The sequence below is a fragment of the Euprymna scolopes genome, chromosome 29 (assembly GCF_053919585.1).
Source record: "Euprymna scolopes isolate OS-2025 chromosome 29, ASM5391958v1, whole genome shotgun sequence".
In the NCBI taxonomy this organism is placed as follows: domain Eukaryota; kingdom Metazoa; phylum Mollusca; class Cephalopoda; order Sepiida; family Sepiolidae; genus Euprymna; species Euprymna scolopes.
In genome coordinates this window covers 35,684,729-35,756,817 of record NC_136510.1, presented here as the reverse complement: position 1 = coordinate 35,756,817, position 72,089 = coordinate 35,684,729, and the positions used below count along the sequence as shown (strand labels likewise).

General features: G+C 33.6%; 2 protein-coding genes across 4 annotated transcripts in view; both read left to right on the top strand.

The window, feature by feature from the left end:
- LOC145252585 (mitochondrial potassium channel-like) overlaps positions 1–28,701 on the top strand; it is a 388,073-nt gene extending 359,372 nt beyond the window's left edge. Inside the window, exons 1-2 of one of the 2 annotated variants that reach the window (XM_080112248.1) lie at positions 11,408–11,762; positions 27,667–28,701. In XM_080112248.1, coding sequence (XP_079968374.1) covers positions 11,538–11,762; positions 27,667–28,557 — 1,116 coding nt within the window. In that variant the 5' untranslated portion in view covers positions 11,408–11,537 and the 3' untranslated portion in view covers positions 28,558–28,701. Of the gene's footprint in view, positions 1–11,407; positions 11,763–27,666 lie in introns of those variants that run through there. The other variant, XM_080112249.1, reaches the window with a different exon arrangement.
- Positions 28,702–39,385: 10,684 nt separating this feature from the next.
- LOC145252583 (leukocyte receptor cluster member 9-like) lies at positions 39,386–62,817 on the top strand. 2 transcript variants are annotated; one of them, XM_080112245.1, is made up of 3 exons: positions 39,386–39,451; positions 53,967–54,163; positions 61,081–62,817. In XM_080112245.1, exons 1-3 carry the CDS (start codon positions 39,426–39,428, stop codon positions 62,403–62,405), a joined length of 1,548 nt encoding a protein of 515 aa, XP_079968371.1. In that variant the 5' UTR covers positions 39,386–39,425; the 3' UTR covers positions 62,406–62,817. The 2 variants fall into 2 exon arrangements, with proteins under 2 accessions (XP_079968371.1, XP_079968372.1); XM_080112246.1 differs by lacking the exon at positions 39,386–39,451 and adding an exon at positions 48,482–48,919.
- Positions 62,818–72,089: the final 9,272 nt, after the last annotated feature.

The window sequence follows — 72,089 nt, the reverse complement described above, 5'->3', positions numbered from 1 at the left end:
CGATGTTCAACCACGTGGCCATAAAATATATTTTTCGTTGCCTTATAGGTGTGGCTGTTGCAATTATTTGTTTTTATTCTCCTAAAGAGAAAAAACAATTCTCCATTTAGATTATTATTACAATTATAATAATTGCACATTGGGATAATTTTAATCAAACAAAATATAACGGTAAGTGAACTTTTATTTCTATCGAAGGAACTTTTATTTCCAATGAAGGAATTCGAATATTTCATTTCATTTATTTTTTTAACTGCAAAACAAACAATTTTTATATGAGAATATTTTTCAGTCCGTTTTTTTTAATAATAAATAAAACGTTTCATTGAGTATTTCCAAATATTTTAAAGTTAGAAGCATTTTTCACGACAGTTTTTTTTATTTGTTTTTTTTTGTTTTGTTTTTTAACTAAGAATGAATTCAATATTTTAGCACCGGGCGTAATTTATTTCTTTGAAATTATTTAAAACTTGAAAGTTGTTGTTTGTTTTATAACATTTTATCTGTAACTAATTTATGACTGAAATGGGAAATGAAATAGGAAATTCTCTCCAGAGACATACGAACACAAATTCATTTAAAAAATTCATTAACTAATCAGTTTTAATTAAAGTTTTGATACGAACTAAAAATAAAGAGTATATTAAATTTTAGTTAACATATTTTCTTGTGTTTTATCTTATAAATAAATGTTGTACGCACCGTGCTGAAATAATAAAGTTATTTAGAAAGCCATTCTTAACGGGGGGGGGGGGCTTTCTAACTACTCTGCACTTTCATCTAACAATTTAATGAAAACAAAAGACACCATAAAAATGTAATTTAACTTGAAAATCCTGTCTAAAATATAGCACGGTACGTACACTGAACAAGCACCATTATTATTATTATTATTATTATTATTATTATTATTATAGCAATAACAACAATAATTAAAAAAAGGTGCTTCACGAGGAATGTGGACGGGTTTTAATTTAATGGTTGCTCCCTAAAAAGCGCATACAAAAAAGGTTTTCATTGGTTTATTTAATCACGAAAACATTTTTGAAGGTACTATTTGAGGTAAAAAAAAAGGCCGAAAGCATTATTTGAATATGTATGAAAAAATAAATGCAACAAAAAATAAAAATATTAGCGTGGAAAATATAATATAATAATAAAAATAAATTAAAACAAAATGAAAATTAATTAAAAACAAGCACAAAATAAAAGCATAAATCAAATTTAATTAAAGAAATTTTTAAAAATTCAAAAGATAAAATACATGCTCGATTACAAAAAAAAGTGTATGAGATATATACGAAGAAAGTGAAAGAAACCCTCATGGAGCAGCCATTAAATTAAAACCCGTTTACGCAGTCTCCACGTTCCCTGTGAAATGCCAATAAAAACTGTAGTTGACATCGACTGGCGCCACACCAAGTTGTGGTGTAGGGTCAGATAGGATGAAAAGTCCGAGGTGGGAGAGTACTAACAAGACCTCCACTGGAAGTGCGCAATTAAAATCTGGTACTTTGGGGAGGCATTTTGTCACCCAAACCCCAGGAAACACCAATGCCCAATGCTAATGAAAAATCAATGCAAACGGCTGTTGCGATAATGTGCAATCATCTGCATGAGTGGTCAAGAGGTGGAGAACATTGGAAATCTGAGGAGACTTATTGTCACACTTCTCCAGCGAATACCACAGGTTACTGCCAGTGAGCGACCACTGATGATGGCCTGTGAGACAACTAGTGCGTGAAACAGTATTAATAATGTCCCCTCCCAAATTCACCACCACCCGTAGATGTTTACTATATTTTCTTAGTTTTTAGCCAATGTTCACATTATAGTATGATTGTCTTTTAGTAGCTATGTGAACTTCATTTCGGTATTCCTGTATTCTGCACTGATATGAAAATGAAGACTATAGCGGAGTATAGGATTCCTAACCATGTAACTGATGAAAATATGCTGCACATTTTGATGAAAAACATGGGGAAAAAATGAACATAGAACAGAAAACCAAAACTTTAAATGTAATTTGTGTATAAAAAGTAATAGTTATTTAAATATTTCAACATCTAATCTTGTGGGAAAAATCCAACTCCCCAACAAGGGGCACTCTGGATAGGAACAAAAATAAAAATTGTCTCAGTCACAGCAGAGGATGAAAAGCGAAAAGAAAAACAAAGATTATTTTTTTGGAACCATGTGGGCAGCGAGAGTGATTTTAGAAGCACGTAGAAGTGCACAAGGAACTTGTAAAACCAAGATGCGAGCACAGTTTGGAAAGTACCGTGAATAAATGTCTTTTATTTCAACTAAAAAAAAATGCAGAGTCAGATTTCTTTTCTTCAGTTTTTTTTTTTTTTTGTGAGACTTTCATGTACAACGTGTTGGGTCCGTTAAAATATTACAGAAGATTATTTGGAAACACTAGAAAGGTGGCACCATGTTACACGAATATCTTGGCCCAAGATTGTAGAACTAAGAGGATACTCGGCCATGTTAGTGCATATTCTGAATCTAGCAGAGAAAACGTTTCATCATAAAAATATAGTTCTAAGTTTATTTTATACAGACTTGAGACTGTGTTGAAAAGTAATATTCATTATTGACAAACCTACTCATATGTCCGATTCTAACAGACATTTCACAAATCTCCTTGATCTTTTTCTGACCACTTGACCTGAACAATATTCATCCATATTTTATCGCCATTGGGATCTTCAAATAACTCAATTATCTCAACTAAGTTCAAAACAAGGCTTAGTGAGATTCTCCAAGAACTTCCAACAGAAACAAAACAGCCAACCGTGATGCACCTCTAAATGTGTTACTATTGCTCACAGAAATCACTATTTCAATTGCCCCTAACGAAATAGATGGTCTGGGACCAAAACCACTTTTAAAATTGTCCAAAAGCATTGCAAAAGGATTGTAGAAAACACAAAGGAATCCTGTGCCCAATCCATTAAATCTAGAGGTTCGGTTCCCATAAGTTTTTATAAATAACAAATAGGGTCGTAAGTCTTCTATTCCAACTATCATAAATCGACTAGAGGTAATCTACCTATTATCTAATAAAGCTAAATTTTTTTGCAAAAATATTCCCCTGTTGCGATTAGTTCCGCCTACTTCCCGAATTCCTCTCTATGACTGTAAACACTGACAACATCTATATATTATTACGCTTGTCACTTCGACCGTTATCATCCTATTCATAAATACACTTTAAAATAGAAATCGAATATTCCAAATCTCATCAATTGTTATTATAATGAATTCTTTTATGGAAATGGAATATTGCCAGCCAGTGTATATCTGGAGGTACAGATAAGAATACTTATAAGTTATTTATTGCCAGCCAGTATATGGTGGGTGCAGATAACAACATTAATAGGTTATCGCCAGCTTGTGCATGGTGAGTGCAGTTCACAACACTGATAAGTTATTTATCGCTAGCCATTTTATGGTGGGTACAATCACAATACTAATAAGTTAGTTATCGCCAGTCAGTGTCTGGTGAGTACTTTTTTTTTTTTTTACACAGTGATCACCACTTATCAAGGCCCGGAAGCCACTCAGGGATAAGGGTTATTGCAAGTACATTACGTTAGTGTGGAGATTTGATGAAGTGTTTACTTAAGGGGGCGGTTCATTAGAAATTTGTTAACATTGGACTTGAAGACATCCAAGTTGTAGTCCGGTGGGAAGCAGGCAGACGGAACAGAGTTCCACAGGCGTGCAGTTCTAAGAAAGAAGCTCTGTTCATGGAATCCGCATTTTGATTTAGGCACAGATATAGAGTGGGGGAAATTTTTCACAGTGGATTCAGCTAGACAGGTGTTTTTCGTGAAAGATTGGCGAGGGGGGACCAGAGATTGGAGTTCAGACGAGCACCTGCCATGGAAATAACGATAAAACAAGGATAGGCTCGCAACGTCTCTTCTGTGGGAGAGAGGTTGCAGGGTAGAGAAAAGGGCATCCCCCACTAAGCCACGAAGTCTATTTTGTACTCTGTCAAGGCAGGATAGGCTGTTTTTAGCAGCTCCTGCTCAGATATGGCAACAGTATTCCATCCTTGGACGTACTTGGCTTTTATATAGATAGAGAATTGCATCAGTAGTGAGATATCTTCTGGAGCGGTAGAAGAATCCCACCATCTTTCCAGCGACCTTAGCAACAGACTTGATGTACGTGTTCCATTTCAGATCAGGAGTAAAGGTCAAACCCAGAAGCTTGTCAAAACATGGGGCCTCACCCAGACGAGAGCCATCCATCACAATTGATGCCAGCTGGGGATCAGAGCGTTGATGATGTACGGATAGGAGTTTGGTTTTGGATGCATTAAAGATAACCAGCCACATCTTCACCCACTGAACCACGCGCTCGAGATCAGAGGAGAGAGAATCAGAGAGAACGTTGTCATTTACAGCCTTTGATGCGTTGCCGTAGATGGTCGTGTCATCAGCATAGATGTCAACGAATTATTTAAGTATGTGTTTAGGGAGATCATTGATGTAGATCAGGAAGAGAGTTGGGCCTAGGATTGACCCCTGAGGGACTCCAGCATTTATATTGTACATATATAGAGTACAGATCACAATACCAATTTAGTTATCGCCAGCAAGTGTATGCTTTGTGCAGGTCACAATACTAAGTAATTCATCGCCAGCCATTGTCTAGTGGGTGCAGATCACAATACTTATAATTTACTTATCACCAGCCAGTATTTGGTGGGTGCAGATCACAATACAAAGATACTTTTAGCAAGCCAGTCTATGGTTAGTAAAGATCACAATACTAATAAGTTATTTACTGCCAGCCAGTGTGGTGGGTGCAAATCACAATACAAATAAGTAATTTATAGCCAGCCAGTGTTCTGTTGGTGTAGGTTACAATAATATGTTAGTTATCGCCAGCCAGTGTCTGGTCGATGCAGATCAAAATACTGTTATTTTTCGCCAGCCAGTGTTTTACTTCTATTTTTTGTAATAATATATCTCAAGCAGTTCTCCTATATATTTGTCTAACAAATTATATTTGTCTAACAAATTATTTCTTCTTTAATTCATAATCTGATTGGAACTAATATCACACTGATTATTCCATTGAAGGACATTCTATTGTTTGCTTATGTGATGATGTTTTCAACTACCGTGGAATTCCCACGGGTTCTGCTAGTTTCTATTATAGTGCTTAAAAAGCTGCAACCGGAACTAGCTCCTATTCTTACTGTTGAACAACAGATAACGGGAACACATAATACAGAGGATGGGACATTTATATACTGTGTACATCACAACGACTGTGATGATAATTCTTGTTTTCCATTGTCCTAACTCTGACCTCTGGTTTATCATTATTTAGTTATTTCAATACTAAATTCTGTAGATTGCAATATGTATTCACTTTTAACTTTTGAATACTGGGTTCGATTCTAACCTTTTCCTTTTAAACAAATTTTATTTTCAAACTTATTTAAGTTGTTCCTTTAATTACTGGGACCTGTCCCCTTCCGTATGTAACATTACAAAACTGTTCAATAGTTGTTTCTCATCAGTTTGCCCAGTATTTGGTTGGTTTGTTGGTTGTTTTTGTTTTATGGCATATCAACTCTTTTCGGGTTATTTAATGCCGAATCCAAAGATTTTGAAGAAAAATTTTTTTAATAGAATATATTTGCTGTTTTCAAGTCGGTTTCTATTTAACCCATAGTTGGGACCCTAACAGGTACTACCACTCCGGGTCAGAGTGGACCTGGGAGCAATGGTAATTAAAGGGTGGCTCCACACTCCCCAAAGCCCACAAGCTGGGGCCTCACCACTGGATATAGTTTAAGGTCATATCCAGGACCCCCATTGAGGGACTTTTACCCTCTGCAGGGGGGCAGTCGGCGTATTCTAATGCCCCACCGACAGGGCCGGCCCAGTATTTAAAAATACTGGAAATCAGTCCTCTGCATCCCAGTGCAAACCAATTTGTCTCTTATGTGTCATAAGTTGTTTCAATCTGTGATAATTAAGGAACTTATTAGGTCACCTTAGCAAAAAACAATCTATTCAGCGACAAGCAATAAGGATTTTGCTCTGCAAGATCACCAGCTGTTTTCGAATTGTTGAGATGTGAATTTGTAATTTGGATTATTTTGATTATTTGGACTACGTTTCTGCCGATGTAACATCCAACTTCAGATGTATCTGCTAAAACTCGGGAATCTTTATGTACAAACTCAGGAATATACATGGAATTTTGAACGGAACCCTTTCTTGAATCCATGGGAGTAGCATACTACCCCCATGAATTAAATAAAGGGTTCCTTCGAAATTCAATAGGGATTCTTAAGTTCGACAGAAAAATTCTCAAGATTCTGGAGTTCAACAAGACACACCTGAAGTTAAATCGGCTGAAAAATTGTGAAAATGATATTCAAGATGAGAAAAGTGGGCCAAATAATGAAGACTCTAATGTTATTTGATTCAAATTTGTTATTGTGTTGAAAAGTAATATTTTAAATTTCAGTGCAACATAAAGTAATTTGCGTTTTATTTGAATTTAATTTGTCTATAATTTCCTGTATTTTTTGTCTTTCAGTTTGTTTCTTTTTTTTTTTACATAGGCATCGCCACTTATCAAGGCCAAGAGGCCACTCGAAGATAAGGGTTAAAGAGTGTACAGTAGAAATTTGACAATATAGCAATTGTTAGTAACGGAAATTCGGTAAATTTGTTAACAAGTGGGACGGCTCATCAAGAACTTGTTTACGTTAGACTTGAAGACAACCATATTTTAGTCAGCTGGAAAGCAGGGAAACGGAAGACAAGTCCACAGGCGTGCAGTTCTAAGAAAGAAGCTTTGTTAATGGAATCTACGTTTAGGTTTAGGCACAGATAAAGAGTGGGGGAATTATTGATAGTGTTTTTTTTTTTGTTTTTTTTTTTTACATAGGCATCACCACATTATCAAGGCCAAGAGGCCACTCAAGGATAAGGGTTAAAGAGTGTACAGTAGAAATTGGACATTATAGTAATCATTAGTAATGAAAATTTGGTAAAGTTGATAACTTATATGGAACGGCTCATCAAGAACTTATTTACGTTAGACTTGAACACAACCATATTGTAGTCAGCCGGAAAGCAGGAAAACGGAAGACAATTCCACAGGCGTGCAGTTCTAAGAAAAAAGCTTTGTTCATGGAATCTACGTTTAGGTTTAGGCACAGATAAAGAGTGGGGGGAATTATTGATAGTGTTTACAGCTAGACGAGTGTTTCTTGTGAAAGTTTGGCGAGGGGGGACCATGGACTGAAGCTCAGTCGAACACTTTCCATGAAAATAATGATAAAGCAGAGACAAACTCGCAACATCTCTTCTGTGAGATAGAGGTTGCAGGGAAGAGAAAAGGATATCTCCTACGAGGCTACGAAGTCTAGTTTGAACTCTATCAAGGCAGGACAAGTCCTTTCTAGCAGCTCCTACCCAGGTGTGGCAACAGTATTCCATCATTGGACGTACCTGGCTCTTATATAGATAGAGAATTGCATCAGCACTTAGATAAAAAAAAATAGAAGACAGTTCGAGAAAATAAGGGTATAAGAAAATAAAAAAGAAATAGGAATTTATACGAGAAAAATAAGGTGATAAGAAGAAAAAAGAATTAAGAGACAACATGAGAAAAAATTAGGTGGTAAGAGAATAAAAATAAACGAGAGTTCAAGAAAAAAGAGTGGATAAGCAAATACAAAAGAATTGTGAGATAATACAAGAAAAGCTGATATAGTAAGTGAAAAAGAATTACGAGAAAAATTAATACGGTAAGAGAAACAAAAAGGAGACAATACGAGAAAAAATGTAGTAGTAAATAAGAATAAGGAGACAATACGAGGAAAAATAAGGTTGTAAGAAATAAAAGAATTAGGAGACAATATAAGAAAAATATGGTAGTAGGGGAAAAAGAATAAGGAAATAATACGAGAAAAAATGAATAAAAGAATTAGTAAAAAACTTGGGTGGTAAGAATAAAAGAATTGAGAAACAGTTGAGAAAAATTTAGTTAGATAATAAAAAAGAAAGAGGAAAACTACAAGATATACAGTGGAAAGAGAATAAAAGTAAAAGGATACAAAAATGAAGTGATAAGAAAAATAGGGTAGTAAGAGAATAAAAAGTAGGATACAGTACGAAAAAAAAACTAGGGGATGAGAAAATAAAAACTATTACGAGATAATACTAGAAAACATGAAATGACATATGAAAAAATATGAGACAATACGAGAAAAAATAGCAGTGGGAAGAGAATAAAAGAATTAGGACACAATACGAGAAAAAATGTGGAAACAGTAAAAAAAAAATATACGAGAAAAAAAATGAAGTAGTAATAAATAAGAATTACGAGCAAAAATGAGTGGATAAGAAAATAAAATATATTAGATACTACGAGAAAAATCAAATAGTAAGAGAAAAGGAATTAGAAGACAATACGAGAAAAAATTAAGTGGTAAGAAAAAAAGAATACAATATAAGAAAAATAAGGGGATAAAACATAAAGGAAACAGGAGATTATACAAGAAAAAATGAGGTAATAAGGAGAAAAAAAGAATTAAGAGAAAAATGTGGCAAAAGATTAAAAAGGAATTAAACGAGAGTTCGATAAAAAGGAGTGGAAAAAAAAAAAATTTGGATACTATGAGAAAAATTATATGGTAAGTGAAAAAAAGAATTAGGAGACATCACGAGAAAAAATAATGGGGTAATAGAATAAAAATTAGGAGACGATACGAGAATAAATGAATAACGAGACAATATGTGAAAGAATGAGGTAGTAAGAGAATAATAAAATGAGGTAGTAAAAAAGAATGGGAAGATAATACGAGAAAAAATAGGTGGTGTGAGAGAAAAGAATTAGGAGACAATACGAGAAAAATGCGATGGTATAAGTAAAAATAATTAGTAGACAATACGTGATAAAGGGAGGTCGTAAGAGAATAAAAAATGAGACAATACGAGAAAAAATTAGGTGATTAAAGAAAAAAGAATTAAGAGACAATACAAAAAAAGATGATGAAAGAAAAAAACTATGAGACAATACAAGAAAACTAATGTGGCAAGAGAAAATAGAATTAGGAGATAATATGAAAAAAAAAAACAGATGGTAAGGAAAAATAGAATTTGGAGACAATATGAGAAAAAATGTGGTAAGAGAAACAAGAATTAGGAAAAAATATCAGAAAAATGAGGTGCTAAGATAATAAAGAAATAGACAATACAAGAAAAAAATAGGTTCTAAGAGAAAAGGAATCATGAGACAATACGAGAAAAAAATGAGATGGTAAGAGAATAACTAGCGGGGGTACCCGGCTTTGCCCCGGTGTTTGGAGGTGTGTGTATGTGTAAGTACAGAATAAGCGAAGCAATAACCTTGTTTAAATATTAAAAAAAGCGATGTTAAACTTCTTTTAAAAATAGGCTAAACCAAAACAAAAAAAAACGGCGAACAAACGTAAAACTTGCTTAAAAAAGAAATCGGAAAAAAAAGCAAAAATAAGGGAAAATAATGAACGTGTTCGGAAAAAAAACACAGCCAAAAGCGGAAAACTTTTAATTCAGTTAAGTCCATGGTGCGTTTTACCCAGTAGAAAGCATAGAACGAAAATTAACGTTATAATTCCATTCCAGTTTTTTTTTTAATCAACTACAAAACGAAATAAAGCAAAAAAAAAAAAAAAAATGGCATAAATAACCCTTCGACTCGGCTAAATCCATGGTGCGTTTCACCCAGTAGAAAGCATAGGACAAAAAATTCCATTCCAGTTTTTTAAGCAACTACGAAGTAAAGAAAACCCAAACTGGTGTTCCTTTGTAACTGTCCCTTGTGAACGAATCTGCAACGGTGTAAATGGTGGCAGAGGAAGGATGAATTTATTAGAGAGAAAATATTTTACTACTTCCATTGATTTTATCCGATTGTGGCAGTGAACTCTCAGCAGAAAAAAAATATAGGAATCTACGATTATCGCGGAAGTGGATAAGCAATAGGCCTATAACACACCTCAGATATTGTGCTGCAGTTTGTACATAACATGCATGAAATATCTTGATTTTTAATCCTATTAAGATCAAAATCACAGGGAAAAAAATGAGTTAATTTTATATATATTGGGATATACTAGCGGGGGTACCCGGCGTTGCCCGATTGTTTGGAGGTGTGTGTGTAAGGGGGGCTAAAGTAAAGAATAAGCAAAGCAATAACCCTGTTTAAATATTTAAAAAAAAATAACGATGTTAAACTTCTTTAAAAAATCGGTAAAACCAAACCAAAACCAAAACAAAACAAAAAAAAAAACACAAACAAATGTAAAACTTGTTTAAAAAAGAAATCGAAAAAACAAAAAGCAAAAATAAGGGGGAAAAATGAACGCGTTCTGAAAAACAAAAACAAAAAAAAAAAAAACAAAGCGAAAAGTGAGGAAAAATGGCATACATAACCCTTGGATTCGATTAAGTCTATGGTGCGTTTCACCCAGTAGAAAGCATAGAACGAAAATGAACGTTATAATTCCATTCCAGTTTTTTTTAATCAACTACAAAACGAAATAAAGTGAAAAAAATGACATAAATAACCCTTCGATTCGGTTAAATCCAGTTCAACGATTTGACCTTTGAAAACTCTACAAACTCCTCCGGTAATTTTGGGTCTAAACACTTGAAATTTTAGATATAAGTTCCTTGGACGGGGATCTAACTTAATAACTTGAGTTGAGCCCCAAACAATAAGTGTTAAGGGATCATAATAGGGGTAAAAGTTTTTAAAAAAATTGACCTCTGTGGTCTCTATCAAATTACTCAGACAATTTCTGGGCTAAACATTTGAAATTTTACATAAAGTGTATTCAGAGATGATATTTTAATTGGTTTGGGTCGAAAATTTTTAGTTACCAATATATAAATGTATGTATGTATGTATGTTTGCATGTCGGCCTAAAACTTTCGACAGAGGCGACGGATTTTACCAATATCAGTAACGTTTTGAAGTTCGACCTTTTAGACGACCAATATCGAAAAATTGGCTAAAAGTGCCTAGTTGAAGGTGAAGATATTAATCTTCACCTTCAACTAGGCACTTTTCAACGGGGGGGGGGGTCGATATTTTTGAAAGTCATCCTCTCCTTTCGATTGTCTAGCCTTAATTTAAACCTACGTCACTTCCGGTTTGGCGGGGGTCGTAACAGCAAAGACGTCAGGTTTTTTCCCCGTTCTTTTCCTCCCTCGCGGTACGGGTTCGAGCCTGCCTTCCTACTACCACTTTTTTTTTTTTTGCTCGACATACACATCCAGACACCCGGGCAACGCCGAGCTGAAAGGCTAGTATAATAGATAGATAGATAGATAGATAGATAGATAGATAGATAGATTAAACGAACCGGATGTAAGCGTCAGCGTCACACAGAAATAAAACACACACACACTATCGTAAAGGGAGATAACTCTAAGTAAATACATCGTTTAAGGGCAGATAACTCTAATCGGAAATCATGCTATAACCCAACAAATATGGCGGCCGCCTCTTACATATGTAGCCGGCTTTTAAGACGAAAAAACTTTTCCACAAAACTGTTGATCTGTCATGCGAGAACGGTCGCAGATTTTTCGAAGTTTAATAACGTCCCTCGCCCAAATATGGCCTGGCTTGAACAGAAAGCAGAGACATGGTTACAGGCATATGAAGATTTCGTCGGCCTGACCGAAGTGAAAGCGGCCCAAAACAAAGTTATCGAGGTAAGGAAAATGCCCGAATAAAAGGTCACTAAGGTTGGCCGACTTTATCGAGTTAAAAAAAAATTTTTTTTAAATAATGAAAATGACCCATCGATTTCTAATATTGATTTGATTTCTAAGTATAATTTTGTTTGTTTTGTTTTTTTAAACGTCAATAATTATTTCGACTTTTAGTTTTAATTAAAAAAAAAAAAAACTCTTAAAATTACAAAAGAGGCAGAAAAAGCAAGTGCGATCCTCCTCTTTTTAAAGTTAACTAAAACAAAAATATAATGAGACAATGTATGTTTTTTTTTTAAATATATTTTTTCCGGCCTAACCCAGAGTATAGCCCCAACCTCCTCATATTAAGGACAACTTTTGAGGTTGGGGTGTTTATTCCGAAAACCGTTCTGGGCGCTGTTTTACAATTCGTCATTGTTTTGAGGGAGATAATCCTCTTTTACTAAGAGATCCCTTCATTTTTTTCATCTCATAATTTAGGACGCTAATGATACGATCTGCTAGTGTACTTTTTGACCTGACATAGAAGTAAATGTGTAGATTAACAGTAACACTCAGATTACCCCCCCCCCCCAATGAAATTCTACATCTTTTAGGCGATTACATTTTGAAAAACTTGGATAGAAAAAAAGAAAAAACACTTATTTTAGAATTTGGAGTTGGGGATCACTTTCGTTAAAATTATCCGGTGAAATTCCATCACTCATCCTCCTCCAAAAAAAAAAAAAAAAATTAAGAAAAATCTTTGATATACGGTACGTACATCATAAAGATTTTTCTTTCTTTCTTTTTTATTTTTATTTTTATTTTTTCGTGACAGAAAACATTAGGTACTGGCAAAAATAAACGAATAAAGATAGGGGAACCCAGTTTTGAAAGCCGATTTATCATATCACTGTGAGCTAACCAGCTAAATTTTGAAGTTAAATAAATTCATTGTAAGTCTTAAGAGTTGAATTAAATAAAAAAAGAAACCCCCTTGTTTGTACAAAAAAAAAATAGCTTAATTAGCCCCCAAAAAGCGAGTGGTGTTCGCCCAAACTAAACAAATGAAGTTTTGTAAACACTACGATTATGGAAGCCCAAAATGACAGCCAATCGAAATGAAGTCATGATATTAAAAGGATGCAGACGTGCATCCGTACATTCCTATCCTGAACATTTGTATCATTTTTTTTAATTTAATTATTTTTTATGTTCCTGTTTTTAAATTAATTCCTTTTTTTAATTATTGTTCAATATTATATACAAATTATGTTACGCTGAAAGTTTCACATTCTTGCGAGCAAGGAAATTATTAAAATCTTGCATACAAAAATTATGCGAAATCTGTAATTTAAAAAAAAAAAAGTAGAAATATTTTTGCTATTATAATTTTTTTAGTGAAAATATTAAATATACAATGGTTTTTTTTTTTTTTTTTTACACAGAGATCACCACTTATCAAGGCCCGGAAGCCACTCAGGGATAAGGGTTATTGCAAGTACATCACGTTAGTGAGATTTTATGAAGTGTTTAATTAGAGGGGCGGTTCATTAGGAATTTATTAACATTAGACTTGAAGACATCCAAGTTGTAGTCCGGAGGGAAGCAGGCAGACGGAACAGAGTTCCACAGGCGTGCAGTTCTAAGAAAGAAGCTTTGCTCATGAAATCCACGTTTTGATTTAGGCACAGATATAGAGTGGGGGAAATTTTTCACAGTGGATTCAGCTAGACGGGTGTTTTTCGTGAAAGATTGGCGAGGGGGGACCAGGGATTGGAGTTCAGACGAGCACCTGCCATGAAAATAACGATAAAACAAGGATAGGCTCGCAACGTCTCTTCTGTGGGAGAGGGGTTGCAGGGTAGAGAAAAGGGCATCCCCCACTAAACCACGAAGTCTATTTTGTACTCTGTCAAGGCATGATAGGCTGTTTTTGGCAGCTCCTGCCCAGATATGGCAACAGTATTCCATCCTTGGCCGTACTTGCTTAATTTAATGATGATATCATTAGTTCGAGAAATTAAATTTTCTTCAAGTTATGTCGAATTCATTAATACGGACTTTAGGGGCTTTTTTTCGTAATGCTCCTGTAAAAAATTTTTTTTTTAAAATTGTTATAATTTACAATGCTTTATTTTCATAAAAAAAAGTAATAATAAATTCATGCATTTTTCTTTTTTACAACTGAAAACCATAACTTTAGTAAAGATATTTTTTGTGTAAAGAAAATAATACATTTCCACTAAGATTTAAATAAAAATAAAAAAATAATGGGTTCATTATATTCCGTGATCATCATCTTCTTCTTCTTTATATATAAAAAGCAAAATGTGTGTGACCATTTCGTGTATGTCTGGCAAAGGCTTTTCTCGCACACGGTCTCGGGTTTGTTACTATCACTTACAACTGTGTATATAGGTCCTATATAATAATATCTAGGAATTAGGGAAGCGCGTAGCGTATAGATTTATTTACGTCGATTTTTACAAAATTATTGCTATTTTGGCTTCTCGCGTGTTGATTGGACTTTTTAGTATAAATAAAGTGAAACTAAACTCAAACGACGTCTTCGGCATTGTGCTGGGAAAAATGTCCAGAAGCAATCAGCTTTGATCAGACAGTTGCTATTCAATCTGGACAATTGGGAGCTGCTTTCCCCTTCCCCAACATCTGTTGGGGGAAAAAACAGTTAAATTTGGGTAAACAAACCCAAACGCTGCGGGACTTCTATTTGATTTTCTTAATTAGGTCAAATGGAAGCAGCAGAATTAACTTTTTATTGCGCACGCCTGTTTTTATAGTTAAATAACCTCCTTAATGTTGTCTGTCGCCATGGCTCAATGGTTAACGTAGCACAGTTTTTTTTCACACATTAATTTCCAACTCAAGGGTACGGGTTCGATTCTCATACTTACCTACCAAAACATTTATTTTATTATTTAACCCTCCCCCCCCCCCCGGAGTTTTGATTTACCTCAAGACACCCGGGCAGCGTCGGGTACCCCCCGCTAGTCTATATATATAAAAGCGAAAATGTATGTATGTTTGTGTGTCTGCTAAAAACTTTCGACAGACGCAACGAAAATTCACAAACTCGGTATCATATCGAAGTCTCATCCTTCGCTTGAATAATATCGAAAAATTGGCCAAAAACGTTAACTTTTTCACCCCGAAATCAACAATTTTCCACGGGGGGTGGGGGGGTCAACAAAAACGGGTTTCTCGTAACGATGCCCGATTCTACGCATGCGTCAGATGATGTCATGACCTGATTTACTTTAAATAGTTGAAAACCGAACACATTTCATCTACGTCGCTTTAGCGCAGTTGGTTAGCGTGTTTGTTCATTATCTAAACGTTTTGGGTTCGAATCGTGGTGTGAGATGTTTTTTTTTTTTTTTGATTTTTTAAATTTAAATATTGAACCCTGTGTTATTTAAGCCATTTTTCACGTAACGTTCGTTTTCCTGTTTTTTTTTTTTGTTTTTTTTACTTCGCTTATTCTTAGCGACACCCGGGTATCCATCGATTTTTTAAATTTTAATATCGAAACAGGCTTATTTAAGCCATTTTTCACGTGTTCGTTTTTCTGTTTTCATCATTCATTTGCCTTGCGTTAGATTTTTTTGTGTTTTTTTTTAATGTTTTGATTCTAAAAACAAACAAACCAATTTATGCACCTCATTCAAAACTGTCCCACACAAAATGCTTACTGCTGAATAGCTATCGCAGTCACGTCAATCAAAAACGCGCACCTGTTTTATTTTTAACACTTTACTATTTTCCAACTGCGCGTCGTGAAGGCTTTGTTTTTTTTTTACGGGCACCTGTTTTTTTTCACATTTTTGGGGTTTTTTCACATACCCCGAAAAACATCCGGGCAACGCCGGGTACCTCTCGCTAGTTATTTTATAAATATTGAAAATTTCATGAAAATTGGTTAATTTTTGATGATTTTTAAGTAGGCACCGCCAAAAATGGCCGCAAAATCAAGTTGTTGTTGTTTTTTAAAACTAAATTACATTTATTAAAATCCATTATTTCTGAGTAACTTTTTTTTTTCCAGAAAGATAAAACCCTGAATTTTATCATATAGAAAACAGAATAATGTAAAACTTTTTCTACTATTTTTAATTCAATTTTAAATGTTAAATTTTCCCAAAAAGTTAACAATTGTTATTTTTTGTCTTGCACAAAAAACGTACTTAAATATTAAAAAAAAAGGGTTTTTGAAATAATTTATTTATTCATTTATTGTCTAACTAAGATTTAGGATGATTTTCTAAGAGAATATGCAAAAATATTATAATATAAGTACCTGAATTTCAAATAATTCCACTTATTCATATATGTAACCAGATATTTCGCGTCGCCGAAGAGTTCAGATCGACTCTGTTTACGTTTTCTTTCGATGAGACGAAAACTATGGAAGACTAAACAGGCCAAAAAAACTTATTTTTCAGTGACGAAAATTTCAATGTATTATTAAGCTGAGGCTGGCCAGTACCAGATGGGTGACCATTTGTATGAGTTTGGTTTTTAATGTGTATGTGTGTGGGGGCCAGGCTCCCCAAAATGGGGGGAGGGGCAATTTAAAGCAGAATAAAAAAAAATTATTTCAGCGCGTTTGGTCCACCGTAGTCGAAAGGCGGCAAACGTTTTCAAACGAGATCGAAAAAAATGATGCTATTTTTAACACAAAGGGCACAATATTTATCGAATTTTTTTTTTTTGTATCGATTATTCAAAGCATGCTCTGTTTAATAATGGTCATGCATTATTCGGCTCGCTAAAAAAAAATTGTTAATTTATTTATCAAAAATTTTAAAATGGCTTTTTTCGTATAAATATAAAAAATTTTTTTTTTTTGTTTTGCTTAACTTAAATTAATTATTTTACTTAACATATTCACCGAATTTCACACTTCAAAACTCAAAAGCGGGATAATTAAACACAATCGAAGTTCTGATATTCAGACGTCAAAATAAGGTATGCAAACAATTTTTTTTTTTTTTTTTTTTTTTAATCTATAATTCTGTCCCTTACAACAACACAATATGTTTTGTTCAGTTTCAGATGATTATTTTAAGCATATTTGTTCCCACTTCAAAACAAGGGGGGGTTTTGTAAGCAAAAAAAAATATATATATAAATATCGTTTATGAAAAATAAGTACACTGTTATAAAGTTCATTCTTCTCCTAATAATCGCTGAAAATTTCGTATTGATCGGATAATTACCTGATTTTTGGTAGATTTTTAAAAAGACGGTCCGTCAAAAAGTACTGACCTGCCCCCCCAGTTTTGGCGGTGCCTATTTTTAAGTAAAGGGAAGGATCAAAATGTTTATACATTTTGAGCATCGGCATTCATTTTGCACGTACCTAAAAAAGATCATACATCAAAACTCACATAAATTGATCGAGTAGTTTTATTAAAAAGAAAAAAAAATCAAAATTTTATGGCTAATCGACGATCTTTCAACGCCATTTTTCCAGACAAGGGAGATAATTTTAAATGCTTAAAAATTTTAGGAAACAATTCTTAACATAGAAAGGTGGGTACGCATTGGAAAAATTCAAATTATCTTAAAAATAATTTTCTTTATAAAAATAAAACTACTTGGTGTTTATTTTTAATTTTCAACGTCTCACTGTTAAATTGACGACTTTATAGGGTTTCGAATATGCTGAAAACGAATATCACATTTAAATTTGGGACAGTCAAGTAATTTTCTGGATATTAGTACCTTTATTATCAAATGTAATCCATTTTGTTTTACTGGAGGCTATGTTTTTCTCAATTGAAAAGTTCTAATGCACGTGCATCCCCCTCCTCCCCATGTTAAGAATGGTTAACGCCACTGACATTTATTAATATATTGGAAAAAAATGTCTTAATATCCAGAAATCTTGTCTGCCCTAAATTTTAAATGTGATATTCGGGTTTGTATTACTGTACACATAGATTCGAAAAAGTTGTCAAAAAACAAATATAGAACAAATAAATGTTATCAAAGGCAAGATAAGTTACTTTTCTACCTAACTGGATATAATTCACGTGTTTTTATTCAGTGTAACATGTTTATTCAGCTCGAAAAACATGCAATGTTTACCGATGTATTGGAAAATTCAAAATGGCAGCCGACTGTCTCTCGGAGAGGGTACGTTTGGGAAAAGGTATTATAAATAATAAACTAGACAAAATACTGTTAGAAAACAACCGAATACATGTCAACTTATGTCACGGTAACATATATTGAGCGAATTTCTAACAGTATTTTGTCTAGTTTATTATTTATAATACCTTTTCCCAAACGTACCCTCTCCGAGAGACAGTCGGCTGCCATTTTGAATTTTCCAATACATCGGTAAACATTGCATGTTTTTCGAGCTGAATAAACATGTTACACTGAATAAAAACACGTGAATTATATCCAGTTAGGTAGAAAAGTAACTTATCTTGCCTTTGATAACATTTATTTGTCATATATTTATTTTGTGACAACTTTTTCGAATCTATGTGTACAGTAATACAAACCCTGATATTCACTTTCATCAGACCTGAGAATCTATAAAAATCGTCATTGGAGGGTGGAAAGAAAGTAAAAATTTACCAACTGCTTCATCAATTTACATGATTTTCTTTTCATTATAGGTACTAGGTGCTTTCAATAAGTTTCCAGACTTTTTTGTACAAGCATTTAAAATTGTTGTAGACTCTTGAAAAGCTAGTATGTCATTATTATACAACTTATGAGATGACTGACCAATTTTTATGATTTCAAGTTCAAATGAACAGCTACAGCAGAAATTGGAATACACCCTACTGATTGTCACAGCAGGTGAATTTCAAAAATGCAATCTGGACGTGGGAACACTTTAAGGGAATGATATGCAATAAAATTCTGTTTTAAACTTGGGAAAAAAAATGCCACAGAAACTTATGGAATTCTTCAGACTGCTTTTGGACCATCTTGCATGAATTGAATATCAGTTTTTGAGTGGTATAAGAGATTCAAGGAAGGCAGAGACTCTGTGAGGGATGCTGAGAGGTATGGGAATAGTAAGGAAGTCAGAACACCAGAGTTGATTGGCCAAATAAAGAATTTCATGTAAAAGGACCGTCGTGTGTCTATACAGACAATAAGTGCACAGTTTGATGTCAGTGTGGGAACTGTATGCACAATTATTCGTGAGGAACTGAAGATGTGGAACATTTACGGAAAGTTTGTCACACGGGTTCTCAGATAAGATCAGAAAGTCATGGGCACCAAGACAGTTCCTCACCCTTCCTATTGCCCAGACCTTGTTTCCTGTGACTTTTGGTTATTCCCTAAGCTCAAGGAAACTCTTAGAGGCTGTCGTTATGAGACAATTGAAGAGATGAAAGAGGCTGTGACGAGGGTCATTGACACACTTGTACAAGAGGACTTCCATGGGATCTTCCAGAAGTTGTTGGAACGATACAACAAGTGCATTGCTGCTGGAGGAGATTACTTCGAAGGGGACTAGAGTTTGACATGTGCACTATCAATAAAGGTGCCATATGAAAAAAATCTGGAAACTTATTGAAGGCACCTTGTATATATATATATATATATATATATGATGAAAATAATGGAAATAGTATTCCGACAAAATAGAGAAAATAAAAAGGAACAAACCGTATTATGTGTTCATCAACGTTTCGTCTTTATTTCATCCAGAGGAAGTCTCGAAATAAAGACGAAACGTTGATGAACACATAATATGGTTTGTTCCTTTTTATTTTCTCTCTCTCTCTATATATATATATATACTAGCTGTACCCTGCCACGCGTTGTGTTAATTTTAACGTTTAAAATTACGGCAAACGAATAGTTTCCAAGGTATGAAGAAATGTTAGTTTAAAAAAGTAGAGGATCACTTTTCCATAATTTTACGTAAAATGATCACCCACTTTATGGCCACGATTTTTTTTTTTATTGGGGTGGGGGGCTTTCTTTTCACCCTCGGAAGATCCTTTAAAATTCCAGCAAACACGTAGTTTCCAAGATATGAAGAAATGCACTCACCGGTATTTTTTTTGGGGGGGGGGGAAGACCCGGTTTGTTTTTCGTTCTTTTTTTGAAGGGGGATATTCAATTATAGAATTTGTATAGTTTTGTAACAGGTGCTTATGCGGTTTAACTGTTTTAACATAAGTAACGTGCCGACATTAACCGAACAGAAGAACTGTTTAATATTTTACAAAAATTCTGTTTACATTTGGTGGGAGGCGGTGGAGGGGCCGTGGCCGCCAAAACACCCCCGCTCCTCCAACCAATTTAAACAGGTAATTTTAAAGGATTTTCCAAGAGTAGAAAGAAAGTTCCCCCTGAAAAAAATCGTGGCCACAAAGTGGGTGATCATTTTACGTTAAATTATGGAAAAGTGATCCTCCACTTTTTTAAACTAACATTTCTTCATATCTTGGAAACTACTCGTTTGCCTTAATTATAAACGTTAATTTAGTTTTCAGCGACCCCGAAAACCTATAAGAGTGGTAATTTTAAAGGAATTTTCGAGGGTGGAGTAATTTTTCATATTTACCTTCTTCCCCCCCCCCCCAATAAAATAAGAAATTAAGAATTAGACAAATTTATTTTAGGTAGGCTTTGCCAGGAAAGCTTTTTAAAATAAAAAATTAAAATAAACAAATGGTGCTAGTGCACTTACCGATCTGCGCTATTTTAAGTCTGTTGGTCACTATGGAACTCAACGTGAGACAGGCCTTAATGGAAAATTTTATCAAAATTTCAGGATGCTATTTTTTCTTTTTTCAATAACATAAGAAATTAAGAATTAGACAAATTTATTTTAGGTAGGCTTCGACAGGAAAGCTTTTAAAAAATAAAAAAAATTAAGATAAACAAATGGTGCTAGTGCACTTACCGATCAGCACTATTTTTTAAATCGTATTTCCAAGTTTAATTAAAGTTTTATGTTTTTTTTATTCAATTGTAAGGTTAAAGTACAAAAAAAATATATATATATATAATTTAAAAAATAGGGATTTTTTTTTTTTTTTTACCCATCTATTAATTAGATAGTTAAATGTTATAATTCGAAAGTCGTCAACGTGTGGTGCACGTGAAAAGGCTCATTTCTACCGGAAATGAAATGGCGGACAATCTCGCAGTTACAAAAAATATTTTTATTTCATTTAATATATTTTTATAATTTGCGATGTTAATTTATTTTAATAACATGCAAACATTCCTTGACTTTACAGATAAATTTTCTGAGAATTTGAATTAAATTGGTAATGTAGAAATCTGGTTTTATCGACTTTGAACGAACCAAGAATTACATTTTTATATATATATATATATATATATATATATATATAAATTTGTATTCCTGCCTGTTTGTTTGTTTGTAATTTGATTAATATATAAAAAATATCCGTTGTTAACTTCATTTATTTCTATATATAGTATGATTATTGCATATTTTACGAATGAGGTAACCTCATTTGCATATTATATTAAGAAAAATCGATTTTACTAAATAGCTGTATATTACTGTTTTTAGTAAGAGAATTGTTTTTAGTGTTCTATTTAAGATTGTTATTTAAAGTTGATTTATATTGATAATGTATTTAATTTATTTTGAATTATTAATACCGACATCGGGGAGAGGGTGACTTGATAATGTAATAATGTTCCTATGTAACTTTATTCTGCATTTTCTTAACTTGTATATACATATATACACACACATATAAATTCGTATTTCTGTCTTGTTTGTTTGTTTACAGTTTGATTAATATATACAAAAGGTGCATTACTTTCCTATTTCATTTATTTCTATATATAGTTTGATTCTTGCAAAACATATGATTAAAAAGTAACCTCATTTGCATATTACATTAAGAAAAATCGATTTTACTAAATAACTATGTTAATTACTGTTTATAGCAAGAGAATTCTTTTAAGTGTTCTATTTAAGATTATTTAAATTTGATTTCTATTGATAATATATTTAATTTAATTTATTTTGAATTATTATTACCAACATCGATATTTTTAGAAACCAGAATTTCCCTCCATATCAGGCCAGGTCAAAACCAGTATCATCTGAAAAAAACGATTACTCGAGTGCATAATATATGAGAATTAGAAAAAAAAATTAATTCTGTGGTAGTCAACTGGACCGTTTCTTGCAAGGGAAGAGGCGTCACGTTTTGCGATGCCATTTTATGCCAGTCACTTACGCATTTATATTTATATACGTTTGGCAAAAGCGTTTATGACTTAGCTTTCTTTTTACGCGTTTCAGGTTCGAGCCTGCTTACGCGGCTAATGTTTTTTTTTTTTTTTAGCTGTTACACAGCCATTCAATGCTATTTTTATTGAAATAAAAGTTGTTTTGCTTCGTTTTTTTTTTTGTTTTTTTTTTGTGGTGGAGGGCACGTTGTCACCTACTTCTTCCATTCTTTTCTGTGGGGGATTACTCAATATCCTTAGTATAGCAGCTCTGTTCAAACCAAATTTCATGTCCACCCGGGTAACGCTGGGTATTCATGCTAGTACATATATATATATACAGGGTGACCCAAAATAAACAAAGTACATAGAAAGTATATCTAGAAGATATGCTGTAGAACGGAGAAAAAAAAGGCCAAAGACCCTAGTGTTTTGCTGCGATGTTTTGAATATAATAAACTAGTTATGACCAAAGTTTCATTTCATTTGGACAAAACACTAAGAAACGGGGCCTAATTAGAGTTGGGACCCGTTTTATATACAGACGTGTCTTTCATTTTCTTGAAAGGGCGAGTTATGCACTTGCACCAATTATCCTCCATTTCTGAGACATTCTAACTTTTTATAGTTGTTTAATTGGGGAGGGGGAAGCGATTGTGCAGTATAATTAACTAGATAAAAGGTATTAAAAAAAAAGAAACAAATAGTTGTTTTGCTTTCTCTTCCCTGCGACCTCTTTCTCACAGAAGAAACGTTGCGAGCCTGTCTCTGCTTTAATATTTTCATGGTAAGTGCTCGTCTCCCCTCACCAAACTTTCGTGAGAAACACTCGTCTAGCTGAAAGCACTCTCGATAATTTCCCCCACTCTTTATCTGTACCTAAACCTAAACATAGATTCCATGAACAAAACTTCATTCTTAGACCTGCATGCTTGTGAAACTCTCTTCTATTTGTCTGCTTTCCAGCTGACTCTAATATTGTCGTCTTCAAGTCCAACGTAAACAAATTCTTGATGAGCCGTTCCCCTTAAGTAATCCAATTTACCAAATTTCCACAACTAACAATTACAACATTGTCCTATTGACCACTGTACACTTATTAACCCTTATCCTCGAGTGGCCTTTGGGCCTTGATAAGTGGTGACTACTTTGTAAAAAGAAAAAAAGACTTTTGCAAAAACGTAAGAAAATTTACTGTTTCATTCTACCTTGATAATTTTCACATGTGTTTATGGATTGTAAGATTTATTATTTATGCATTTGTTATTGTCACTTTTGCTTAGCCAAATTGTAACATGGCTGTTAAGTGCCGTTACACTTCAAACTTCTTGGACAATCATGCTATCTGGAATTGTAGCAAAGTTACAAACAAAAAAAAAAAAAAAACGGAAAGAAATAAGAATCCAACACTGCATTATTTTTTAAAAATGAAATTCATTTATTCGTGGTTCTTCCAAGACAACACATTTCATTATCTTTTCAAAGTCTTTTTGCACACGTATGTGCTTTTTAAAAGTCTCTGTCCTCGCCACCTCACGCTAGCGCTCTGAGCGCTTTCTCTGTTTCTCTATTTACACGATCATCTTCCCCGGGACGCAATTTGCTTCTCTTCTCAATCATGTGGTGTATTTTTTCTCCTTTTCTTGTGATACAAACTAGCGCACACATGCTAATTTGCATACATGCTTTAACAGCTGCTGCTGCTAATATTTTTGCTAGCCAGCTATCCTTCGGCTGTTGCTGATTTTCTCATGTGCCCATACTCACTCTGTTATAAAACTAGCGTGCCTTTCAACATGACTGACAATTTTGAAGGGACTTGGTTGCAAATTTTAGGCTTAAAATATCATTAAAAAATTTAAAGAGAATTAGTGGAACAGTAAGTCCAAGTCCGAGAGTGGTTGCCAATCGGATTAGGGTAATTTTTTATTTTTTAAGCCTGAAATTAGCACCTTCCAAAACGAATTGAATGCCATTTTTGTTCATCTTAGTTAAACAGACGTTCTTCTACCAAACCGGTCCAATTGAAATGCTTGACAGAACACCACTCAAACAAGTTGATCTCTCAGCAGTCACATAGCATCCACCAAAAAAGGCGTCCACGTCAGAATCGCCAAGGCTTGGGGTGCACTTAATCAGCTGAAAGTTATATGAAAATCTGCCCTCTCGGAACAGATCAAGAAAAACTTTTTTAGAGCCGTAACGGAAATGGCGCTGCTTTATGGTTCATCAGTACAGACTCTCAGTAAAAAACTTGAAAGTTAGATGGAAGTTACACTAGAATGCTCTAAGCAGAGTTAAACTTAAACTGGAAAACACACCCAACCAATAGCCATCTATTTGGTTGGTTGCATGGGATCTCTTCAGTATTAAGAGAAAGAAAAATACAATATGCCGGACATTGTGACAGAAGAAAAGATTAGTGATGTGGTACTGTGGCATTCTAAACACGGAACGGCTAAAGTAGAAAGACCTGTCAAGCCATACACAAAATTATTGACAGAAGTTTCATATTCATGCGAGCAAGGAAATTATTAAAATCTTGCATATAAAAATTATGCCAAATCTGTAATTTAAAAAAAAGAAAAGAAATATTTTTGCTATTATAATATTTTGGTGTGAAAATATTAAATAAACAATGCTTAATTCAATGGTAATATTGGTAATTCAAGAATATAATTTTTCTTCAAGTTATATCAAATTCATTAATACAGACTTTAGGGGCCTTTTTTCGTAATGTTCCTGTAAAAATTAAATATTTTTTAAATTGTTATAATTTACGATGCTTTATTTTCATAAAAAAAGTAAAAATAAATTCCGTCATTTTTTTTTTTTTTTTTTTTTAACTACAGAAAACCATAACTTTAGTAACGGCATTTTTTGTTAAAACAAAATAATACATTTCCTCTAAGATTTAAATAAAAATAATGGGTTCAATATATTCCATGATCATTATTTTATAAATACTGAAAATTTACAAGGTGAAGATCTTCCTAAGGTCATGGAAGATAGACCTGTGGAGAGAAAGAATCAATTTGGTCAAGGCAACATGATAAACAGACGCGATGATCGCCGACCACACGTGAAATGTGGCAAAGAGAAACAGCAGTTGATTCAGAGAATAAACACTGTGTATAAACGTGCAGACGGTTATATGCAAATATCAAGCTGTGGCGAAATGACAAGGAAAAAAGACGATAAAAAAGGAGAACGTTCGAGATCACGTAAGAGGCATCGATCACATGAGGTACATCACAGCGGTAATGAGAGAGTGAGTAAATAAATGTTGTACAAAAAAAAAGGGTCGAGTTGAAGTTCTTTTCTATTTTTTGTCCACTTTACGACTGAGACTACAACGTGTTGGTTCCCGGACAATGTTTCACTCGTGCTTGTATGTATAAAGAACATTTTTATTTAGTTGTTGCAAGTGTTCTGCTAGGTGTCATCTAGCCAACAAGACTCCAGCTGTTTTTTTACAATGAGTCACTTATCTAGATAGTCTGCTAGGAACCAAGAATTGGTTCACTGCAACAAAACTAAAAAAAGAAAAGTTTAGATTTTAAAATCTAGAACAACATAGTATTTTAAAAATACTAAAATATTTCTTTCAACATGGTTTGGCAGATGCTAATTCACCCCATTCATTCAGAAAAAAAAATCTTAATTATCAAAAAAAAATTCTTTCTTATCAAAAAGAAAAAAAAATTTAAAGGTGATAACATGTTATGAGCTGGCAGTAAGAATTTTTTTTAAATATGAGGTTGTGTTGGTGGAAAGAGTTGATTCACTGCTGTAGAGTGGTGTGCTGAGCAAGTAGGCCCAGTACATTTCTGAAGTTATGAATTATAAATGATTAGCGGAGGTACCTGGTGTTGCCTGGGTTTGGAGAGGTGGTTTAGTAAGGATATTGAGCAAGGGCCAGGTGTAAAAAAGAACAAAAAAAAACATGGCTACTAGATGGAAAAATAAAAGAAGGGATAAAATGAGCGGAAAAAAAAATCACATAAATAACATTGTTTAAATGTTAAAACTTTTTTAAAAATCAGAAAAAAAAAAAAAAAAAGGTCCGTTACATGGGTGCAAACGTGATGGAAAAATAAAAGAAGGGAAAATGAAGAAGCGTACAAAAAGAAAATGGCATAAATAACTCTGTTTAAAGTTTAAAACGTTTTTTAAAAATTGAAAGAAAAAAAAAGTAATCCTGAAGTTTATGATGCGACCTTGATAACCACTGCTCCATGATGAAGTCAGCGAAGTAACGTTTTTTTTTTTTTTTTCTCCTATTTAAACCAATTTTAGAAAGAACATCATTTGCGCATGTTTGCTTGCCTAAATCATTGTGAAGGTATGATTTTTTGCTATCCTCCCTCATCGCAAATGTCTATTTCTACATGTAATAATTGACCGATTTTTTTTTTTAATTCTCATATATTATTCGACTGAGACGTTGCTCTTTCAGATGCTACTGGTATGGACTCGGTCCAATGTCGCTAAGAAAAGTGCTAGTGAGACATATAAACATACATATACATAAACAGACGTTTGAGATTTATATACTAGACTAGCAAGGGTGCCTGGCGTTGCCCGAGTATTTGTCGGTGTAAAAAAAAAAAAAAAAAAGGATTTGGTAGGAAGGTAGGCTCCAACCTGAAGCCTTGAAGCGAAGGGGGTGGAAAAGAAAGGTGTGAAAAACCTGACATCTTACCCGCTCGGCCAGGACAGGAGAGGAACTGAAAAGCGTTTGAATTTAACGATTAAAAACTTAAATGACAGGTGCATGAATTTAATGAGGTCAAACAAAACGCGACTTAACTTTTGGCTGCAAGCCAGTTTCTGTGTATTTGTTTGTTTCCCCCGCCAAGATATTGGGGAAAACAGCTCCCTTAAAAAAGGGGAGTGTCCAAATGAATAGCAATTGTCTATGACGGGTTTATTTTCCCAGCATTGATCTAACCTTATTGCTTTCTGGATGTCTCAACACGAAAGGTCGAGAACGACTTCGCTTTCAGTTTTGCTTTTTTTTTATACTGAAAAGCCAAAGAAGCAAGCGGCGAGTGAAAAAAATTGCCAAAAATAACATGTAAAAGTCGCTGAAATTAAAGATACACACGACCGCATTTCGTGAATCGTAGATATTATAATCTAGACAGTATATAAAAAGTTCTAAGAATGAGTGACCACCCTGAGCGCTCCCAGAAAAAAACCTTCGCCGGACATACACAAAAAATTCACACACACACACAAACACACACACATTTTCATTTTTATATAAAAGATGTGTAAATTTCAGTTTTTTAAAGACTCCGGGAAGATCCCTTATTAGACCATCCATTAAAATAGTGGCTCACGAGTCTCTGATTATGGAATAGTAACCTCATTTAAAGAAATATTTTTAAAAATAAAAAACAAGTCTTTAAAACATGGAAAATTAGCATTTTTTTTTTTTTTTTAAAGAGAATAAATGGCAATTATGCAAAGAAGATACCATGCTAAAATAATAGTAATATTTAGAAACCCATTCTTAAAATGGTGAAGGTGGTTTGTAACTACTTTTTGTACTTTCACCTAACAATTTCATAAACAAAAGATACTGTAAACTTGAATTTAACTCGAAAATATTATAAAAAAAAAAAAATAGCATGGTGCCTTTTTTAAATTTCTGTTTCTTTTCTCTTTTTTTCTGCAGTCGGAGAAATGCTTCCTGGATGTCCAAAATGACCGCCGTGAAAAGAACCAGCATCTCCTCTCGATTCAGATGAGTCTGAAACAGATCAGCAATGAACTGGAAAAGACGAGTCGGACCGACGACAAATACCTCAGCCTGCTGACCGAAGAGCATACAATTATCCGCAATGAGAAGGCCCTTGAGGAGGAAGTGCGCCAGTTGGAGAAGCAGGAACGGGAGACGTTCTCTGTCCTCTCGACCTCGTTGCGTGAGAGCCACGAAAAGGAGCGGGCTCAAGCAGAGCGGACCAAGTACTGGTCGGTGATCGGTTCAGTCATTGGTGCCTTCCTTGGCATCTTGGGAACGACGATAAACAACAAGATGAAGATGCGGGAATTGCGATCCATCGTGAGGGAAGCTACCAGCGATGGCGAAAAACAGAGAGAGATCACAGAGAAATTGATGGATACCTTGAAAAATCAAGTGTCTTCAACTGAAACCTTTATGGCACACGTGAAACACACCCTTGATGCTAAAAATTCCCCACTACCTAATACCGCAATCGAGCCAGTGCTTCCGTCTCGGGTTCCAGAGGTGACTCCTTCCAACCTTGATTTATCAAAGCTGGAAGAACAGACTGATAAGTTGTTGTCAGCCGTTAAGAATCAGGATGAATTCCTTAACGCTGAGCTTTCGTCGATAAAGAATCTGCTGCTGCTTAGGCCAATTACGAAAGAGGTCGAAAACGCAAATATTGTCTACGTCGGTCCAGAAATTAATGAACTTTTCGATAATGTTAACCAACGATTGGAGCAGAAACTAAAACTGAATTCCCTTGTAACTGTTACTGTTTTGTATAGTGCTTTCGCGCTCACGTTACCCGTACTTTATGCGATTTTTGGCGGCAATTGAGGACCTTTTTTTTTAAGTTATGTGTAGTTTTTTTATTTTTTATTTTTTTATTTGTGTGTGTGTTTCTCTTTGGATGAAAAGGACCATGACAAAAATCCAAAGGCTTTTTTATAGGGAGCAAGAATAAATTCTACAGACATTAAATTTTTTTTTTTTTTTAATGTTTTTGCCAGCGTCTGGAACTGAAAAGCTGTCATTTTTATGTTCAGTACCTTTAGTGTATACATGGATGTCTGTTAGGGCATTCTTATACGCTAAGGATCGTCAAGTTATGGCATGTGGGGATATGAGTACTCTGTCTTATAGTGGAATCTGCTTTTTCTCAGACTTTCGTTTTTAATCAAGTTTTTATATATTTTGTTTATTCAGTTGTTAGGTGAAAGTACAGAACAGGCAAAGGAAGTCCCCTCCTCCACCCATGTTAAGAATGTTTTTTCTAAATCATAACGTTATTATTATTTATTTTATTATTTTTTTTACTCATTTTCACCCCCAAATAAGTCATATTGCCACTTGAAACTTACAGGGATACTATTTGGGTTTGTGTTTAACAGGGGACTCAAGGATGTGTACAGGGGCCGTAGAGTTAGGTTGGTGGGGGATACATTCGTATAAGCTAAGAATGATCAATTTATGGCACACAGGCATGTGAGGTCACTGATTTTTTTAAAGTATTCTGAGTTTTTTTTTTTTTTTTTTTTTTTTTTTTTCATTCCATAAAAAAGTGGAATTCTGAAATCGCCAGAGACCTCCATAGATATGAGTTTTCTGCTTTTTGGTTAAAATTCGCTTTTTGTTATCATTACGATTACTGTTTCATCTTCAATTCTGGTTGCTCTTCCGTTTTTAATTGATTTTTTTATGGTAATTTTTTTTTTATTAAATTGTTAGGTGAAAGTATAGAAGAGGTAAAGAAAGCCCCCCCCTCCAATCCCTCCCAACAATGTTAAAGAGTTTTTTCTAAATAATAGCATTATTTAAAATAAACTTTCTTAACATGGAGAAAGAGCAACCGGAAGTGCATTTGAAACATTAATAATAAAGATAATCCTGCTTTTTTTAGTCTTTTCTTTTTTTTAAGCTGATTTCTGCTAAATTTTTAGAACTTTACCTTATTGTTTTGTTGTTGTTTGGCTGACTTTTCTTTGTCTTGCTTTATATTTCTTTCTCTTTTCCCCTCCCTTCTCATCTTGTCTTGACTTCTTTTTTCTTCTTATGAATGTTCTCTCTGAAAACTGTCCATATTACCAGGAATGATTCATGCTGGAAGTAGGGAAGTTAGATGACTTTATTTCAGTAAAGAATGACTTCCTTCCACCTACATTTGGTGTCTTTTTCTTTACTTTGATTTTCTTAGTTGGTTAGGAAAGAAGTTGGTTTTTCCTTCTGCACACACACACACACACACATAACCGATGGAAAATTATTTTTATTTCCATTTTTCTTTTCCTGCCGTTAGATACTTGCATGATTAAAAATGGCACACAACAACAGAGATAAATCAAAAAATATGGCCACTCATAAAACTGTTTTTTCGAGAGAAGTTTCGACGTATTTCTCCAGAGAGATTTCTTGAGAGAAATTTTAATGGATTTCTCAAAAGAAATTTGAATGGATTTTTTTTTTTATATATTTGAACAGGATTTTATTTTTTTTTTTTTTAATCAGATTTTTTTTTTTAGAATAATTTAACAATTTTTTTATTTGAAGAAAAGATTTGTACGGATTTTTTTTTTTTTTTTAGAGAAATTTGAACGGATTTTTTTTTTGTAAATTCGAATAGATTTTTTTCTTTTTTTTTCTTTAGAGTAATTTGAACAGAATTTTTTAAAGAAATTTTTACAGATTTCTTGAAAAGAACTACAACAGGAATTTAAGTAAATCACGGTTAAAATAGGATTTTGCAAAGATTTATTCTAATCTAAAAAATAATCTTGTCAATTTATTTTCTTGTCTTGCAAAATCTATGAGTAGGTATGCTCAAAATTTTGCTTTTTTTTTTTTTACCCCTCGTAACAAAAGCTAAAATGAAAATTTTGTAAACTAAAACTGAAGTAAAGTTTATCTTCATATGAAATACATTGATTTAACGCTGCTGAATTTATTTATCTCTTAATTTATATAAACTGTGCATTTATATAATGTGCATTTGTTTATATATTTCTATCTACAGGGTTCACTCCTGAACTAATTCACTAATCATTGTTAACTTTAGAACACAGCTGCTAGGCGCCAGGGTTCCAAATGTAGGCTATATTTAATTTTATTTAGTTTTACGCAAATGAGGTAAAAAGGGTCCAGAATTCATTTGTGAAAATTGGGATACCTTCAATTTTTGTGAAATTATAATAGGTGTAAGACATCAATTAGTAAATCTTTTCCAAATTTCAGCTTCTTTGGAAAAATTTTTTAAAAGGGTTTTTAGGGGGTACAATATAAGCATAAACTTCAATTTTAAAATTTAAATATCAAATTTGTATTGATTTTATTCATTGTTAGAGGACATAACTGTGGTGCAAACTCTTCTACCCATTGAATTAATTTTACTTGTCCTGGGATTGGTATTCTTCTAGTATATGTGTGTGTGTGTGTGTGTGTGTGTATATATATATATATATATATATATATATATATATATATATATATATATATGTATAGGGTGTCTCAAAAGAAGCTGACGGATTTTAAATTTGATTAACTTCCTCAATATTTAAGTTATGTTTACCAATTTTCATATGTAGGTAGATGAGCCTCTCCGTGATTTTTTTGAGATATAGTAAGATATCATAGTCTACTTATTCTAATTTTATTTACACAACTTAATCTAGGGTGTATTTTTCACAAGGTCTAATTTTAGTTATGAAAAATGATATTACTCAAATGTCCACCATTTTCATTTTCACACTCTTGTGCTCTCTGCAAGGCATTGTCCATTGGCTGAAGCTCTTGCACCAATTGAATTTTATATGGAAATTTGCCCTCTCCATGAAGCATTCTGTGAAGAGATGATCGAGAGACCCCAATTTGACTTGATCTCCTTCTTACTGATGTGGATGGATCCTCAGCCACACTCTTTGCTAATCTCTGACGATTCTTATCACTTCTTGCCGTACGGGGTCTACCAGATTTAGTTGAGACACTTGTAGTCTGTCTAAACTGTACGAACGAACTGACTAAACCAAGATGGCCGACTCCTATTTATATCACCACAAGCAAGGGAGGTAACCATGTAACTGAAGCAAGGGAGGTAACCAATGTCTACATTAACATTGCTGCTGTCCTCAAGTGAATAATTTATTTCTGATTTAACAAGTCCCTTAGAAGCTCAGACGAAGCTCCTGCCTTGGTCAAACAATCAGAGACCTGATCACAACCCTTGATCCATTCTATCTGTATCTCCCCTCTACTCTTCATTTCCTTCAGCCTTGCTACATCTATTCTCAATCGTCGATCGCTTACCAGATTGTTGGAATTCAATGTCTCCACAAGTGATGCATTATCTGTCTTGCAGAGAACGTCTGGCAATTTAGATAACTGAAATACCTCTTGTATCATAACCGCAGTCAAAACACCAGCATCAGCTCCCTCATTCAGAGCAAGAGTCTCTGAGGCCAATGGGCTTTTTGTCACTCTGTCCAATTTCTTTGACGCCCAACACATGGGGGCCATTTTGTCAGTACTTCCTCCAATAAAGACAACAAAACCACCCTGTGAAGATCCATCTTCCAGACTGGCATAAGAGGCATCAGTATAACACAAAATGTGTAAATCTGAGGGCTTTCCCAATTTTGGAAATGTTATAGAACCTTTCTTGGATTTCAATTTTGATAAGGCTTTATTCGCCTCAAATAAGGCTTTTACTTTGGGATGCTTTCCAGTGTTGCTCATTTTACACACATCAAAAGCTATATCAGGGCGTGTTTGAGTTGAAACCCACATCATCTGACCTGCAAGTCTCTTCAACTCATGCTTTTCTTCTTCATTCAGTTCATCATTTTTCCTCAGTATCCTCCCTTTGCTTATTTCTATTGGAGATATGGAAGATACATATAGATCTTGTTCTACAGTGATCCCATTTTCCTGTTGATTAACCTTCAGTCCAACATATTTGAATGTTCCACTTTCATGAGATCCCACCTTAAATTTTTCTTTCAATGTTGCAATCACATCCCTTTCAAACTCTGTGTTTCCACAGAAAACAAAATCATCCACGTGCATAGCAAGAATTCCAGTCAAATTTCCTTTAATATCATGCCACAAAAACAATGCATTATCATAAGCACTTGCTACTCCTTTTAATTCAATCAAAGCCTGAGTAACTCTCTTGTACCATGCCCGTGGAGCATCATTCAATCCATAGATGCATCTTTTTAATTTCCACACTTGAGATTTAGGACAAACATCAGATGGTGGTCTCAGGTACACATCTCTCTCCAAAATACCACCTTGCAAAAAGGCTGAGGTAAAATCTATGGTCTGCAGCATCCAATTCTTTATTGATGCGGTTAGCATGACCATTCGCATAGCTTCACGGCTACATGTTGGGGAGTCCGTTTTCAGATTACTATTTTCTTCATAGCCTCGTGCTACAAGGCGAGCTTTCATTGTTTTCTGATTATCCTTGAATTTTTCAGTAATCACCCATCTTGTGGATATTGTTTTTTGACCTGTGTATGGCACACATTCAAATACTTCATAGGTGTTCATGTTTTTTATTTCTTTATGCTTGGCATCCATTACAGCTTTCGACTGCTCTTGTTCAGCGGTGAGCAGGACTACATTTTCCTGTTCAGTATATTGGGGCACTTCTCTCCAATGATCAATATGATTCCAGTTGATACAAACTTGATCCTCGTTTTCATCCTCAGGTTCTATATTGATCCAATGACTATATTTGCCAGTTGATTTAGGCTGTACTGACATAACCTTTCCTTTCTTCCACTCCTCACTTCCATTTATTTTATAAGTTATGGTCTTATTTCGGCCAGGTTTTTCAGTCTTATCTCTTAAACTGGTAGAACTATCAACAACTTCTTCTCTGTCTATATCTTCACTTTCTACCACTTGATTCTGCAACTCCTCCTCCTCAACTGAAAGGTATTCATTCTTCCCTTCTGTAGTGTTTCCCAGCATTTCAGTTTTTTTTGTTCTTTTTTCGTTGTTTTTATTCACTTTCATCAATTGGCACGGATGCATCCTATAAAATGCTCCGCCATGTCTGATTAAGACAAACTGGCCTTCTCTGCCTAACACTTTTGCTGGACCACGCCATCCTTTAAAACCCTGCCTCCGATAATAGATTTGGTCTCCGGTAGCATAATCTTCATCAGCATAAGTTCTGACATTAGACCTGAGAGCTCTCCTAATTCTCTCACTGGACTCAGCTTCCAAAAAGTTTCTCCTTGCACTATGGAGAGCATTTAAATTTTTTCTCACCATGTCACTTGTAGTAGAGGACTCCATAGCAGGTAACTGGTCTGTCAGAATTGAGGGTGTATTTACATTGAAACCGAATACAAGTTCATTTGGACTGTGTCCAGAGTAATTGAGGAGGGCATTTTTTGCACAAATAGCCCATGCCAAGGCAATTTCAGGTTCACACTTCTCATCGTCAATTGTTTTTTTCATTGCCTCAGCAACTATCAAATTATGACGTTCTACAGTACCGTTGCTGAATGGACTTTCTGCGGCAGTAGTACAGGTCTCTATGTTGAGTTTTTCATTCATCTGTCTATAGTGTTCGTTGTTGAATTCACCCCCATTATCACTCAGAAAACGAACAGGAGATCCGAAATAGGTAATCCACATCATAAAGATGTTTTTGATGATCTCCTCCTTCTTCTTTGTTTTGATCAATGTTGCCGCTGAATACCTGGTAGCGGCATCAATGAGATGTAGTATCCACACCTCATTGTGGATGAACTCTTTCAAATCCATGCAAACTGTGTGATTAAATCTATTGCCAAGAGGCAATCCCACAACCGGTCGCAGTGGAGCTTTTTTAAATCTAAGGCAAATTTGACAGTTTTCACAAACCTCCTCAATCGCCTTTATAAATTCCTTGTCATTGAATTTGCCACTTTTTTTAACCAAGGAAACAAGTTTTTCCTTCGAGGCATGAGCAAACTGTCGATGAAGTTTTTCTGCTTTTTTTTTTTTTCTGTGAAAGAACACTGACCAAAATTCTGAACATGTAATACAATGTTCTTAGTACCACTATGATCCAACAACTTATTTGTTAAGGGGAGACAATAGTGCCCTGAAGTTGTGGTCTTTAGTTCAATACATTTATCAAAAATCCAGCACATATCTTTCCGGAAATCTAGCACTATTCCTGCTGTCTTCATTGATTTGTGACTTAATAGAAGAGGCAAGTCGTTTTTCACAATATCTGCTTCGATATAAACTCTTATACCTCCGAGTGTAACCGGAAATTTAGCAACTTTAATTGCTGTGACAGCCACTCCATCACCAAAACAAAAACTCCGGTCTGAGTTCGTGTACTTCACTAGTTGCAGGTCACTTTCATTTAAAGTATCTAAATAAACATTAAGCCACACTTCGCCAGCCAGTGTGCGAGTACAAGCAGAATCCAAGACTGCCATTCCAAATGTTTCCTTTACAAGATTTGAGATTTTTTCATTTGTACTGTTCAAATAAATATTTTCTTGAATGAACAACGTAATGTGTATTTGTTCTGTCGCTTCCGTAAACCTGGGCGTATTTCTAGGACACTCTCTAATTAGATGGTTCGGAGACTGACATTTGTAACACAACAACACGTTTCCACTTCGGTCACATGGATTAGATTGTCCTCGACGAAAACGCCTTTTGTTGTTACCCGGTTTAGAATAATTATAGTTGACGATTTCGGGCTCTGATTTCACTGCCGGTACATTTTCATCACGATAAATGTCACCAAATACTTTCTTTATCGATTCCTTCATGTTTTGATACGTCAAAACAGAACACGTTGTCCGCGCTAATTTTTTGTTCTCTTCCGATATGTTAACCGCGTTCAAAACAAGAAAAGCTTGCACTCCTTCCGGTAGAATAATGTAGAATTTTTTTAATCTTTGGTACAAAAACTCATAACGAACAAGAAAGTCATTTATACTGGTACCTGACGATCTTTTATAAGTGTAAAATTCCTTAAAAGTCATGTAAGCGCGCGTGTGTTCATCCTTTAAATATATGTCATCCAGTTTCTTTATTAAGATCTTCAAGCCATCTCGTCCGCCGATGTCACTTGTTGGCAATTCACGGACACATTCTCTAATATTCGGTGGTAGCGTCAAAAACACTGCTGGCCCTTTTTTTTCCTCAGAAAGATCCGTGAACAACGACCACATTTCAACGTCTTGTTTCCAGTTCTCGTAAACATCCTCCCCCTCCAACAATGGAGGTTGTTTGTTCGAAGTTGCCATATCCGATATCCGATCTGTCTAGTGCTACAGACAAGCTGTACAAAAAAAAAAAATTTTTTTTTTTTTTTTTTTTTTTTTTCGTTTTGTCGCACACAGAGGGATATCTCTGCTACCATTTGTTGAGACACTTGTAGTCTGTCTAAACTGTACGAACGAACTGACTAAACCAAGATGGCCGACTCCTATTTATATCACCACAAGCAAGGGAGGTAACCATGTAACTGAAGCAAGGGAGGTAACCAATGTCTACATTAACAACATACAGGCCCTTGTTCATGAAATCGAGCCACCATAGCTTTTATTGCATTGGAAGTAGAACTTCTTGTGTTGAAGTTTCGTCGAAATTCTCTTTGAGGTTCTAATATTGACTCATTCAATCGAAAATACGACTCTACGATAAATATCCGCTCCTCGGTAGTGTAACGACTCATGACCTTGAAAGGGTTACTCTAGATGACCTGAAAAAATAAAAGAAAAATATCAAAAATTAAGAAAGTTATGAATTTTTCTTTTTTTTTTTTTTTTAAACCATCACCTTCTTTTGGGACACCCTGTATGTATGTATATATATATATATATATATATATATATATATATATATATTACAATGGAAAAATGCAAGCATGAGAAGTAATATGGTTAAACTTAAACATGGAAAAGTAAAGGACTAGTTGTTAAAACTGGAAAAGAAAAGGACAAGATATTCTAGTAAAAAATATAATAAATTTATAACTTAAAATATTGCAGCATTAAGAATTGATTGTCATAAATTGAATTTCAAAAAAATTCTTAGTGCTACCTTTTTCTATTGTAATCCATGATTTTTCCAGGCTTTCAGTAAATTCACTTGTTCTTTGTTTAATTTCAGTCTTATTTTTTTGCCCCCATAAACACATATGTAATAACAATGTATGACACTCCTCTGCTTTCAATAACCCCCCCCCCCCAATTATCTCGCTTTCATTCTCTGTTTCACTTGTTACTTCTCTTTTCGCGAGAGCTGTGAATTGGTAGCAACAGTAGTCACTGAAGTGACGTGATTGCTATGGAAACCAGTTATAAAAACGCCACTCACCTCCTTATGTTTTTTTTTTAATGATTTTGAACACCAGTAAATTCATCATAACTTTTGTTTTACTGAACGAAAATTGAAAAAAAAAATTCACAATATAGCTGAGAAGGGGATCTATAAACTGTAACAATTGTTTGAAATTTGGTCGAAAAATGAGTGAACGATGAAGCTTTAAAGCAGTTCTAAATTACTAAAACTGCCACTTAACCATATATTCAAACACTTTGTTTGAATGATGTGTGTGTGTATATGCATGTATGTATAGATCTAAAATTGCTTCCTCTATAGCTTATAAATATAGCAGTTATCAATGCAAATTCAGAAAAGTTTATTTTTTATTTATCTGATATCCTTTCCTCTATGTTGCTATTATGTTTGCAGTATCTCTCTCTCACAAACACACACACATACATATAAAGTAGTAAAAAAAAAAAATAGCAAGAAACGTTTATGAAAGTTGTGTTTGAAGGCTATGACAATTCAGTCTTGTAGAGGTAATTCGTTTAGTATGAGAGAAGGAAGTAAAAGAATAATGATGACAATATTGAACGATTTCATTAATTTTCAATAATAAATTATTTATTTACTAACATAATGTGTCACACCAAAATGACAATCTGTGTAAAGTTGTCAAATTTTCGACGTAGACGTTTGTGTTTCATTCCTGGGCTATGGATTTACATTTTAGCATCGTTTTTTATAGCTAACCAGTGTCTATCATAGCTTCAATCCGTTTATTTTATTACCTCCCTCACTACCTATATCTTGTTTACAGCCAATAAGTATCATTCCCTTCTTTGGAAAGGGATTTGTGTGCTGCTCACTTTTAAATGGGTCAAATGAATAAAAGGTTACCTCACTTTCTCACTCTCTCTTTTCCTGTCTCTCTCTTTTCCTGTCTCTCTTCATTTTTCTTTCTCCCTTTCTCTTTCCCTTTTTCTTTCTCCCTTTCTCTTTCCCTTTTTCTTTCTCCCTTTCTCTTTCCCTTTTTCTTTCTCCCTTTCTGTTTCCCTTTTTCTTTCTCCCTTTCTGTTTCCCTTTTTCTCACACTACAATCAACCATTGGTTAAAACCAAAACAAGGTAGGATCTTGTCTGGCTTCCTTCTCTTTGGCCCCTGGCAAAAAAGAAAAAGAATGTGAAAAGGACAATTCAAGACTTCCTTTCTATCTTTTTTACCGGTGAATCTTTAAAGATTTGTCATAATGTTTTTCTGGTGTCCATGAGAAGAGTAGGAGTACATCTGAATTAGAGAGTAAAACTCCTACTTCCTTCATTCATGACTTAAAAAAAAAAATACTGATCAGGATTAAATATAAAAATCGATTTGAAATAAAATTGTTGCTTTAAACAACCCTAACCAATATTCGCCATATCCAACTGACGACATGAACTTTTTTTTATATACCTTTTATTATTAAATCTATTAACCTCAAAGGATAAGTGATAAATGGTGTTCATTTTATATGTAAGATATGTCAATCATGGATAATAAAACATTTAGCTTTAACATTTTACTGCAGTTTCATGTTTTGTTGTTTTTTTTATCATCAGAAGTGTAGTATCATGTTTTCCAGTATCAAAATGATGTTAATTTATAACTGTTCAATATGCCCAGTTTAGGATAATTTGAGAATCTAAAAGGATGTATAACTGGGCATTTTTTTTTTTTTTCACCCATTTTTTGACAGAAGACATGTACTACACTAGTACAAAATACATTTCTATTAAATGTTTGGAAGAATTTCTGTGAACTAGAGCCACAACTCCATATACAAAACTCATATGTCTGCAGTGCAATGTTCCATGCAGATGAGAACTTTGGTCAAAACAGACCTGCAGCAATTTCAACGTATCAACAGGGCAATGATTAGACGGATTTGAGTAGTCGGTACTGATTTTATTTTCTATGGTTATCTTCTAAAATAGCTTACCTTCATGGACATTGATGTTATTAATGGATACAAAAAAAAAGTGTCAATGAATTTAAACTGTAAAATAATTTCGAATTCTGTTAAGATAATGGCGTTACCTAACAATGTCGGCCGATAAAATTTAAACTAGTAATTAAAGCAAATAAATGCAGTAAATATATGTAAGCATTTAATATTAATAATTTTCTTCAATAATCGTTGATAAAACAATGAAATACTATAAAATATTAAATTTAAAATACAAATTATAATTTAAGTATCCAACACAATTTGAATCAAGGGAATTAATTCCCTGAGGAATCGTTATCTCCCTTTAAGATATTTTCATTTCCTGTGAAACCTAGCGTCAAAATGTTAGCAAAAAGGGTAGACAACTCCACTCAAATCAGGTCGGGAATGACACAAGGATAAACAATGAGTAGCTGTGAGAATATACATGCAAACATTGCCAACTAAATTCTAGTGAGCAACAAAAAAAAAGTCCCCTTATTTCTGTTAGTGAGAGGGGAAGCTATTGTCATTCTTGTCTCTAAAAAGAATGTCAATTGAACTGATATAAGTACATTCGATAATACAAAACTAATTAAATATTTTACATTTTTTTAATTAAAATAACGTTGCAAGCAAAGAAATCTTATTTTTAGTATGAGTATTTATCATAGCAATACACAAGCTAAGTTGATTTTTTGTTGTTGTTGTTGTTAAGTAAAAAATCCAGCTAAGTTGATTTTTTGTTGTTGTTGTTGTTGTTGTTAAGTAAAAAATCCACCTACCCAAACTGATCCAAGGTTATGTCGTGCATCTAAATAAAAAGTGAAAAAAAAAAAAAAAATGGTGCACGACGTATGAAAAGTTATAGCCGTTCTTGACTTATTCTGAAGCAATAGACTATTCCACTTTATCTGTATTTAAGGAAAAGTTTTGCTGTAATATTTCCCTGAAAGTGTTCAATCCTCAAGAGAGCTTAAATAACTATTGTTTTTATAACTTCACAAGAGAAGAAAGATGGATCTCCATCCCCAATATATATATATTGCTATCACTAGGGCTGTGACAACAGCATATTCTTTTCCTTGTTTTGACTTTTAAAGTATATATCCGTTGATATATGCTTTTATATAGAGTGATGTGGTTCTAGGTTGATTAACTGTGTCTAACCATGTCAGATATATACTCAAGAGTCAAAATAATGAAAAGAATATGCTGTTGTCATAGCCCTAGTTATCACACATGGCAGTATGACTGCGACAACTGTCAAGTGAACAACAAACGTAAACTGAATGCTTCCATCTATATGGCTCAACATGAACAATATCATCGATACAACCCGACATGGCACCAAGCACATTTGTCGACATTAAGGCTAGTCAATTGAAAAAAGGGGATGATTTTCGAAAATATCAGTGAAAAAAGTGACCCCCCCCTCCTTGTAGAAAAAAGTGAACCCCCCTCCTCCTTGTAGAAAAAAAAGTGTCCAGTTGAGGATGAAGGAATTAATGTTCTTAGTCAATTTTTTGATATTTGTCGTCCGAAGGGTCGAGCTTCAAAACAATACTGATCTCGTGAAAATCCGTCACTTCTGTTAGACAGACATACATGCATACATACATACATACATTTAAAGTCAGGTGAGATTTACATCATAGAAGATGACATCAATGTTTATGAAGACAAGCAGATCTTGTGAGCATGCATTTGCCATTTCTGACTTTTCATTGTGAATCTGTACAATCATTTATGTTGTAAATTGCTGAAGATTTGCTTTAGCCAAAAGCCAGGCCTGGCATGCTCTCTAGCAATTCCATTGACACGACCCAATACGGTCATGAACAGTTCTCTTGACATGACCCAGTACGATCTCAAACAACTCTGTCGACACAATCTAACATGATCCTGAACATCTCCGTCAATATGATCCAACACTCTACTAGAGAAACCTCAACAGTTACTCACCGAACAACTCTGGCGTCATCTTCTTGTAGCCATTTGACAAACTCAAGTCTTGAGCGCTTTTGCACATGCCCGTCATAGTTTTTAGTAAATATTACTTTTGATATCCAAGTGACATCTAACTTTTGGCCAAAGCTGACATGGATTTGCAATGATTGAACACTGGTGAAGCATTGTTTTTTCACTTGTCATTTTTTATGGAAGGTGTGCACTAGTAGAGAATATATTTCTGTAATGCCTGGAAGATTTTCCATGAACTGAAGTCACAAGTCTTATTAATCGGAGAGTCCTGATCGACCTAGGTGAGGTGGTATTGGTGCCTTTTTTTCCATCTCGTTCTCGTTTTATTTTTATTAAGTTTATCTTTTATTACTATTCATTATTTTTTATTATTTTATTAATTATCTTTTAGTATTATTTTATACTTAATATAAAAATATTAATCTTAAGGAAGGCACATTGTTAATCAGGCGTAAAGGTCTACCAAGAACCTCCTTTTCTTGCCTTTTAGCTGGAGACCTATTTATTTATTGCTAACTAGCTGTTCCGCCCGGCTTTGCCTGGGCCCTATGTACTGTTCATAAGGTTATGTCCATATGTATATATTAAAACGTGTGAATATGTAAAGTAATGCCTTTCTGTATAATAGTCTTCCTTAACTACCATAGAGAAAAGACAGACATTTTCACTTTTATAGATAGATAGATAGATAGATTGGATGCAATATATAGTAATGATTTAAAAAGTATTTAAAAAAAGACTCATGTGCCATCACCGAGAATCGAAACCAAAACGTTCAGCTCACGATTTATTTTGCCTCTGACGTCAATGACTGGGCTATGAAAACATGTTTACTGCAAAGCTAAAAATTAAAACATGAACTAATAGCTACTACGTTATGGATTCGTAATGCCGGCATTCGACCTTCATCTGGCAAATTTCATCTTTTAAAATTTTCAGTTTTGCACCGATTTTTCCGGGCTAAAACCCAAATATAAAGTTTTGCATGGATTCAAATACCTTATATATGAAGTTTCATGTCTGTTGACCAAAAACTCTAGGAGGAGTTTAGTAGGCAAAATTTGTAAAACAAAAATATATACGTATACATAAGTATATATGGAAACAATTTTGTTTTTACTATAAACTTTTTATGCAAATATTATGCAAGTATAAATCATGCGGAATAGCTGCATGAATATAATTACATATAATAGTTAACTAAAGATGATCGTCCCATTAAAAAACCGAAGCAACTAATAGGGAATTAATTAAAATGAATGTTTAAAAGAATATGCAAATTAGCTAGATCTTTTGCTAGTGAATGCAATTTAGCAACCCATATATAAGAAAATTGTATTTTCTTTTTAAATAAATAGAAAAGAGGGTTTTTAATATGAATATCAATACACACAAAAGAAAAATGAATTTATAGGAGTATAGATTTAGTTTGAATCTTTTTACTTCAGTTTAATTTAAAAAAATAAAAACAAAAAAAGAACTAACAGCAGTCGATAATATAAATTTAAAAAAAAATGTTTGAGAAAACTTTAAAAAATGATTTCCATTGCTTTTTTTAAAAATTGTTTTTGGTCAGTGTGCACTGCTTATGGTGTGTCAGAAAACATTAAAAATGCGTAATAAAAAATTGAATAATTCGGCCTCCTATCTTTCCAAGGTTATAAGTACTTAAAAAATGTAATTCAAACCCTAAACTTTTTTCAATTAAAGGAGCAAAGACCAAATTAAAAAAAAAAATGACAGGTTTAATAGCAAATTATGCAATGTTTTTTTTTAATCAGTTTTCTTTAAAAAAAGATTTAAAGAAAATCAACAAATTTTAACTTGCTTCGATAAATACATGTATATATAAATTCCAAAAAATCACTTACCTATAAAAAAATACTATTCAATGAGTACTTCCATTCTTCATTGTTAAGAATTTATCGATATTCATATTTTAAATTCCTTGTATTTTTTAAATAAAAGAATTTTTTTAAACAACTATTTGAAAAAGCCGCCATTACATAAGCATTGTTACGTGTTAGCGCAACACCGGAAGTAGTGTTCATTCTTGTTTTGAAATAAAGATTGACAGAATGACGTAAAAACCACACGTTCGCGTTAGCCATCTAGCCTTGTACGTGAGAAATATGTGTCCCATAGGTGAAACTAGTCATATTTTACTTATAAGTTTTTGCATTTAAAAAAATGTCAATGAATTTTTTTTTCTTTTCTCAAAGAAATACATAAATTTTTGATTTAATATATTTTCAGTCTACGTTATCGAGTGAATTTTTTTTTTTGTAATATCTAAAAAAGAAAACATTGAAGGAAATAGAAAAAATTGTCATCAGCGTCCAATATGTACTTGACAATGTAAGCAGAACATAAACTTCCACTTCAAGAAAAAAAGATCAACGTGTTTTTTTTTTTAAAAAAAAAGGTTTTACACTTTGAACTTTACAGGTAAATTTCCAAAAAACATTTTTTTTTTTTAAATTAGAATATTTTATTTATTGATCTTTTATATTCAATTTGCGATACATAAAACTTTGGTGCGTAAATTAATTATTTAAATTTTAATAGACATTTCAAAATGGGGGAATTTAAAAAAAAAAGTTTGTCTAAAATATTATATTAGGTTTATTGGAAAGACCATAAAATTTCACATTGACCCTGAAAGTATCGTAAAAATTGAACCAATAGAAAAATTTTGATAAATTCTTAAAGTTTAAAAATTGAAAAATATTTTACACGTAAGATTCAATTGATTTTATTACGTAAAAAAATGGCTGCATGAAGGCGCGCCGGCATTTTGTAAACACTGTTTTTTAAAAAATAATATTTCTATTATTTTTTAAACGACTTTAATAGTTTATTTTGGAAGTATATTCCATAAAGAAAATAAACAACCCACTTTAAAAAAAGAAATTACGAGTTTTATATTTTGTATTCGCAGTTTTGTGTTAGGGGCGTCAAAAATTCACCCCAAATTCTGATACACAGCGCTGCTTGTCCAACCTGCAAAGCGTGTTTATTTCGTTCTTAACATGGGGAGGTTAGGGGTGTTTATTCCGAAAGCCGTTCTTAACATGGGGAGGTTGAGGGTGGTAATTCCGAAAGGCATTTTCTTATTTCAACCTCCCCACGACTTTCGGAATAAACACTCTTTGCAGGTTGGACAAGCAGTGCACATTGACCTTCTTTCTTTCTTTCTTTTTTTTTTTTTGTTGAGAAATGAATTAGTCGCGTTATCATAAAACGGAACTTTATGCAATATTATGTAAAAAAAAAAAAATGGAAATAATTTAAAAAAAAAAATAGTTATTTGCGTGTCTCCCCCACGAGAGCAGTTAGACACTAATGCTTTAAATCTGGGGGAAACTAGTTCCCCCAAAACAGGCACACGGGGTTGGAAACATTGCTTAAGTTTTTAGGGATTTATTCTACTTTTTAAAAAAGATTTTCTAGCGTTACATTGCTATTGTGTTACATTGCTATTGTGTTACATTGCTATTGTGTTACAAAATCAAAGTTAAAAAAAAAAGGACACTTGTAAAATTTAATTTGAAAACCCCCCAAAAAAACTCTCGGCTGAAAGTTGTGATTGACTACATTCATTTTGTTTTTATTTCAATAATAATAATAATAATAATAATAAAGAAATAAATTTATTTTACAAAAAAAAAAGTGGCACACAGGGTTGAAAAAAAGTCTTAAGAATTTGCCAAAAATAATCGCGACTGTGACAGAAGTGTTTATTTTAATAACATTTTTTGCGCTGACAAACTCAGTAAATCGCTCGTTTTTTTATGTTCAAGTCAAAAAACGACATTCTTTTTGCACCAATTTAATATTTATGTGTTGTTTTACTATTAAAGCAACTTTTTGTTACAAAACAAGAGCGCCCTATCAGTATACAAATTACGCAGAGAATATTTAATAAAAATTGGGAGTTTTCATTAGCAAATATCTTTTTAGGTATAGACTTAAAAAGATATTTGCCAAAAATAGCCTCTCGAAACTTTTGAGTAAATTCGTTTTATTGTTTATTACAAGATTGTTTCACGATATTTTATGCTGATGGACCTGTAGTGGATATATTATATATATAACCCCAGTCGTACAAAATATGAGAAATTAATTACATTGATAAAGGAAAAATGAATTGGTTTGAGGAAGGAACGAACAACGCGTTTACTTGAATTAAACGAACTAGAATTTATTTCGTGAAGAAACACATGAAGGAAAAGGGTACCGCAGGCGTTTAGTTGGGCATGTGTCTCTCGCTGTTTACTGGTGAGAAGGAAAGTCCATTGTCGTAGAGAGAGAAAGTCAATCCAGTTTGGTGTGCGTCTCTTGCTGTTAACTGGTGAGAAGGAAAGTATATTGTAGTATAGAGAGAGAGAAAATGAGAAAAAGTCAATCCAAGCCATGGAGATAAAAAACGTGTAAAGTGTACGTACTGTCAGTTAACTCTTGCCCCCACACATACAGTAGCAAGGGACGTGATGTGCGCGCGCCTGCCGAAACGGCGGCGGCTGATCCGTAGAACCTCTCAACTCAAAAGGCGAGTTGGAAAAGGGCTGGAAACAGTTTGTCTCTTGCTTTTATAGTTGTTTCCGGTGTTTTTGCGCATGTGTGGATTTCCTTTGAAAGGGAAGTGACGTTGTCCATGTGTGCGTACATGTGCGTACGTTAGTGTGTGTGTGTGTATACACGTGAATGTGAGTGTATGTACGCGAACGTGAATATATGTACTTGTGTGGACATGCGCGTGTATGTTTGTGTGCGCGTATGTATATGACAAGTAATATAGCTTGAGATGTGAACGCGTGTTTTTGTGTGAGACTAGGAAAGGCTCCCACAATACTCCCCTTCCTAGGAGAGAAAAAAATATGCAGTGTGTATTTTTTTTTTTTTTTTTAAGTAATGTTTTCGGCAATTAACTGACTTTTTGATCACCCGTCTGGTTGGCCACATTAGATATTCATCGTTAGTTATTTAGACGAGACATACACATTTTAATCATGCTTTTCTTTAGTCCAGATGAGTGCAGTAAATAAACTTTTAACTCAAAATGACCCCTAATGTACTAATGTATAACGTAAGACACAGAAAAGAAACATTTATAATGCGTACACAGCTTTATTTTCTCATATAACCACCGTACACTTTCAAGGGATTTTACTAGGCACCGCCAAAAAAGGCCGCAAAATCAAGTTGTTGTTGTTTTTTAAAACTAAATTACATTTATTAAAATCCATTATTTCTGAGTAACTTTTTTTTTTTCCAGAAAGATAAAACCCTGAATTTTATCATATAGAAAACAGAATAATGTAAAACTTTTTCTACTATTTTTAATTCAATTTTAAATGTTAAATTTTCCCAAAAAGTTAACAATTGACATTTTTTGTCTTGCACAAAAAACGTACTTAAATATTTAAAAAAAAGGGTTTTTGAAATAATTAATTAATTTATTTATTGTCTAACTAAGATTTAGGATGATTTTCTAAGAGAATATGCAAAAATATTATAATATAAGTACCTGAATTTCAAATAATTCCACTTATTCATATAGGTAACCAGATATTTCGCGTGGACGTAGAGTTCAGATCGACTCTGTTTACGTTTTCGTTTGATAAGGAGAAAACTATGGAAGACCACACAGGCCAAAAAAACTTATTTTTCAATGACGAAAATTTCAATGTATTATTAAGCTGAGGCTGGCCAGTACCAGATGGGTGACCATTTGTATGATTTTGGTTTTTAATGTGTATGTGTGTGGGGGCCAGGCTCCCCAAAATGGGGGGGGGGAATTTAAAGCAGAATAAAAAAAAATTATTTCAGCGCGTTTGGTCCACCGTAGTTGAAAGGCGGCAAACGTTTTCAAACGGGATCGAAAAAAATGATGCTATTTTTAACACAAAGGGCACAATATTTATCGAATTTTTTTTTTTGTATCGATTATTCAAAGCATGCCCTGTTTAATAATGGTCATGCATTATTCGGCTCGCTAAAAAGAAATTGTTAATTTATTTATCAAAAATTTTAAAATGGCTTTTTTCGTATAAATATTAAAAAAATTTTTTTTTTGTTTTGCTTAACTTAAATTAATTATTTTACTTAACATATTCACCGAATTTCACACTTCAAAACTCAAAAGCGGGATAATTAAACACAATCGAAGTTCTGATATTCAGACGTCAAAATAAGGTATGCAAACAATTTTTTTTTTTTTTTTTAATCTATAATTCTGTCCCTTACACCAACACAATATGTTTTGTTCAGTTTCAGATGATTATTTTAAGCATATTTGTTCCCACTTCAAAACAAGGGGGGGTTTTGTAAGCAAATATATATATATATATATATATATATAAATATCGTTTTGTTATAAAGTTCATTCTTCTCCTAATAATCGCTGAAAATTTCGTATTGATCGGATAATTACCTGATTTTTGGTAGATTTTTAAAAAGACGGTCCGTCAAAAAGTACTGACCTGCCCCCCAGTTTTGGCGGTGCCTAGATTTTACTAAATCTTGTTTGTTACTTATTTGCCGCGTTATTTGACCAAGAAGAAATTGGAGTTATCACCCCATAACAATAACCGCCGTCTGCATACTGCACAAGTGGCCCAGAAATTACTTTTAAACGATATCCTCCTCTCCCCATGTTAAGAATGGCTTTCGAAATAATGTTATTGTCTTAGCGTGGTACCAAAATTACATAAGTACCGTGTTTTTGTTTTTTTGTTGTTGTTTTGTAATAACACGAGAATTATTTAAACTGAATTAATTCTTCTAAATAAAATAATTGCTTTCTTTGGTAATATGTGTTTTCTTTCTTTTATTTTTGTTTCGTAATAACACAAAAAGTGTTAAAACCAGAGTAATTTTTTTAATAAATATATGATTTCGTTTTTCGTGATCAAGTTTATTTTTAAAAATATTGTGGAGTTGCATAGTCTCTTTTAAAGACAATATCTCATTCAAGGACGGTCATAAAATGTGTTTTCAATCGATATTTATTCAATAAGGGACCAGTTTTCCTACCTAGCAAAAAGGGGGGGTGGGGGTTCGGGTACGAGTTTTCCGGGCACCCCTCTCGATACGTATGGGGCCATTTCATATCTCCCGAAGACAATTTAGAAAAAAAAATATGGATGACAGATTTACCAGAACGTAACTAAAAAGTGAGCACCCCTTTCAAATGTCGAAATAATTTTTTTTCTATTTTTTTTACTTTTATTTATTTATTTATTTCATAATCTGGTTAATTAGTGTCCAATCAATAATAATCCAGTGAAAAATTTTTTAAAAACCTATCAGTATAGAAATTACGCATGGGGTTGATGATTGTACAACTCCGCCAATAATTTCCTACCTTATCGATTTTCGTAATTTTTAGATATAATCATTGTAAAAATACGAAAATGCGTAGATATCATTGCTTTCATGTGAAATTCAGTATTACGATTTCCGAAATTTCGTTCTGATAGTGTAGGAGAGCGCTCTTCTCTTCTAATTTCTCAGTCATTTTGAAAATATAATTCGCAACAGTTGATTAAGTCAATGAGAGTCAATCTTCCTTGGCCTTTTGGTCAAGATCAAAGTGTAGTATCTGTTCTTCAGATGCTGCAGTTGCTTCTTGTTCTCTTTCAGTGGAGGAGAAATCCTTCACGACTGAGACAATTTTTATTTTTGTACCTTTTCTCCACGTTAAAAAACGACCCTGGTGTCTAACTCTGTCCCGTGGGGAGGCATAGTAAATAAATAAGTCAATGAGAGTTATCTCCCTTTGATAAACATGTCGAGTGATGGTGCAATCGGTTATAAAATAAACGCAAGTTGTTTTATTGTACTTCGATTGCATCAAGTTATGACACCATTTCGAATTACTATAAATAAACGGCGGACTGTTTGGTGAGCTTATTTGTACATCGAAAACACGAGCCAAAAAAAGTGGGGAGAAAGGTGAGTTTAAAAAAAAAAAAAAGAAATACAAAACAAACGAAAGTTGAAAATTTCGTATGTTATTTGTATTTGTACAAACATTGTATTGCTTTTTTACTCACAGTTTTTATGTTTCCGGAAAGTTTTGGTGCTAGTCAATAACCCCCCCCCCCCTCAAAAAAGGAAAAGAAAAAAAAGAAGGTACTAGTGCAGAGAGTGATCCGTCCGGACGTAAATAATAACGTTATTATTTAAAAAGCCATTCTTAACATGGGGAGGGTATTTTGTACCTATTCTATACTTCAACCTTACAATTGAATAATAAAAAAAAAACATATCATAAAACTTTAATTAAACTTGGAAATACGATTTAAAAAAATAGCGCGGATCACTCTCTGCACTAGTACCAAAAATATCTTTATGATCTACGTACACGTGACAGAAAAAAAAATCGTACACTAAAAATCGCTTAAATCGCTGAATTCCTTGCCTTTGATAACATCTATGTGTTATATACGTGAATTTTTTTTACACTTTTTTTTTTTTTTTTTTTTTTCGTTTATTGGCTTCTCCGGTAAATGCTGTTTATTTCTATAAGGAGAATTAAGTCAATGTGGCTTGGTTGTCTCACTGAAGACTTACCTGCAAAGAGTTGCTTTTAGGGGGTATTATCCCCCCTCCCCATATTAAAAACGGCTTTCGGAATGAACATCCTTTGCAGGTAAGTCGTCTTCAATGGCAATACCAGGCCACATTGACCGAAAATCATTAAAAAAATTTTTTTTTTTTTGTATTTTATTTTTCTTAGAGTTGGGAGTTATGGATAAGTACCCATGGTGGCAGATTTGTATTTCAGTGCCCCACTGCCCCACCCCATAGATCGGTGATTTCCAAAAGAATTTATTTGTAAAACATATTTTTTGGTAAATTTTCAGATTAGGTTCACCTCCACAATTTTCTTTTAAATAACGACTTCTGAAGGTTTTCGACTATGCTGAATCCGAAAACCGTATTGAAATTTTGCAGAAATAAGTAGTTATCGAGGTATAAAAAGTTGTATTATGCATTGTATTCTTTGGCGGCCATCTTTTTACGCGCGTGCGCGCGCCATAAACAAATCTACTCCTCTATAACTGACACTGCACGTACGTAAGAAAGATGGCCGCCAAAGAATACAATGCATAATACAAATTTTCATATCTTGATAAGTAATTATTTCTGCAAAATTTAAATGTGATTTTCATATTCAGCATAGTCGAAAACACAGAAAAGTTGTCAGTTAAAAGAAAATTGTGGAGGTGGACCTAATCTAAAAAAATACCCTTTTTTTTCTTTTTTTATTTTCATTGAAAAAAAAAAGGATTTATTTGTAAAACAATTTTTTTTTTTATCCCAAAAGTTAAATTTCTTATTTATTTGCTGCACTTTTATCTTTTGTGTAAAAAAAAAAAAAAAAAAAAAATCATTAAAAAAAGTATACAAATATATTGTGTATATTCATTTTCATGATTTTCGGATTGTTGTTCGAAACGCGGTGATCCCCCACCCCCACTTTTTTTTTTTTTTTTTTTTCAAAGAAAATCAATTTGGTGTAACAACACCGTTCAAACGGTGGGTCAAATTTTTGCGCTTTTCGAAATCCCAGATCTATGGGGCAGTGGGGCAGGGGCACTGAAATACAAGTCTGCCCCAATGTTTTCGACAATTCAAATTAAAAATAAGTTTATAAAATTTTCCCTTTTAAAAAGTTTTATTTGTTCATCTAGACGCAAGTTCACACACACACACACACACACACATTGAAAGTGTGGTAATCGTGAAGAAAGAGAGAGCCTGTTTCCTCCGTTTGACTATAGGTGGCGTTACTGTCTGTCCACCCAGTTACGGAAGCACAAAATGTATATAATGGCACCCTTGAAATACAAATAAATATTTTTGTTATATTTTAATTTTAAACATGTTTTTCTTTGTTTTTTTGCAAACATATTTAAGTTTGTTTTTGTTTCTTTCAAACATATTTACGTTTTTTTTTGTTTTTGCAAACATATTTAAGTTTTATTTTTTCAGACATTTACGTTTTGTTGCTTGTTTATTTTCAAACATTTACGTTTTTTTTTTTGTTTTTTTTTTTTACAAGCATAAACTAAATGTTTTTGCTATATTTTTCTTTTAAACATATTTATGGGTACAACCGTTTTTCCGCGAGTATTTTTTACTCTCTTATAAAAAAAAAAAATTTAAAAAATCAACGTTTTTTTATGGCCCCGCTCTTTTTTTCTTAATTTTTCTACACTTATTTTACCTTTTCCGCGAGTATATATATATATATATATATATATATATATATATATATATATATATTTGAAAAAGCATATTGTAAAACCTGAATCTTACTTGAAACAACTATTAAAAAATAACGCGGTACGATAAGTGCATAAGAAAACTTGTCAAAAATATTTAGTTTATGCTTGCAAAAAAAACAAAAAAAACAGTAAAAACAAAAACGTAAATGTTTGAAAATAAACAAGCAACAAATCGTAAATGTTTAGAAAAAAAAAAAAAAAAACGTAAATATGTTTTTAAATAAAATAAAACTTAAATATGTTTGCAAAAAAACATGTTTAAAATTAAAATATAACAAAAACATTTATTTGTATTTCAAGGGTGCCATTATATACATTTTGTGCTTCCGTAACTGGGTGGACAGACAGTAACGCCACCTATAGTCAAACGGAGGAAACAGGCCTTCACGATTACCGAAAGTGTTAACACACAAACGCGCATGCGTGTGCCTGCTATAAAATAAGATTAAAAAAATTCTTTTATTACCGAAGATAAAAAGTAGGATAAATTTTTACTATCACATCGATTGTATTTTTAGCAAAATATAAAAATGAGATTCTACGTTTTTAGGCGATTACATGTAACCATCCTGAAATCTGTGTGACCTACATTACCCGTGACAATACGAAAATATATTGTTTAATTTTTGGTCGAATTTTGGTTGTTTAGATATAAAAAGAAAGTTTTTATTAATTTTTTTTTTTCCAAGTTACTTAACACATAGTATATTATCATTTTTTTCTTTGCACAGAACAGGGTAACAGTTTATTTTCATGTAGATTGATGAAAGGAATTTCTTTTTTTTTTTTTTTTCTTTTTTTTTTTTGTCTAAAAATGTTTTTATTTTCAGGATAGTTCATTTTTTTTTAACCCCTAACCAACTGGAAAGGTCATAAAACTGCATATAATGAATTAAAACGTAGTCCCCCCCCCCCCAAAAAAAATATGCACAGAAATTATCGCCCATAGCAAATTTATTTTTATTAACTACTGTGAAAATAGGCCAGAAAAACAGGCTCATTTGACGTTAAATTTACATATGAAACTGATCCCCCTTCTAAATTCTAAAGGAATTAATTTTTTCCCCCGCCAAGTTTTTCACCTAAAAATATCACAATTGTCTAAAAAAAAAGTAGGATCGCATTTTTGTTTGAAAGTGAAGTTGCTGAGGATTTTTATTTACAATAATCTCTATCACTATTATTATATAAAAGGAACTTTGTGTGTGAGTTCCCTATAGACTGGAAAACAGCTGGGCCGAGTTTTATGAAATTTCGCATGACGGTACTTTATGTGCCTGGCAGTGCTCTTAGATAGGTTTTGTATCAGAATGTATTCGATAAGTATCGATAATCAAGATAATCTTCTGAAAGAAGGAAGAGGTGATTTTGCTAGCAACTACTGCAAAACCACCAAAATCTGACAAGAAGATGCCCTCTCATCATTAAAAACAATTCGTCTTCCAATTTCTTCCTTTCTCTTTTCTTCAAAGCATGAAATCGAACTTTCGAACACTCAAATTGAAACAAATCTTTTATTGTGCATAAAAGCTATCCCAAGCGTTAAATGTTCTTTGTCAGTTTTTTTTTTTTATGGAGTTATTATTGCATGTTAAGCACATAACAAAACCCATAAAGAAAAAGAGTAAGTTAGGTTTCCATGGTTCTCAGCAACAGAAGACTTTTTGAGACCTAAACTGTTTGGCCTTATGTATTGATTGCAAGTCTATTGTAATATCTCAAAATAAAGCCTCATTACTTGTTTTAAACTGGAGTTGTGGTTTTGCTTGGAAGGAGAATGCTTTTGTTGTAGCAGCATTGATTGAGATCACATTATTGATTGCTGTCAGAATTGAGCATCGACTTCAGATGAAAGCAACAAGTGGACGATCAGGGCCTGTGCGCTTTCAAGTATGATGCTAAAATAAATTATAGTCGATAACTTGTTAGAAAATCTTGCTTTAATGTAGAAATATTATATAAAATAAAACGCGCATCAAGTGCGCTTGAAAGCCAAATCACAAAGTAATATTAGGAAAATAAACAAATATTTTACTTGTTTGAAATTTATTACATTAATCTTTCGGAATTAAACTCCATCTTCAGTATGTGGGTTTTTCCTTTTTTTTTTCTTTTCTTCTTTCTTGCCATGTTGTAAAGTTGGAGAATGAAAAGTTTGTTTTTAAAGAGCCACATGTTGTATCTCAGCGGTTGTATTTTGAAATGTTGCAACAGTTCATAGGCAATGTGAGAATAATGTCAAGGGTGTGAGTTCCACATTGAAACGTTGATTTAATTTGCTTACGCACTGTTCCAACATTTCAAAATACAACCGCTGAGATACACCACGTGACTCTGTACAAACAGATTTTTCTTCCTCCAATTAAAGTTGGAAGAAAAATCTGGCAAGAAAGAAGAAAAGAAAAAAAACAACATACTGAGGATGGAGTTTGGCTCTGAAACATATTTATGTTATAAATTTTAAACAAGTAAAATATTTGTTTATTTTCCTAAGATTACTTTGTGATTTGGCTTTCAAGCGCACTTGATGCGCGTTTTATTTTATTCAAGTTAAATCAACGTTTCTATATGGAACTCACACCCTTGACGTAGAAATATTATTTTGAACATTTTGAACATTGTTATATTTTTGCTAAAATAGCAGCAGCAAAATTTTTAATCCGTTTCAACTAACTTCGATAATTCTTGTCTGTTCTGCAATCTAGCATCCGAAAGGAAAGTTTCTTTACTAAATCAAAAATCATGGAAGATGTCGTCTCGGAAAAGACAGCAGATGAAGTAACAAACCTTAAAACACGTTATCAGAAAAACTGTCGGGTGATGAAAAACGTTGGAGATTTTATGTATGTCATAAGCCTACAATTACCCAAGCGAAACGTACAGTTAAAGTTCCAGCTTACAGGTGAGTCTTACTTTTCAACATATTTTTTTTTTTTATTATTTTTATGTCATGGTAATAGTAATACCCTGTTTAAAAAAGTAATAACTTTTCCAAGTGAAAAATTAAAATTCTGGGTGCTCAAACCCGAAGCCAGATATATTTCCCATTTCCTTGGTGGTCTCTCTCTTTATTTTTTTAGTTGAATATTGATCACATTGCAAGTCTCTCATCTGCATGTGTCGTAGCATTACAAGCATATGCTGTATTTTCATGTACATCCGCAATATTACATACCTAATGTGCTTCAACAAGTCATATCTTTTTTATTTGTGGGTCAATTTTTAAAAGAATTACATTAATGGAAAGAGAATAAAATAAGCATTCCAATGATGCTAATTTATTTTTCTTTATGCGTTCAATGTTTTTATGCTCCAAGTGAAAAATGAAAAAAATGGTAAAAAAATTACGACAGCAAAAAGGGAAACAGTTTTTTTTCAATGTTTACATTTCATACGTTACGTTTGGATACATATGCACGGGGTTAAATTTGATTGGATATGGCTGAAATTTTACAGGCTATATAAACAGAGAAGTCCATCTCTACTGGTGTTTGATTTTTTTTTTTTACGACCACAGGAAGCAAAGTGGACAAAGAATATTTCAAAATTGATAAGATAAATTTGTATACTTCATCCATTTTCATATGGATAATAGTTTCAGAATTATTTTCATGTATATGTAAATATTTGATAAGTATTAATTGTGTGAAAATTTCTTTAAAATGTTATCTTTTATAGAAATTCAAATCGCTTAAAGGGAAACAATGACAGCGATGGTTAGCTATGCGTCAACCATCGCTGTCATCGTATTAACGAGTTTATATTCTCTTAAAAATAGAAAACTGTTTTTTCTGCTTTCAAAGCGAAAACAGAAAAAGGTTTCATTTTTTTATTCTGAGTTTTTCAATTTAAAAAAATTATCAAGTTTTTCAAATTTGATTTCCAAACAAAACTATTTTGTTGTTTTTAACGCTTTTAGTACACTTGTATTAAAAGCGTGAAAAACAACAAAATGTACTCAGTACATGCGTTTGTTTTTAGTGGTACAAACAAACAAAAAACAAATATATAACAAAGAAAAGATACTTGTGCACTTATGCTACCATGCTGAAATAATAACGTTATTATTTAGAAACCCATTCTTAACATGGCGAAGGAAGGGTGTTTTGTTAACTATTCTTTACTTTCACCTAGCAATTAAATAAAATATATTGTGAAACTTGAATTTATTTTTAACTCATTGTCAAGACCTTTTTTTTGAATCTGTAAAACAAACCCGTTTTTTTTTTTTTTAACTGAAGATATCTAAATAATAATAATAATAATTAGGCGGTTCGATAAAGAATTTCATTGTGATGCATTTTGTAAATTTTTACCTTGTTTCCACCGTAACATTTTTTTTTTAAATGACTATTTTTAAAGGTTTTCGGGTATGCTGAAAGCGAATATCGAATTTAAATTTTCCGCAAATAAGTAGCTTTCCGGATATTAAGCAATGTCATTTCTTATGTTATTGCTGGTGGCCATCTTGGTACGTGTGTTTGCGCATAGTTTCTCGGGGTTAGGTTTGCACACTCGTGCGTACCAAGATGGCCACCAGCAATAACATAAGAAATGACATTGCTTAATATTTAGAAAACTACTTCTTTGCAGAAAATTTAAATGCGATATTTGTTTTCAGCATACCTTAAAACCTGTAAAAGTAATCAACTGGTGAATATATAGTTGTTGCCTATCAGGATTCCTGGTATCCTGGTACTGTGAAAGCTACATCAACGATTCATGTAGAGTATGATTAATGGTTGCATCTCAGAAAATAGGAGTATATTTTGGGTCAGATAGAGAGGATTTACAAAATTGAAAATTTGGTACCAAAATTCATAAGTTCTGATCGACTATGGGAATTTCTATCTTTTACAGAAATCCAAAATCTATATGAAAAATTTTCTTCGATTTATTTCTGAGATTAATTCATATCTAATCAATTTTTTTTTTCTTTGAGGGGAGTAGTAAATACCGGCCATGAATGCTCTTTAGGCATTCAATTTTACATAAGATTGCCAAGTTTCATGAGAATAGCTTGAAAAATAAATAAATGGTGACGAAATTACCAAATTTCTTAAAATGTTAAGATCCGTAATTTAGCCCGCTTTTTTTCTAAAGAAAAATGTCCACGGAAAAGCCTAAATTTTGACACTTAAAATTCTCATAACTTTTGAACTACTGATGCATAATTCAAACGGTTTTAAGCATCTTTTACATTGCTTTTCTTTTCATGCAAGTTGATAAAGTAACAATTATCTAAAAAGAAAAAATCAACTGGTAATGCTACGTGTTGCAACCATGCAACTCACTAAATATGCAGCATTGCATGTTTAGACTACTACTACTACTACTACTACTACTACTACAACTAATAATAATAATAATAATAATGTTATGGCATTATCTTTATTTTTTTTTTAGAAGTAGTGAACTTTAAAGAATGAGTCACAGAAAAATATTTTTTATACAAATATGTGGTTTATTGCAAAAAGATTAATTTTTGGTATTCATAATTTAAATATAATTTCAGGCATATAGCCGTTGCGGCTTGTGCGTATATGGCATAATGTAGCGGTTCAATTTTCACAAACTCTACACATTAAATTAGACTGTCTGTCTCGAATTTTGTCTTCCAAATGGTCTATTGCATCAGGGTTATCAGCGTAAGGTAGGTTTTACATATCTCCAAAGAAAATAATCTACTGGAGTTAAATTGCACGAATGAGGTGGCCAGTGGATAAGCCCATTTTGATGAAATTATCCGATTATAAAATTTTCCTGTCAGTAAATTTATCGTATTGTGCAAAGTGTGGTATGTTGCTCCATCCTGCTGAAACCACATGATGAATTTCCAAATTAAGCTGAACTCAAAATAACCAATAGTTGCCAAATCTGCAATTAAAGAAAACAGGGTTTTCAATTTAAAGTTTGCCGCCTCCAGAAAAAAACACACACCATACTACTGTCTGACAACCTCATCTCCAAAGAATGGTAGCCCCATGGGGACATTGTGAATAAAACTTGCAATCCTCTCTACAATCCAATCATATTTGATACAAACTTCAGCCTATGCCTGACTTGTCCATCAAGTTTCAGTTAAGAATGTCCAGCAGTTTTTGTTTCATCATTCAAATTCAATATGTGGGGACACTTTGGTGATTATATCATCAGGAGGAGGTGTGATCTTGGATCGACTTCACACTCACTGAATCTTACCCTCCCAAGTTTTTATCTATAGGGTTATCTCAAAGATTATGTCTGCCAAAACAATTGCGTATACAAAGTTAAATAAGACTCTTTCTCGATTTTGGTCATCGATAGCTTTCTTCCTACATAAATTAATAATTATTATTTTTTTTTTTTTCATCAATTTTTCTTGTGAGTTCTCGTAGCATTTTATTAAAACAAATAAAGTACAATTCGATTTAATTCCTTTCAGAAAATGCTTTCCGACTCTGAATTTTTTTAATACGAATACCAGTTCTAAAAAGGGCACATAACTCTGTATCCATCAATACTTCCACCCATCAATACTTCCACCCATGGGATCATTAAGAAATTTTATAATACTTTTTTCAATTCAACCATGTTTGGTACAAATGAATTTCAGTCTATCTGACTTGTCCACCAACTTTCAGTCATGAATATTCAACAGATTTTTTTATTGCCTTTCAATTGTAAGCACACTTGGGTATGACACGCAAAATCATCAATAACTCTGATACTCCTCTCTTGGTTTTACTCTAATTTGGGCAGTGATGCCGCTGTTGAGTTTAAGAATATTCTGGGGGTTGTTTGATTGACATTATCATTGAAATGACTCCACATAATAAAGGAAAGTGCCTCTACTAAATCAAAAATTAATGAAAATGTTGTCTCGGAAAAGACAGCAGATGAAGTAACAAAACTTAAAACATGTTATCAGAAAAACTGTCGCGTGATGAAAAACGTTGGAGATTTTATATATTTCATAAGCCTAAAATTGCCTGAGCGAAGCATATAGTTAAAGTTCCAGCTTACAGGTGAGTCTTATTTTTCAACATAGTTTCTTTTTTTTTCTATCTTTATTTCATGTATGGGGGCTTATGATCCAGTGAGTGTGAAACTCATTCAAGAACCTTACTGATGATCACCAAAATGTCTCAGCATATCCTTGAACATTGATAAAAAATAGGCTGTTGGACATTTATGACTCTGACTTGGTGAACAAGTCAGATCATTCATGGCTACAATCTTTTTATTGCTGTTCAGTAATATGCGGGGGGTCACTTCAGTGATCGTCTTTTATAAGTGGGTAGGACGTGTGATTCTGAATGGCCTTCATAATCACCATAACTTAAATTTTTCCAGCATTTTTTATCTATAGAGTGTGCACAAAGACTATTTCTTAATCGGAGAAGACCATAGCATTCAAAATCAGGGCAATGCTAAGATATGAGTACATCAGAGTTATAAACGATTTTTCACATTGGTTTTCATGTATGCAGTTTGGTTTTTTTTTCGGGGGGGGGGGGAATAGGGCGGTCATTTTATGTTCAGATAAAATACTGTCCGTTCTGCGTGCGATGACATGTAAACTTAAATTAAGTTTCAATTTGATGAAATTTTTTTACACAGGCATCACCACATTATCAAGGCCAAGAGGCCACTCGAGGTTAAGGGCTAAAGAATGTCCAGTAGAAATTGGACAATATAGTAATCATTAGTAATGGGAATTCGGTAAATTTGTTAACTTATATGGAACGGCTCATCAAGAACTTGTTTACATTAGACTTGAACACAACCATATTGTAGTCAGCTGGAAAGCAGGAAAACGGAAGACAATTCCACAGGCTGTATAATTATTTACAAAACATTCTTATTTTTTTCATCACATGTATTTTTAAATATTTTCCAGCAGAGAATCGATAATTTGTATTATTTGGATTAATCGTAAAGACTTGTGGCCTAACGGATAAAGTACTAAGTAAACTTCAGTTTGAAGTGACAATCTTCTGGAGGTTGAAGGTCCAATCCTCAGTGTGGGTGATACTAAAATACAATTGTGAATTACCTAAGACTTCTACCCAGATATGGCTGATGGAACAAGAACATGCTACCCTCATGGATTAAATAAAAGACTGTTTGAAATTCTATGCAGTTTCCTGAGTTCAACAAGATGCACCTGAAGATGGTCGGAGGTTACATCAACTGAAACGTTATGAGAATAACACTCAAAATGAGAACAGTAGTCCGAAAAATATAAATAATCCAAATTGCAAATCTATATGGAATTTCAAATAACCCTTTATTTAATCTATAAGGGTAGATTATTCTTGTTCTGTCAACCACCCCACTATATGATAAGAATAACTATAATTAAGCCCTTGTATCCCCTTGACGTAAATATCCCCGACAAACCTGACAAGCAGCAAAATTCCACCCCTACACAGTAGAGATCCTCAGATGCCAGAGAACCTTCTACTCTAAGAGTTTCTTTCCTTAGACTGCTAGACTTAAGAATTCCCTTCTGGGTTCCTGATTGCCAGACTGTACCAACATGCACAAGTTCAAGTGTAATGTAAATGGACATCTTACTGCTCAACTCCCTATGTATTATCCCTGCAAATTATGTCCCAGATAGTAGCCCCCTACATCAAAGTGGCACTGTGCCTTGTTTGGGGTGAAAATGCAATAAAAAAATTTTTTAAATGAACACCTCTACCTAGTCCTGGCTGATGAAATGAGGACAGTCTACTTATTTAAATTTAATAAAAATTTTTGGTTTAAAATTCTGTGTAGGTTTCCGAGTTAAACATTCAAAGTTTGAAAAAATACTTCTGAAGAAGTTTGGAGATTACATCAGCCGAATCACCGTGGGAATATAACAACCGAGATGAGAAAAGTAGTCCAAATAATCCAAATTATCAGTCCTCATCTAAAAAAAAAAGTGTGAAAAAATATTTTCTTAACAATCTAACGTATTATCATTTTGATTGTAACGTAATCCCCCATTGAGGAGCGTTAGAACTACGCTGAGGTAGCTTGTATTCCCGGGTGACGCCAGATAACCCAAGGATTTAAGATAGAGAAGATAAATATATATTTTTTATTTCATGTCAAAATAGATATCGTTTGAAAATCAGAGAAATGTATTTTTACGGCTAAAAGTTGACAACAGGAAATTTCACTTAGAACCTTGTCTGGCCTTAGATGAACTCCAGGGTCGGAGGTCAGAATTGACATCTGTCCTTGAAAATCATACTTAGATTCAGTGTGGGAATTGTACCCACGCAAAACCCTGGGGCTTAGGATTTCGTGGCGAAATCTTATTGGCTAGGGAGAAGTACTACCCCATCCACTTACCTTACTATAAATACGTGCGAAAATTAGTCAGTTCCAGAGAAGAGCGAGAAGAGTTGAGCCAGAGAGAGTTTCAGATCAGAGTAGAGAAGAGACGTGACCCCTCCCCCACCTCATCCATCTGTCGGTCGCTGTCTGTGAAGAGAGTTGAGCCTTTGAAAAGAACTTACAAAATCTGAATGAGAATTGTAAAAATATTTGTATATAATTTTATGAGAATTAAGCTTTTGTAGATAGACTACAATCGTTGTCTTTCTTCCTGCCTGCCGCTTCGATATTCGCTTTCAGCATACCAGATTATGTAACAACCTCCGAGGAGCCTAGACGACCACGTGCCGAGATCCAGTGAAATAAGAGTCCTAGCCACCTCCTCGAACAAGGCGTTACAGATACCACATTTTTTCTTTTTCTTTTTTTTTTTTTTCGTTCTTTGGATCAAATTTTGAATGTGATTTCTTACATTTTCTATTTTTTGTTTTCTTTTTCTAAAAGCGCCGTACCCCCAAGTTATTCCTGGGATTGCAATCCTGTCTCCGGATCTTTCTCCTGACTGCATCGAAGAGTTAAATGTTTTCCTGGTGGAAAAGGCCAATCAATTGATTGAGAAACACATGATCCAGGATCTGGTAAACGAATGCATCAATTGGTTAACGACAAACCCAAATCCCGAAAATCCAAGCATCGGTGTTGGGGGAAAAAACAGCAAGAGTTCACGAACGAAAAAGAAACCAAAGCGCGGGAAGAAAGATCTAGGTACGGACGAGATTTCTGAGAAGAAACCATCAATGAGAACGGCCATAGATGTTATTTCCCGTATCATGTGGGATGAGAGCTTACCAGTAGAAGAATTTGTTGTCGGCTATTTGGATCGGTTCAGTGGTATCCAAGAGAAGCCGTTTACGGCCTTCTCCTGGGAGGATGTGGCTTCTGTAGACTATCATACACTGGCAATTCCTAAGCACAGAATTTGCTATTTCAAGTATAATACGGTTAAAGTATGGGACAAAGCTGAACGTCTGGATCTTGTGTTCGGTTCGACGGGTGATACGATTACTCTTTCAGATATAATGTTAATACATAAAACTGATTCCGATCTGGGAAAAGAGTACTGCTCAGAATCTGTCGATTTATTGTCTTGCAAGAGTCTTGCGTCATTCCTGCCAGACTGGAGTCACGACTTTGATGACGGTTTCCAGGAAGCTGACACAAGAGCAAACTTCTTTCTCGCGTTGCGGATAGAATCCGAAGAAATAAAAGCACGGATTACTAAATGGCAACATTCGGTCCTCCAAGAATTACCGTCTTATAGAGACTGTAGAATCCCACCGAGTCTTCTTCATATAACTCTTTGTGCTCTTCGCTTAGCGACACCTGATCTGGTTGCCGACGCTGTCCAAATTCTCGAGAGCTCAAAAAAAGAATTATCGGAAATTGTGGCACTCGCCTGTCCTCTTCATATCGCTGATATAAGACACTTTTCAAATCGCGTTCTTTATGCCGGGGTTGAAACTCCACCGCAGTTTTTACAACTAACAGACATTTTAAAATCTCGCTTTCTCATGAAGGGACTTCTGCATGCGGATCACCGCGAAACATCTCAGCCTCACGTCACACTTTTTAAACTCAACCAGAATGTGGTGCATGAGGTTGGGGCCGAAATGCGAAATGATCAGATCTGTGAACGTTATAGTGGTTACAGGTTCGGCGAGCAGAAACTGGACAATCTGCACCTTTGTTCAATGGATAACGTCAGACAGGAAGATGGTTTCTATAAGTGCCCTGTCAGTTTACGCTTAGAGAAAAACAATCAATCTTAAGGCAATGGCAGATGAAAATGTGTAGAATAAGCGAATGGGTCGAACTACATAGAATGAGAGAAAGTGAAAGTGTTTAATTTCCACTGTTTTTAAAAAAGAATGACAACACACGCACATATACAACTATAACAGTATATCTTAATTGTTGGTAACGATTATGGATGGTTTGGTGTTAGGAAAGACATGCACATACAGGATTTGGAGGATTCTTCTCTGGCCCAAATCGTCAACTAATGACAATATCCTTTTTGGTTGTTATTATATAACCATTCATGACCACCTGAAACATCCCTTTAGGAAGGCATTGTCATTGTAGCCACAGTTTTATTCAGTCATTGTCATTTCACTGGATTGACCTGACTTTGATTACACCTGTGTAACCTTTTTTCCAAAAAATGCCCTTTCAAACATACTTTTGACTTATCTTCTTTTTTGACCATTGATCAAGTTTGTTGTTTCTTTACAGTGAGTGCCCGGTGTCAGGTTCATAATTTTCATTCAAATAATCTTTTGGTACAGCTGATAGTTATTTTGTTGCTTTCTTGTATTTGTCATCGGGTGCACACTTTTGTCAAAATGATTTCTCGGTACACATGGCCTCGGTATGCAACAAAAGTTATAGAATATTATTAAAATATGATCTGATTAGTTGGTTGCAAATTATGGTTTATTAGTGATACAATGTGAAATATAGAGATTATAAAAGGAAAAACTGAATACTTAATGACATTGTATTTATTAAAAAAAATATTTTTTGATAAATCCTACTTGATTTCAGAGTTCTCCTCAGTCACTAGAATCGTATGTGTGGTGCTCAATATCACATTATTTCAGAGATATAACCCCTTTCTCAAGTACTTTAAATTAATTAGGTAGGATGCAAGTTTTGAACCCAGGTCATCAGCAAACCAAGGTCAAAAGAAACAACAAAACACATGGTCGCATAGTTATGTATTCGCTGCAGCTGGTTGTTCCAAAATGCGCTTTCCAGTTTATATAATTATCAAATCTACTTTTGTCACTAGTCCAAGGTATATACACTTTGATAGCGAGTAAAACACAACACAGTTGATCTATAAAACAATATATTGTTTTTATTTCACACCAACAATCAGCTTTGGATTTTAAGTTATTACTGGTGTTTTAATATTCCTGAAGGTGTATGAGGTGTGTGCGTCATTAGTGGTGAAGAAATGTGTCAAACTTGCTCTCTATCTGACTGACTGCCCTGCTTTCTCCTTGTGACGATTTATATAAACATTCTTTTCCCATTGGAATTTTTAATATTTCTCTATTATCTATTCTTTCAATCCTTTGACCGATATCCTCTCGCATATTTCTGGGTCAAATTATGCATTTAATAGATAATGACGGGAAGTTCCACATTCCTCAAATGGAATCTATCTGCATGTGTGCAACCCATCGAATGCTTCTCTTCCCGGGATTGCCTGCCAATATCCAACAACATCTTTGCTTAAGTCTAATTTAGTTTATTTTAATTTTAAAATTTAGAAAATTAGATAATGATATATAATTTTTTATTAAATAATTGAAATAATTTTATGTTTCTGAGACTTTTGTGGTTTAGACAACTTATTCACGGCAACCATTGCTGCAACCATCAACAGCATCAGATATGTACCTTTTCTCACTATCCACGTGGGGTCTAACCCTTGGGTTAATACCACCAATCAAAATGAATAGGAAAAACCCCACTAATCATCTATGAATAAGTTATTATTTAGTTTGTTTCTTATTTAGAATTCAACCTTATTAAAAAATGACAAAAATACAAATCTTTATGATGTATATATCTATCAGGGAATGAAGATGTCGTATTCCGAAAATCATGTAAATAGATCAGGTCATTTTTTTTTTTTTTAACTAAGAAAATCCAATTTTATGACAACCGAACCAGTAGCGGCCATATTTTTTTTTTCTTAGAATGTGTTTAAAGTTAAAGAAGATAACTCAATTCGAATAATCATCATATCTTGTCGCTCCATCTCTTCAACCAGCGGCGTGCGGTTTCATTACAAACACTGAGGTCTTTGTCCATGCAGTTGGGCCCCAGTGGGCAAGATGTTAAAATGTGCTCGATGGTCTGAACTTGGGCACCACAGGGGCATTCAGCAGTTGTAGAGTAACCCCACACGAGGAGGTTGTCGCCAGTTTTTGCAACTTTTGCCCTTGCCCTATTCAGAGTGACCCACTCCGAACGGGACAGGTGTGTGCCAGGTGGTAAGGTTTCACTGGGTTCTGGCAGTGCTATATTTGTAGACTTAGGGTCTACCTCTCTCCACATCTGCAGCCGGTAAGAGAATGTAGGAGTGTCCGGTAATTCCTCCACTGTGGCAAAGCTTCGCCGGGACACAAGTCGTCTAGCCACCTCCGAGTAGCCATAGAGAGGGTGTCTGGGGTCTCGAGTTGTTTAGTACGCTCAACTCTCGCAATTATATCCCGGCGGACTTTAGGTGGTGGTATGCCACTTAATCGGTATAGGGCTGGTAGAGGTGTGCTTTTTAAGTTTCCGGTTATGATCCGGCAAGCTTTGTGGAGATCTGCGTCAATGTGGTGAGCATGGGCTGGGCGAGACCATACTGCAGTGCCATATTCCGCCGTGGAGTAACATAGGGCTAATGATGTTGTCCTTAGCGTGTGTAGGTCTGCTCCCCAAGTCGAGTTAGCCAGTATGTTGACTAAGTTAATTCGAGGCGCGATCTTCTTTCGGAGCTTGTCTATGTGTCTTGAAGGAGAGAGTTCGGTCCAGTGTGATGCCAAGGTAGACTGGATATAGTTCATTTACTAGCTCCTTACCTTTCCATTGGATCTTCAGCTTCCTGTTGGCTATGTGGTTGTTAAGGTGGAAACTACAAACTTTTGTTTTCCCAGGATTGGGATTGAGGAACCATTTCTTATAGTAGGAGGCTAGGGTTTTTAAGGCACTGGAGATTCTTTTCTCAATTGCTTCAAAGCTCTTGTCTTGTGTCGCAAGACACGTGTCATCTGCATAGATGAATCTACGGATGTCTGTAAATTCTGGTAGGTCATTTGTCAATTCGAATAATGAGATTTGTTTATCTTCAAAATAATTACAAAAAGTTATTAATCATTAAAAATTGTAAATTTTGATTTTCTTAATCAACTTCCGTGATTTTTGGAATAAGACATCTTTATTCTCTGATGAGCACGTACAAACTAAAGACGTTTCTTTTTTTTTCTTTTTTTTTTTTTTTTTTTTTTTTTGTTAATCGAGTCGAATTCTACAAAAAAAACCTTTTAGTTTTCAAAATTTTCAAATTAGAAAAAAAAACAAAAAAAAACAAACAAACAATTAGTTTCAAAAGAAACAGGTAATGTGGAAACATTCTCTGTCCAATTAGATCGAAATAAAAAAAAACTTTAAAAAAAAAACTAAAAAACTGTTGTGGAGACGCCCACTAATTAGCATACGTGGGTGAAAAGATATAGATAAAGGTATCAAGTCAGCAAGACCAGAGAGCTGTGTTTGAACGCCGGATAGGCAAGACACATGTGCCAGTTGCTCCATGAAAGACTTTAACACGCCCTCTGCCGGACAATCTTCCAACTGCAGTACAACTGCACCTTTGTAAATATATATTATCTTTTCGTCTTAATATATTTGTTTTACCTTTACTTTCTGCGTTCGTGTTGTTATTGATACAGACACAACAAAGACAATCAACAACAGAAATGGTATTGTCTGAGGAAACTGATCAGGAGTTAATCCATAGAAATTTATGACCTGGCTGACATTGGCTGACGTAAGGAAAAAACTATGTAACATGTTAACTGTTGATGCAATGACAAAGACAGATTGATCTGCAAAGATGATGACGAATGAAAGACATGTCTGTTTATTTGTAAATAAATTAAACTAAGAAATAAAAAGTATTCATGATATAACAACTAGAACATCAGAATTAATATTAAACAAAGTTTAAAAATAGTATGGCACAATCACGTTGACACATCAGTTCTCGCCAAATCACTGCAGTTAAGCAACATTGAACCTGGCCAATACCAGATGTATGTACCTTCTGGGAAGGTTGAGCTTGGGGCCGGCCCCCTCACCCTGTAAAAAGAACTCTTTGCTACAAAAGCATCTACAAAGTTGTAGATGGCCTATGCCCCTCCAGGGGCTCAAGGGCTATGGAAGTTTAAAAATAATTCCTATTTTCTGTGTGACAGCTAAACTAATTATAATTCCAGTTCAGTTTTTACAATATTTTCTTTTTTTTATGACATTTCTTTGGGTTTTTTTTTTTTCTTTTTGAAAAAGATTTTATTCTCAAAATATTAAAGACACCTACTATCCTGATTATATGAAACGGTAAGTACATATTTACTGATTTGTATTTGTGATTGTTTTAAAAAAAAATAGATATGTTTTTTGGAAAAATAGATATATTTTTTTTTTAAGTTTTTGAAAAATAAATAGATATACAGTTTTTGAAAAATAAATAGATATATGGTTTTTGAAAAATAAATAGATATACGTTTTTGAAAAATAGATATATGGTTTTGTGAAAAAAATAGATATACGGGTTTTTGAAAAATAAATAGATATATGGTTTTTGAAAGAAATAGATATACAAAGGTTTATAAAATTTGTCCATTTTTGTTTGTACGCCGCATCACTTCAACCCCCAATTTCCTGCATTGCTATAGCCTTCTCATACTTTCACATAATTGTTTACCAACAATGCTTCAAGCAAACTACCTTACCCTTTCATTTTTTATATATTGTTGACATCTGTCTGTCTCAGGAGGCAATGGGGATTCTGTACCTCAGATTAGTCCATTGTCACATTGCAGCATCTTCTGTTACTGTGCAAGCCTATCCTGGATCGACAAACTCTGTTGCAGCTGCCAATTGTAGGTGGTGTCTGTTTGCAAAAGCTCTGTTGCAACCCTCTTACGTCTGTGTTTTCTCTGGTGTGACCAGATCAGACTGTCTGAAGATATTGGCTTCCTGAGACGAAATGCACCAAACATTGATGCCTTTTGTTTTTCTACTTCCTTTTACAAAACTTAATTATGTTCTGCAAAACCGAAAACAAAAAAAAAACAACTCACCTTTTTCTCCTTTTCCTTCTTCCCATTCCCCTTGCTCTTTCTATCTCCCACACTTCCTGACCGGTTTCCAAACTTAAAATGTACCAAACATGAATACTGTAACCCTTTTCCCTCTCCCATTGCAAAACTCATGTTCTGCAGGGCAGGGAACAAAAACGTTAAAATCCACTATAAAATGACTAAACCAAACACTACAAACTAGCGATTGAAAATGCAAAGAGCTTGAAGAATAAAAACCTTCTATGAAATAACTGGATGCAACATGAATACTATTTCCAAAATAACTTGATTCTGCATTAAATAACCTGAAAAAGGGTTGATATGCCGTAAAAAACAACGGCCAAAACCAAACCGTCTGTGTATTCTCTTCTTCCATTGATCGTCTCTCTCCTCTTCATTCCTTCTTTACAACTCTTCTTCAGCGTTTGGACTTCCAGCTTGTTGGATTAATGCCACCTGCTCTTGTGTCTCGCTTGCGGACATCCTTACAGCATAGGATAAAAGGAAAAAAGTGCTTATAGCATAGGACACAAGAAAAAAAGTGCTTGAGAACAAAACTTGAAAGCCGCAAAATTAAATTTCCATATATAAAAAAAATAATCTACTTAATTGTTGAAAATAGTAACATTTCTGCATTTACTTTCATGACGAGGCAAACCATTATTTGAGGAAAATCTAACAAGACTAATAACCTCCCCTTGTTTATTTTGCTTATTATTTAAATATAATTTTTTTTTTTTTAAATTTGGCGGACCTATACATGAGTTCCCACCCTCTAAAAATATGTGTTTTACAACATTTTTAGAGCTCTGGAATACTTCATATAAACTCAAGATATATGTAACGTTCACTGAAAAAAAAAAAATGTCCATCTTTGCCGATGAAGATCACAAACATACTGATGATGCTGTCACTTGCACATGAATTTTTTTTTTTTTGTGGCAAAAATTGTGCAATCTCGAACTACACCCTCTCCTGGGTCGGCATTGTTTAATTCCAGTGGCAAGTAGAAATTCAGGAGGACTGGAAATAATGCAGAGATAAGTGGAGCGCGCATACAGCGCCTGCTATTCCCAAATGAATACCCATCTAGTACTGGCCTTGCTCATCGTTGCTTAACTTCAGTAGTCTGATGAGAACCCATGTGTCAACGTGATTATGCACTCTCACTTAGGAAGGTATGAATATATACCCATGATTATCATAGATTACAGACTAAAGTATCATATTAGCAGAAAAAAAATTTGAAGGAAAAAAAAAAAAAAAAAATTTAATGATTTTTAAGGCGGGGGTTCACTTTTTCGTTATCATATTTTTACTTCACTGCTACCTGACTTACTGTCCATTTCTTTACCGACGTGTCACGTGATTAAAAGCAAATAATTTTTTTTTTTTTCAAAATTTTTTCTGCTAATATGATACTTAAGTCTGTAATCTATGATAAGCGTCGGAAAAAAAAAAGGTGAAAAACACATTTTTAGGGGGTGGGCACTCTCGTACAGGTCCGCCAAAAACTTTTAATTAATGATTGATTTTCTACTTTATCATGTTTAGTAATTTTTAGATAATTTTCATATCGAAATCAGTAAAATAAGTAGATACCATTGGTTTTAATTGAAATTCAATATTAAGATTTTCGTTCTTAGTCGGAAGAAGCTCAAAAAAAAAAAAAAAAATACTGTCTTGTTCATTTTATACCAAAGCTGTAATTCTTGCACAAATTGGGTCGAATAGATAAGTTGGGTTGTCTCCCTTACATTGGACATTTGCAACATAGTTAACAGGTTTGATTCAGATAATGTTGCTAGATTAATCTTTTCAATTGCTTTTATATGCAGGAGAGTTCATGTCCAGAATTCTCCCATATTAAAAACAAAGAAAAATCTGTATGATGTACGTAATAGTTAAAAAACGAAAATATCATATTCCAAAAATCACAAATTTCTAAAGTAGTCTATTTTTAATTAATTTTTTTTTTTTATGAAGAAAAATTTGAAACAATTAATGGGAATTCATAGGTAATTACAATATAAATCTAGTAATCTAAGTAGGAAGTATTGTTGAGTTATCCTCTCTTTGTTCGTTGAGATATTTTTCAAAATGGCGGATGGGATAGTCACTTCTCGGATCCAAATAAAATTTGATTTTCTTATATAAAAATAAAACAATCAATTTATATGATTTTTGGAATACATTTTTGTTTTGTCATGGGTACATATATCATACAGATTTTTATCTTTTTAATATAGAGGAAATTCTGGGCTAGAATTCGTACAAATTAAACGATTAAAAAAAAATTTTTTAAATATATTTCTGAATGCTTATTTTCACTTGACAATTTTAAAGAAATATCTCGGAATAATAGAAAAAAGGATCTATGCAAAAAGATTTTGCACGGAGCACATTTAAAAATTGAACTGGTACAATTATTTCATTTCACAAAAGAGAATAGAACACTGTAACCAGATAATTGCTGAATAACTGCAACATGAATTCCTTTGTTCTGTACATGGCTGTTGTGTTGGCTTCCAAAAATGAGAAGGATCCCAAAAGAATGTTATATCATTTTGGATATTTATGCAGAATACCAACCATGCTGAAATAATAACGTTATTATTTAGAAAGCCATTCTGAACCTGGTAAGAGAAATTTCTGTTCTTTCACCTAACAATTTAATAAACAAGATACTGTAAAAATTGAATTTAACTTGGAAATCCTATCTAAAATAACATACAACATATATATATATATATATATATATATATATGCATGTTTCATTAAATAGCACAGATAGCTCTTGCTTGTTTTTCTTGTAATCCTCTTTTTCTCTTTGTCGGACTATTTTCCAAACGTTTTTTCCGAGTGAAAAAAGAAATTTCCCATAATTGCGAACGTTTCCGACCTCCATTGGTCATCCTCAGGCGAGTAGTAAAAAATAATTTTTAATTTTAATCGTCTTTTAATCGTCTTTTAATCGTCTTTTCATTTTATCTCGCTATTTTCATTTTTCAATTTCATTTTATTTTTCACTACTCGCCTGAGGATGACCAATGGATGTCGAAAACGTTCGCGATTATGGGAAATTTCTTTTTTCACTCAGAAAAAACGTTCGGAAAATGGTCCGACAAAGAAAAAAGGAGGATAACAAGAAAAACAAGCAAGAGTTATCTGTGCTATTTAATGAAACGTGCATAAAAGAAAAAATGCTGCCTAAATATACTAATATATATATATATATATATATATATATATATAACCAATAAAAAAAACTAGAAATACACCAAGACTAAAAGAAAACAACAACAATCACTCCTGATGATAATCAGATGCACCGGCAGAAAGCGCTTGAGAAGGATATGGCTGAACAACTTTTGGGCGCCATTTTATACAACATTACAGCTGAAATAAAAAAAAACTGCTCGGCGAATGGAAAAGATATCCAGAAAAAAATAATAACTCTGTCGTGTTCAATCAGACGTGCTTGAATAATGACTTGCTGCCAAAATATACAAATATATATATATATATATATATATATATATTCCAGGTTGAAAATATTCCAAAGATTAGAATCATTGAATTCCAACGAGAGTCATTGATACTGCTCAATCAAAGAGAGCAAATTTATATATTTATTTTTTTTATGCAAATATAGTCATATCTTGCTATGATGTACAGACAATTTCGATCATTACTGATCTCATCAGGCAAGAAAAATGTTGAAAATTTTTAAAAAATTGAAAAACTTTTTATAAGAAGAGGAAATATTTTTCCATGTCTAGCGTGTAGTATGGTTTAAAAATCTTATGATATGAAGTCAAAACCATAACTTATACGGGTATTTTCCGTTAAGAAAAAGAGGGGGGGGGTTAAAAAAATTTGTTGGTGGGGACGAAGTATGGAGATTAAAGGGAGAGAGAGGAAAGTTTTAGAAGGAGGGGGTCCGTGTAGCCAGTTAGAGAAGAAAGAAAGAAAAGGGAAGGGATACAAAAAAATATAAATGAGAAGGGGTATGGTAAGGTGTGAAAATAATATTTCAGACAAATTGAATTAGGTAGATGGTGGAGGTGGAATGCATTTATCAATTAAGAGCAGTTCACTGAATTTTGTTCAGGGTCGATCTATCTCCAATTCGTTCGGTCCTGGATATGACCTTAAACTATATCCAGTGATGAGGCCCCAGCTTGCAGGCTTTGGGGAGTGTGGAGGCACCCTTTAATTGCCATTGCTCCCAGGTCCACTCTGACCCGGAGTGGTAGTACCTGTTAGGGTTCCAACTATGGGTCAAATAGAAACCGACTTGAAAACAACAAATATATTCTATTAAAAATTTTTTCTTCAAAATCACTGGATTCGGCATTAAATAACCTGAAAAGGGTTGATATGCCGTAAAACAAAAACAACCAACCAATTCGTTCAATTTTTTTGTTTAGAATCTTACAACTTTTTTAAAGATGAAATCTATCTTTTTAGGGGCCAAATTAAACTCCATTTTTTTAATATACTTTATTCTAATTAAATTTACTTATTTATTTATTTGTATCTTAATGAATTTATATATTTAAGAAATTTACCAGATAGTAT

What these genes read in the sequence shown, in the direction of transcription:
- LOC145252583 (XM_080112245.1), top strand. Translation starts at nt 39,426, where the DNA reads ATGCAAACATTGCCAACTAAATTCTA. An exon ending in ACATTGCCAACTAAATTCTA is followed by an intron (nt 39,452 to 53,966) that starts GTGAGCAACAAA and finishes TCTGCAATCTAG; the next exon opens with CATCCGAAAGGAAAGTTTCT. An exon ending in GTTAAAGTTCCAGCTTACAG is followed by an intron (nt 54,164 to 61,080) that starts GTGAGTCTTACT and finishes TTTTTCTAAAAG; the next exon opens with CGCCGTACCCCCAAGTTATT.